The sequence below is a fragment of the Eschscholzia californica genome, unplaced genomic scaffold, assembly GCF_041429995.1.
Source record: "Eschscholzia californica isolate CP2 unplaced genomic scaffold, dmEscCali1.0.p SCAF_1, whole genome shotgun sequence".
Classification (NCBI taxonomy): Eukaryota; Viridiplantae; Streptophyta; class Magnoliopsida; order Ranunculales; family Papaveraceae; genus Eschscholzia; species Eschscholzia californica.
The window spans coordinates 52,691,870-52,763,045 of record NW_028238198.1 but is presented as its reverse complement, the minus strand read 5'-3'; the positions used below and the strand labels follow the sequence as shown (position 1 = coordinate 52,763,045).

At 39.3% G+C, this 71,176-nt stretch overlaps 4 protein-coding genes across 6 annotated transcripts in view; 2 read left to right on the top strand and 2 right to left on the bottom strand.

Annotated features, from left to right (window-relative positions):
- EMB3012 (embryo defective 3012) overlaps positions 1 to 7,035 on the top strand; it is a 13,247-nt gene extending 6,212 nt beyond the window's left edge. Inside the window, exons 16-36 of the mRNA XM_086654185.1 lie at positions 335 to 394; positions 473 to 541; positions 817 to 960; positions 1,059 to 1,178; positions 1,466 to 1,585; positions 1,693 to 1,848; positions 1,954 to 2,016; positions 2,154 to 2,272; positions 2,755 to 3,169; positions 3,318 to 3,420; positions 3,511 to 3,623; positions 3,823 to 3,894; positions 4,069 to 4,144; positions 4,622 to 4,729; positions 4,885 to 5,026; positions 5,157 to 5,243; positions 5,332 to 5,551; positions 5,810 to 5,876; positions 6,019 to 6,110; positions 6,238 to 6,298; positions 6,427 to 7,035. Coding sequence (XP_086510311.1) covers positions 335 to 394; positions 473 to 541; positions 817 to 960; positions 1,059 to 1,178; positions 1,466 to 1,585; positions 1,693 to 1,848; positions 1,954 to 2,016; positions 2,154 to 2,272; positions 2,755 to 3,169; positions 3,318 to 3,420; positions 3,511 to 3,623; positions 3,823 to 3,894; positions 4,069 to 4,144; positions 4,622 to 4,729; positions 4,885 to 5,026; positions 5,157 to 5,243; positions 5,332 to 5,551; positions 5,810 to 5,876; positions 6,019 to 6,110; positions 6,238 to 6,298; positions 6,427 to 6,782 — 2,763 coding nt within the window. The 3' untranslated portion in view covers positions 6,783 to 7,035. The remainder of the gene's footprint in view (positions 1 to 334; positions 395 to 472; positions 542 to 816; positions 961 to 1,058; positions 1,179 to 1,465; positions 1,586 to 1,692; positions 1,849 to 1,953; positions 2,017 to 2,153; positions 2,273 to 2,754; positions 3,170 to 3,317; positions 3,421 to 3,510; positions 3,624 to 3,822; positions 3,895 to 4,068; positions 4,145 to 4,621; positions 4,730 to 4,884; positions 5,027 to 5,156; positions 5,244 to 5,331; positions 5,552 to 5,809; positions 5,877 to 6,018; positions 6,111 to 6,237; positions 6,299 to 6,426) is intronic.
- Positions 7,036 to 27,110: 20,075 nt separating this feature from the next.
- On the bottom strand, positions 27,111 to 27,947 carry LOC147567571 (uncharacterized). Its single transcript, XM_086657444.1, has one exon. The coding sequence runs from the start codon at positions 27,945 to 27,947 to the stop codon at positions 27,111 to 27,113; it is 837 nt and encodes a 278-aa protein (XP_086513570.1).
- Positions 27,948 to 37,535: 9,588 nt separating this feature from the next.
- On the top strand, positions 37,536 to 39,884 carry LOC147567570 (11S globulin seed storage protein 2-like). Its single transcript, XM_086654182.1, has 4 exons — positions 37,536 to 37,926; positions 38,049 to 38,326; positions 38,421 to 38,864; positions 39,339 to 39,884. The coding sequence occupies exons 1-4, from the start codon at positions 37,611 to 37,613 to the stop codon at positions 39,723 to 39,725; spliced, it is 1,425 nt and encodes a 474-aa protein (XP_086510308.1). The 5' UTR covers positions 37,536 to 37,610; the 3' UTR covers positions 39,726 to 39,884.
- A 14,427-nt stretch (positions 39,885 to 54,311) lies between these two features.
- LOC147567569 (uncharacterized) lies at positions 54,312 to 60,656 on the bottom strand. 3 transcript variants are annotated; one of them, XR_015230788.1, is made up of 5 exons: positions 60,326 to 60,656; positions 56,522 to 57,243; positions 55,913 to 56,429; positions 55,610 to 55,812; positions 54,312 to 54,654 (listed from the first exon to the last, which is right to left on the bottom strand). XR_015230788.1 is itself a non-coding variant. In XM_086654183.1 (3 exons), the coding sequence occupies exons 2-3, from the start codon at positions 57,225 to 57,227 to the stop codon at positions 55,933 to 55,935; spliced, it is 1,203 nt and encodes a 400-aa protein (XP_086510309.1). In that variant the 5' UTR covers positions 57,228 to 57,243; positions 60,326 to 60,656; the 3' UTR covers positions 55,825 to 55,932. The 3 variants fall into 3 exon arrangements, 2 of the variants coding, with proteins under 2 accessions (XP_086510309.1, XP_086510310.1); XM_086654183.1 differs by lacking the exons at positions 54,312 to 54,654; positions 55,610 to 55,812 and having other exon boundaries at positions 55,825 to 56,429; XM_086654184.1 differs by lacking the exons at positions 54,312 to 54,654; positions 55,610 to 55,812; positions 55,913 to 56,429; positions 56,522 to 57,243 and adding exons at positions 57,278 to 58,069; positions 58,163 to 58,563.
- Between the last annotated feature and the right edge of the window lie 10,520 nt (positions 60,657 to 71,176).

The following is a 71,176-nucleotide window of genomic DNA, read 5'->3' as shown; positions in this document are numbered from 1 at the left end:
ACCTTGGAACAGAGCAAGTTCATGGTTCTAAACTCTCTAGTCTAATCGGTGCCAATACTTGTTGTATTACAAAAGTATCAAATGTGGCTATGTGATCCTGTTAATCTTAGTTGTTCCACGCTGCCACTTATTCTTTCTTCAATTTGGAGGAAGTCTGTGGGTTGACTTTACGAAATATCCCATCATACCTTTTTAGGCCACATAGTTTATCCTTTTTTACTGGAACCACTTATGTGTGGCCTTTATCCATCTGTTACATGTGATTCAGTGATGCTGCTGTTTCTCCCCATGTCCAAATATCTGGCCAGCTAACTTGATTTCTCATATTTTACAGGTGCAAGTTGCAGATATAGACTGGATAAAGATCATTTCTCAAGAAGAGATAAGCCTGATGGTATATTCGAGTTCGGTAATTTCATTTTATGAACAACTGTTATGTATAAACTGTAATGTTTACTTTGGTGTTCTGTAGGAAGGAAGTGCACTCTCTCTTGATGTATTAGCTGGTATTCGTGATGGAACTGTATTCGATTCTTCTCAGGTTTGACTAGTTTTGCTTTGTGTTCACTAATAATAATAAGTTTGAGCAGTTCCTTTTTGCACGTGGCACGTCATATACTCTATAGAAGAACATGGCCACGTACTTGTAGTGGCGAAGTATTCTGAGTTTACTGTATGTGCCTCTCCTGGTTAAGAACGGAGTTCATTAGTGAAGAAAGCATTGTTACAATCATTATTTATGTGTGTCAATCATCTTAAGTTCTTTGATATTCATATTGCTGTTTGGACTTATGCTTCATTTTTTGTTCTGTATAGTATGCGTACATGAATGTTTATGTGCATATTGAGGATCCTATTCTTGAGCTCGTCAACAAGGACTCTTCAAGTCCTCACGAGACATACATTGATGTGCCTGGTTTTGATATACGAGCTAGAAGTCTTGGAGTTACAACTCTGTATGTAAGTTCTCTGTTAACCATGCTAAACTTGCAAAGGTATTTCTGTGGAATATTTAGATATGTCATTCTCAAGTTTACTAAGTAGAACATGATTTTCAGGTCAGTGCTAGACAACGATCTGGGCATGAAATATTCAGTGATCCTATTAGAGTGGAAGTCTACGCGCTTCCAAGGATACATCCTGGAGACATTTTCCTTGTACCAGGTGCATCCTATGTGGTATGTTGATGCAGTTTTTGTTTTTGTTCCACTTATTGATGATATGAGATTGGCTTGGTATCTAAATGCTGAGATTCTAGTGAAGTTTTTTTTTTCTTTTTTATATCTGAAGTGTCATTCCTGGTAGCTTCAGTTCTGAGTTCCGACACTGCATGTCAGTGTCATGTGAAGTCTTTTATGTAACCCAGATTCTAAGCTCTATGGGCCTTTCGCAAGTTTTGGTGTTGTCTGTTTTGCCAATATTTTGTTTCGTTTACTGAAAATATGATAATTTCTCTTTGTTATAGCTCACTTTGAAAGGAGGCCCAAAAACTGGGGTGTTTGTAGAGTATGCTACATCGGATGATACGACTGCAGCCGTCCACAGATCCTCAGGTCGGCTTTCAGCAATTTCGCCAGGAAATACTGTAAGCCAGGAGTTTAGATACTTCTTTTGTTTCAAGCCTTATCCGACAGCATGAATGCTGGCATCCCGTAGGTATAATCATTGATACAATTAGTATGTTCTTGACAGACTGTCCATGCCACTGTTTACGGGAAGGGAGATACTGTGATTTGCCAAGCACAAGGAGTTGTTAAAGTTGGGATTCCGACCTCAGTGATGTTGAATCTTCAAAGTGAGCAGCTTAGTGTTGGCCGTGAAATGCCAATATTCCCTTCTTTAGTTGAGGTAATTCCGCATGTTTTGCACAAATACAAGTAGCCAAGTAGTTAATGTTTATATTATTCCCCTTATTATTGGTGCATGTTTGACTAACTAAAGGATTCACTTCAGGGCAATTTATTTTCCTTCTATGAGCGCTGTGATAATTACAAGTGGATTATAGAAGATGAGCAGGTTAAGACGAAACAATACTCATTATTTGACTGTAGTTTTGGTACTTTTCAAGCATTGGGTTTTAACATCAGAAAGATGATACTGTTGTAGTTTCTTAGCCTTTTTTAGTAGAGAGTTTTGCTTTTTTCCATGTTTAGGTTTTGAGCTTTACGAGCGACAAACTGGATGACGTGCCATTCTTCAGTACCTTGGAAACCAAGTCCCTTAGTCATTATGATGAGAAAGATCTTGGTTTTATTAGTACAGTATATGGAAGGTACATTTTCTAAACTGTGTTAAAACTCGTTAGCAGCTCTTCTTTACCTATTTTTTTAATACAAATGCAGGAGATATTAGGAACTTATTATACTATAAGTCATTGTTCGAGAATTTCTCAACTTGAAAATACACCATTGGAATCTAGGCTTATGTTTCACAACGGATGATTGGTGGGTGCATATAATTTTTTTCATAGTTTTCATATAATGAGCAATTATACTAGTCAATCATTTTACAGTTAATACATGGACTGTGGAGCATAATGTTTAATGAATAGGGGGTTAGCAGGGTACATGAAATGAAGGTTTAGAATAACTAATGCTTTGACATTCTTGTTCTTGGAAACACATAAAACATTTACTAAAATTTTCAATCTTCAATGTGGATGTAAAAAATTTAAAATTTTCTTCTGATTGATTTCTTAATTGTACAACTGAAAAGTTGCGCTCATAATTTTCATTTTACTCCTGTTAATACCAGATCGGCAGGCAAAACAAATGTTGCAGTTTCATTCTCTTGTGATTTTATTTCGGAGACCTTCTCTCTGTCAAAATCATATAATGCATCTGTAGCATTATCGGTGGTTCCTTATCCTCCTCTTTCTCTTGGAATACCACTTACGTGGATCCTTCCACCGTTCTATACTACATCAAAAATCTTGCCTGCATCATCAGAATCTCATAACCAACGGGATACTCATGGGCGTAAAGGAACGATTGTTTATTCTTTATTGAGAAGTTGCAATGGAAAGAATAAAGATGTAGAAGAGGATGATGCTATTTCGATTGATGGGGCTAGGTTAACAACAAGGGAAAGTGAATTTCTTGGTTGCATTGAAGCAAAAGATAAAATAACTGGAAGAACTGAAATTGCTACTTGTGTGAGGGTCGCTGAGGTATGTTCATGTTATCATTTCTGATATTTACTTAATTTGATTGACAACAAATTCTGTGTTAGTTTCTTCAAGCTTTTTTATTTTTTGTTATAGTTATTAGGTCTTTTTGTTAAAAGCTTAACTGTATGGGTGCTTTATTTTGCAACAGGTAGCACAAATAAGAGTAACTACTAAGGAGTTCCCTTTCCATGTGGCTGACCTAGTTGTTGGTGCTGAAACTGAACTTCTTATAAACTATCGTGATGCTCTAGGTACTCATAGTTCATCAATATAACCGTACCTGAGTTTCTTATATTTCACTTTAAGTCATTTTTCGTAATTTTACTCTTTTACTTTTTTAGGAAACCCTTTCCATGAAGCAAATGATGTGGTTCATTTTGATGTTGAAACTAATTATCCTGAAGTTGTGTCCATTAATCAAACGAATGATAGCTCTGGAAGTATCCGTCTGAAGGTTCGTTTGCTTTCTTCTTCTGATGTTTTCAGAATAGAAAATTTAAATATTTTTCAGAGCGTTACATATTGGAGCCCCCAGCATTTCATTTACATTTTTTCATAATTACAGTCATATAACTTCTTCTGCATACTTGTGGATCCACATGCACTTCCTAGGTGATCTATAACATATTTTAACTCTCTTTCTTACTCTGAAGGCAATGCGCCATGGTAGAGCTCTTGTACGAGTATTGATGAACGATAATCCTCAGAAGTCGGACTATATAATGGTATTCTTTTCTCCCTTGTTTTGTGAAATACTCTTGATTGTCTGCAGTAGGATTGATTTCTAGGTTGATCTTGAATTTCATCAAGAAGTTACACAGATAAACCTCCATATATAGAGTTTGCAGGAAAAAGCTTTAGATGCCATGTAATACTAATTGTTAAGGCTGCCCTTTCAGATTTCAGTTGGTGCATATTTGTATCCTCAGAATCCAGTCCTGCATGTGGGTCATCATATTAACTTCAGCCTTGGAGGTATAACATTCATTAGCATATTCTTTTTCTCTCTTAGATGAAATTTTTTGAGGTTCTTTTTTTCTTTTTGAGGATTGTTTACTGAGCAAGTGAACCAGTTGATAATAAAATACTTATCTCTTAGTATAGTTTATAGTTCCGAAGTAAATCCTCGAATACTATTCCAACTTGTCAGACTACAGCTTTCTCTTTCCAGTTCTCTTTTTCCTATAGGTATTTTATTACAAGCAACTTACACTGAAAATGGATTTTTATGGAAAAAATTTGACTATCCAAACATATTTTGATGGAAAATAGATTTACCTAGAAAGATGGGGACAGCTTTGAGATTCCTCTGTTTTCCATGGCAATCACTAATGTTGGTTACTGCATTTTAAATTGAAAATGCCTTTTAGGGGGATATAGAAAAAATTGTTCCCTGCAGTTTTGATTCTCAGTAAATTTCCATCTTTACGCTTCTCTATATGATTGTGGTAGGGTTGGATGATGTGATATCTGGACGATGGTTAAGTAGCAATGATAGTGTTGTATCTATCAATAAGCTGTCTGGAGAAGCTAATGCTCGCGGGGAAGGTACAACTCAAGGTACTGAACTCATAGATCTTCAGTAAAGAATGAAATATCTTGTATGTGATGTCACCAGAAGCTTAATGAATCTGTTTTTTTTTTTTTAAATCTCTTGTAAATTATTTTAGACATCCCTTATATCTTTTTCTGGATTTGGTGATATTTTCGAACAGTAATCTTTGAAGGTTCAAGTTTAAAACTGCAAACATCAGTTATTGTGCAAAGAGTGGATATGGTTTTTGTCGATGCTCCAGCAGAGACCCTTACAAACATCCCTTTCCCGACAAAGGGCTATAACTTCTCCATTACATTCAGGTCTGCGTTCTTTATTCACTGTCACAACCCTTCATCTACATCAATATTTCCTTCTTTTTAGTACATTGTTTAACCTTAATTTCGAGTATGGTTGGTTATTGATGGATTGATCTATTTGTTTGTTGAGAAGTGATCCCTCTGGTCAGAACTTCGAAGCTATGAGTAGCAATAGTAAGGGGGTTGCATATGATTGTAGGGCAGACCCGCCTTTTATTGGGTATGCTTCGATCATGTTCTTTTATTCTTCTCTGTCAATACTATATTTCTTCCCCCTACTTAATTTTTGTTCTATTGGTGGGCTTAAGGTATACAAAACCGTGGAGAGACCTTGATCGTGGTAATTCATATTGCCTCTTCTTTCCTTACTCGCCGGAACACTTGGCACACTCAATACCCAAGTCGAAGGCCATGAGACCAGATTTGTCTATTTCCATCACTGCTTCATTGAGAGAACAGCGGCATGTTACTGGTTCTTCTTCTGCACTTTTTGTTGGGGGTTTCTCAGTTCTGGAAATGGGCAAGAAGGTATTTCATTAACTCGCTATTAATATTTTTAAATAGAACTTCCGAGTCCTGACTCATGATAAGCCTGTATCAGTATATGTATATGACACTAGATAATTATCCACCTACATTGCCAAAATATTTTGTTTATGCTGATAATTCTTGTTCAAAATAACTCGATGAACATGTAAAGTTGGATAACTCCACTAGTCCAGTTATTCTAGAAATTAATCTATTCTTACAGTGGAAACTCATGTTGAAAATGATTTGTATTTACAGAATCTGATGCAGTTAAGCCTGACACCAGACTCCAACAAGAGTACTATAACCATTGTGGGAAATACAGGTGATTAACCTTTCAGTGTCTTCCATGTTCAAAAATTGACCGAGTACTTGTAGTGGTTGCAGGATAACAAAAGGCTACATAATTCTGCCTTGACCCATAACCCGTGGTTTGCAGTAATAACATATTTGTGTTATCGTTTTAGACGTGGACATCTATTGGCAAGAGAGGGATCTAATGTTAGTGCTACCTGTTCGAGTTGATGATAACGGAATTGGTGGGCGTGCAGAATACGAGGTAAACAAATTTTTTTTCTTGTGACCTGTCTATAGGTTCCAGTTATGTAATCTCCCTGAAGAACTATTAAATTCTTGGATTTTAAACAAATTATTGAAGAAAGTTCATTTTTCTGCATTGCCTCCAGGTCAAAGTTTTAAGATCGACAAGATTCAAAGATAAGATCATCATCACACTCCCAGCTACTGGTAAACCTATTATTTAACAATGTTAACTATAAGTTATTTTATTACCTACCTTTTGAAGAACTTCTTTTCTGTTTCTCATCTATTATCACCCTTAGGTAACAATAACATCTCAAATGATTTTATTACAGGGCAAACAGCAGCAATCAATGTAAACTTTGAACTAGGAGAAGTTCTTTCATCGTCAAATACAAATTATACTGTTTGGGCAAGCATTTTGGGGTGCTTAGTGGTGTTTATTTCAACTGTGATCATATTCAAAAGGTTCCTCGATCGACCCAGCAATCCTGGACCACCAGTTACCCCTTCCAGTACAGCTAATGTTGCAGGTCAAGTCACACCTGTTAGAGGCAGTCCAGGTTATGATACCCATCAAGCTCCTCGGACACCTTCACCTTTCATGGAGTATGTGAGAAGCACTATAGATGAAACTCCTTACTATAAACGCGATGGGAGACGAAGGTTTAATGCACAACATACCTTCTAGGTTAGAGATTCTCTGCCATATGTTGCTAGTTTTACAAAAGATCCACTCTCAGTAGATAGACAGACGAACCCTAGAATTTTGTGCCTTTTGTCTTCACTAGAATGGGTTTTTTATGTACCAAAGATTAAATTTTGTTGTAGGGCAAGCAAAATTCTTGCAAATTTTGTTGTACAAAATCTTGAAGGGTTTGGCCCCCAACACTTGACCAGTTTGGTCCCATAGTTGACTGTCATTTAAAAATTTCAGTTTTATCTGTTATCTAGTCTTTTTTCTGTCATATTAAACCCTCTCTGCTCCCCACACACGAATTACCCACATAGGAATGAGGGAAATGTTAAGTGAACAAAAGATGTTTTTTTTTTCAGAAAGAACTGATCCAATAAAACCAAAAGAGTATGTACAAAAGGACCGTTCCTACTCCAAGATTGGACACACAGATCGCCATTCTTGTGGAGTTCTCAAACTTCTAGTATTCTTAGCAAGTTCATCGGCTTTGCTATTAGCAACTCTATTTACATAAATACAAGAGAAAAGTTCAAAATGGACGTAAAGCTTTGATTCATTTTAATTCATTTTACTTCTAATGAAGTTGAGTCATCAAGTCACAAATTACGTTTAAAAGCTTTTGTGCACAAAGTAATCGACAGATGATAGGTGTAAATGGTCATGACTTGTGCTACTAGTAACAGAAGTAAACAATTTAAAAACAAAGACCTAACCCTTATAATTTGTACATGTAGATGTGATCTTGATGATAGAAATAAAAAAAACCCTAGAAAAGATCAAACTGTAGAATTAATGATCATATCCTCACTAATTTAATTGTAGTCTGATCAATCTCAACTTCATCAGAATGGATCCTTCTCATCAGCCACTCAAGAACCCAATTCCTCATTTTCTTTCCTTTCAATACATAATTCTTCGTGGAATTCTTTGGTTTGAGCAATAATAACAGATCATGAGCTGTATTTTTTAGTTCTCTTAGTTCCATCTACACATATCTGAAGTAGTCCTGGTATTACTCCTTCCCTCAAAATCAAGTCAGTATACTCTTCTCTGCACCTTTTACATATTAAATGAAGTATTTCTACTGCATGTTCTTCAAAAAGTCTTGAAACAGAGCATTCTTTGTTGGAAATATTGGGCAGATCAATGGATTAATCGAACAGTAGTAGCTTTCTTTGCTGTGTCGTGGTATGGAGGCCACTGCCTTGAAAGTGATTTCGGAGTAACCTTGGTGCAAATTACTGTTTCTTCATTCCCCAAGGATTGACCACAGCTTACCGCCTCTGTCTGCACTGACAGAGAAAGTAATGGACATTGCAGAATTTGAAGCTTGAGCAGACAGAGAGAGGAAGATAGCCGAATTGAGTTGTGTGTTTTCTCTCTTGATTTTGGCCAGTATATATAGCCTCTGAGAAAACCCTAACCACCTAGGAACGTGGTAGAGAAGTTAAGAGAGTTGGAGATAAACTCAAAAACTAATTGGATTAACCCTACGAAATCAGCTAGAGATATACTCCAACACTAATTAGGTTAATTCCACCGACTTAGTTAAAATCCGAGTTTAAGTGAAACTACTCTTCGTGGCAAAAGGGTCTTTTCATTATAAGCTCCCAAGCACCTGGGTCAGGGGCACCCGGGCTCACGGGCCACGGCCCAAAGGCCCATAAGCTCAAATAGCCCAAATAGCCCAAATAGCCAAAGAACCCAAATAGCCAAAGAGCCCAAATGGTTAAAAGCCCAAATGCCTCACATGTGTGCGCGCGCGTGTGGGAGCCTTCTCTACTCCACCATGTGCTTTACAATGAGTTGTCAAACAACTTATTATAGGGCACCTTTAGTTTCACTAGTTGGAAGATGTGGGACATTAATTGTGTAGAGAAAGAAAGCTTTGAATGCCATCTTCCCTCTAGAGGTGGACCCCACCCATGTGCTAACTAGAAGACAAATAGTCTTGACTAGTAGTGAGTGGGTGAGACTCACTCTCAATTAATTATAAGATGGTAATGGGCCCAACAAAGGAATCACCCAAATGGGCCCAACCATGATACAAACCCAACAATCCCCCACAAAATGGCTATCAAAGTCTTCTGACTACTAAGTTGGAAGTGGGACATGTACTTAAGTGTTCAATATCTTTTGATTTGAATTGACACATAGTGGAGTGAGGCAACAACCAAAAATAAAGCAACCAAGTGAAATTACTCTTGAACTTGGAGATTTTTGGCTGAGACCCCCACAACACATACTATACCCAGTGAGTTCTACGTTCTCCGCGATTCGTTCATGTTCATTAAGTAGGCCCTGAACATACCTTGGGACTGGTGAGTTTTTAAGAAGACTGCTGTCTGTCTTCTATAGAGGGCGACCTTCCACCATCGGGCTCACGTAGGTGATCTCTTTGAGTCTACCTCATCGTAGGCTCTGACCCCTCACTCGGGTCAGAAATAATTAAGAACTTTGATAAGTTCATCCTCATCATCATCAGCTGCTATACACCCATATAGTCCGTCTTAATAGGACCACCATTACGGTAATGGACATATTAGCCGTCGGTGCATTCATCAAGTCCGTCTCATTAAGACCACAACAAAGGGCTATGAACGCATTAAGAGCCTTAAGCTCATCCTCGGGTCAAGCTCTGACCCCTCAATGGAGCTCTGCTAGGTCTACTCTAGCTGGCTCTGCTCCACGCCATGGGAATGGAAAATCAGCACAAGGGCTTCAACCCCATTCCCCTCGACGTCTCGAGAACTAGTCTCCTCGTTAAGCCTTTAGTGAGAGGGTCTGCCAGATTCTGTTCTGACCTCACATAATCCAAGGCTATTACCCCATTTTTCAGCATATGCTTTACTGCAGCATGCCTTATCCTGATGTGTCTCTTCTTGCCATTGAATACATTGTTCTTTGCAATTCCAATAGCAGCCTGTGAGTCACAATGAAGGGAAATTGGAGTTGTTTCCCTTCCCTACTGTGGTATGTCTCCCAAGAGACTCCTCAACCACTCTGCCTCCTGATCTGCCAGCTCAAGAGCGGTAAATTCAGACTCCATGGTGGAGCGTGCTATGCATGTTTGTTTGGAAGACTTCCATGACACAACCCCTCCACCTAATACGAAACATAACCACTAGCGGAACTGACTTCATCATTATCAGTGACCTAATTAGTATCACAGTAGCCTTCCAGAACAAATGAGAACTTTCCATAATGCAAGCCTAGGTCAATTGTGCCTCTTAAATACTTAAGAAGACGACGAAGTGCACTCCAGTGTTCCTCACTAGGATTAGGCGTGTATCTACTCAGTCTATTCACCGCGAAGGCGATGTCAGGTCTAGTGTGATTCATCAGAAACATCACACTTCCTATGATCTTAGTATACTCAGATTGTGAGACACCTGGTCCTTCATTCTTCACCAGAGTTGCGCTAGGGTCATAGGGGGTTCTCATAGGATTCACATCATAGGAGTTGAACTTTCTCAGTATCTGTTTAACATAATGAGGTTGACTTAGAGAGATGCCATCTCGGGTTCTCTTGATTTTGACCCCTAGTATGACATCTGTCTCTCCTAAGTCCTTCATCTCAAACTTAGAGGACAGAAAGGTCTTTACCTCATTCACATCATCTTCATTGGCACCAAATATGAGCATGTCATCAACATACAAACATATGATGACATATCTGTTGATGTCGAAAATTGACTCCCGGTTAAATCAGCATGAAAAAGGGAGTTGATGCATGACAACCTCCGTTATGATGGTATATTCTGTTTGGAGAGGAGAGATTCCTCTGTTCAGCTCTGCTTAACTGCTCTGCTCGGCTTCTTCGCTCCATCTCCTTGCTCCTTTGCTCCAGCTCCTTGCTCCTGTTCGTCTGTTCCCGAGGAGGGAAAACCTGTAAAGGGTTCGAAAATCGCTCCGACGCTCAAGACAGTCAGGGTGCTTTTTGTAGTAAAATAATGAATGTTGATCGATCCTTTTGGGAGGCAAGTTGTGAGAACTCTGAGTATGGGGTCATCTTTCTGGAGTGAAGAGACCGTGTCCTGTGAAGGACGAAGTGGGGGGCCTTTTATAGGTGAAGTTAGTGTAGGGATTTATACCCTTATACTAGTGTTTATAGCGGATAACGACATCTAATGTCTAACACTAATATCCCCAAGATCATCATGCAAAACTAGTAATTAAACTAATGGAGATAGTAGATTACCTTAATCGCTTTTCCCTCGAACTAGTTGAATTGATTAAAGAAGACCAAGAGCTTCAAACGTAGCTCCTCTACTTGAGACACGAGCAATCAATTTGATCTCCCACCTTGTTGTATAGCTAGCACACCAATGGTGGTTGGAAAGAAGAACACCTTCTTCTTTGACTAGATAGATAGTAATGGGAATTAGCTCACTTTCTCCTCTCTACTTGATGTGGTAGAGTAAGAAAGCTTCGAGAGAAATTCCACACCTTATTCTCTGTCCTAAGAGTGTTTATATAGAACCCTAATAAGAATCCACCTCCTTTTAGGTTTCCTAAAACACCCTTTAGAATAAGATTTAGGGAAATAGTCGAAAATAGCAACTATTGGTATTTTCTCAATTCCCTAAGGAGGAGGTGTCGAAACACCACGAAAATTGGCAGATATAATGTTTATTATATCATAAACTAACCCTCCAAAATTCAGCCCAATCCGAGTCCTAGAAGTACCCGAACCGGTCTAGGCCCAAAACCCTGTTTTTGGCCTTTTTGTACTATCTTTGCCTAATTCCTTTTTAGGCCTGTGAGATATGTTTATGGGGCACTCCTATGATTATATATCACTCCCACTAGTCATATCCTAGATCAATTTTTCACTCTTATGTGTAACCCGTTGTAGGATCCGATCGAAGTTAGCCGCGAATTACTTCGTAATTCGACAATCGTAGTTGGTCTCTAGCTACAACTCTACGATCCCTAAATCAATCGGACTTGATGATCTTCCACATCAATTGTCCTATCCGACAAATTGTTCACATTGTCACCTTGGTCGAAGGACATCTCCTTCAGACTCCCACTTGGACTTAGAACAAGTGCAATGCCTCGATTCCCGTGTTAATTTAGTATCCCATCTGATACGTCACGTCATTCAGACTTTCTTGATATCCGAGTACAACTGTAAAATACAAACGATTAACTCCTAATCCGTTTGAGCGTGGCCACGCATTTTCAGTTGCTACTCATCAAGTGGCCTTGAGACACTTTGTACCTAATGTGATTTAGGATGACACAATCCATTCTTGCGCTCCCACTTAACTTCATGTCTATCCTGTCCTTCCCAGTATCCGTCTTTATAACCTCCTTTTACGGCGCGGCGTTTGACGGAACCAAAGTCGAAGATTCCTTTCATAAGATGAGTGGAACACTCATGTTTTGAGGAATCTCTCTAATTGTCTTTATGAGAAGTATTGACGTTCATCACGAGTGATGTACTTCTCATTTGAGGGTTATCCAGTGTATAAACCTTTTACACACCCACGTAGTCGAATAGAATATACTATTCCTATAGCCCATGAAACTGCGCTATCCCATCGACTCTCGTGCTAGTCTTCGTGAGTCATTGTTGTCCATGCAATGACCTGGACCAGGGATTTGATAATAAATATTCCAAGTTCACTTAATAGGGTTTCATTCATCAGATCTAGTATCTGACAAACCTATTCGGAATGTTTTATCATCAATGGACTGTCGTTTAAACACTAAACCAAATTTAGATGACTTGTGAAATAACTCTATTATTTCTGATAACGAGAGTTGTAAATCTGAGCCTCTTCCGTAAAACTCTTTTTACCTACTCATTTTTACTTGTCGAGGTTTAAAATTATACCTCATGCCTTAGACTCGTGTATGATTCTTATACTTTGTCTTAGTTGATAGTTTAGTTTGACTACGGATGTAATCCGTTTAAACTTTGCTAATTATCAATTAATTTGAAGACCGTTATCTTCAACCTTGATAATTTCTAGTAACTTTTACTAGAGTTAAGGCTTTTAATTATTTATGTAGTATTTGCAACAGTTCCCGGCTTAAAACACTTTTAGCCTACTTTCCTTTCATGTTTGGAAGTTTGCTACGATGACATGTTCAACTTTTGTACTACTTCATCCTTTAGCCTTCTAGGATGTTTCTAAGTAGTGTTTCGGTTTTCAAATCCGAATTTGGATATTCAAATGCTAATCATATCCAATATGATTGACTTTATGTATTCGAACATAAATCTCTCTCTCATGCTTGTTTGCTGCATCAGTGTCTTTTCAAACTCCGATTTAGCAACGCTCTTAGTCGTGAGTTCTGGGTCGAAATTCTTTTAGACTTTCCGAGTCTTAGATTTTCTGTTTCGGATCTCAAGCATCTCAGCGTACTGAGTCTCTCTAATCCTATCATCCTTTTGATCTATGCTTATAGATCTTCAGATGCCCAAAATGGCATTTCATCCTTGTATGCGGTCCTTTTATTGAGTCAGTGTGTTCGCTGTTACACAACATCTTATGTCGTACTCAATCTTTTGTATGTACTCAACATACGAACCCGGAAGGTTTGTTTCTCCCACTTACCTTCTTGAAACTCGTGATTCAAGATTATCTTCATTCCTCAGGAATCAAACTTCTTTGATTGCCTTTTGAATCGAAGATTCTAACTCTTGCGTGCTTTTAATCCGTCGATAGATTTCTGAAGCATACCTATGGACATAACTTGATTGGAAGAATCTTATTCTTCTTGTCTAGTTTCGGGAAACATGAATGTTTCCATCCTTCTCAGTTTTCTACTTTGGAAAACCAATTTAGGTCTTTTGTTGACTTAAATTATCAAGCTTCATGTCCTGACGAGATATGGATTCCACGATGATTTTGGCTTCTAGCCAATATCTAGAGTCAGTTTCCGTTTCTGCGCAGGTCTTTTATCTCTTCAGAAATAACCTTTATTTTCTGAGTCTTTAAGATTTTATTTTGACCTTTCAGGGATTTTGAACAACAATTTGGAATTTTCTCAACTACTTTGAGATATTCCTTTAGAGATACTTTCACTCGCTTTGAGAGTTCTCCTGCGAATGACATTCGCTTTTGTGCGGTGGGTTTACAAGATCATATCTTTAACCTTTCCTTTTCCGAGGAGCCGCAGTTTGTTGCTCTTGGTCGAATTTAATCGTCTTGTACAAGTTTCATGATTGTTCTTCATGACCCTCCATGATTTTTCTCATGATCGAATTAAATCGACTTGTACTTTTCTCCCACTTATTCTTGTAATAATTAGTACTTTTCTCCCAGACTACTAGGTGTGCTAATTACTAGAAGAATACTATCATGAGCAACAAACACTTTGTTCTCTTGATTGGTTGTGGAAGAAGCCCAAATTTCTTCTAAAAGAAATTGCGTAAGATATTAGCTAGTTTTGTAACATTTTTACAAGTTTTAGCTTTAGACGGAATAGGTTAAGTGTGAAAACAATCGTGTCTAGACTATATCCCAAAATATTCGGAAGACTGGCTTAAACCCATCTTTGATCGAATCATGCATAGCAATGTTCGATTACTCCCACTGAATCCACCATCCCACAGATGTGTTCCATGGAGCGAGTTGGGAATCGGCTTCTCAACTCCTTTGATGGTTATCAAATGTTTGACTCAAGTTTTTACCACTCCAATCTAATCGGATGACTTAAACTCTCTTGTCAAAATGATTCTTTACTTCGGTTTGTACTTTGTTTGAACCTTTCAAACATTTTGACTTATACTTTATGATTTGTACGTTTCCATACTTCATGAAGTTATCAGCGTACATATTGGAGTAGCTCTCGTTAGCTTCTGCAAGTAAACTTATAGGTTTGCATAACACTGTATGAGTCCTAATAGATTACTAGTCTCTATGCCCTTTAAAATGGGTAACTTTGTCAATTTAGTCCTTAAGACCTAATTGACAATGCTGAAGTTTAATGAGTTTGAATCTCTTGATTTTAGCCATTATCAATGTTAACCTTCAGTTAATTTTACCACTGGTTTAAAACATCAGACGTTTCTAGAAGAACAAAATAATCACTATTAAGTTCTAAGCTAGATCAGTGTCTAAAAGAAGACTTTGATCCCTTTCAGCATCCTTAGCATTACTGCTTCTGCTCCCTCTTGGATCTTTACTTCTTTTAGTCAAGTATGTGATTTCCTTGAGCTTTACCGAGCCGTACATCCGGTATAAAATACCTGATGAAGAAATTTTACGATACTTGTTTTTAACTTTGTTAACAAGGATGTTGGAATCGGAATTCGTAATTCCATTCCTTATGTCCTCCAGGTGCTAAGGGTAGTTTCCTCTTGAATGGTCTAGCCATTGTTTGGAAACATTCACAGTAATGAGAAATACTCTTGATCATGTACTCGGCAACTGCTTTTCTTTGATCAAATGTTTGTCTCACTTGACTGATCCTTTGCCTTTTTGAATCTCAAGAGCTCTTTCTTAGATTCTTTGTACCAAATCTCAAGAACCTTTCTTAGACTGGATATTCCCGTATGTTCTGCTCAGTTTGTTCGTAACAACCTGAGTGACTCATCTAAGGTTTTATCTATCTTTGTTCAATCGATATTGAATTGGGTGATAGATGTATTCTGTTGTCTTCCGTTAGGATGACTTTCAGATTGCCTTGGAGGTCTCGTACCTCTCCATTTATGACTTCTGTGGGAAATTCTTCCTCAGTTTGTCTTAATGGTTATGCTAGCATCCATTACTCTTCCAAAGAGAATGTTATAAGATTGCTTGCAAATGGCTTTTGACCTTCTTCGGTATGAGTCAACATTGGGATTGGGTATTCTAGTAAGCTTTCCTTTTGAATCTGAGAACTATTCTCGGATTCATTCTTCCATTCTAGGTAGTGGATCAACACCTCCCTTAGGTGTGATTAAAGTTGAACCGTTTTCATGTGTCATCTTAATTCTACATAAAGAAATGACAAAGTTTTAAAACTCGTTATCGTTTTGAAAAACTTAGTTTTCCCACATTATTCAATAAAAATCGTCCCCGATTGAATAAGTGATTCCAAGATCTCAGTTCTTCGGAGTAAAGCGGACGAAGGCCCTACCCTTTGACTCCGTCGTTCCGGGTGAGTGAACTACTTCACTGATCATACCTTATGACTCTTGGTTGATAGATTTCATTAATGAATGACTAATCTATCCTTTTGCCTCGAGTATCCAAGACTCTCTTGCTGATCTCGTTGAGTAGAACCATTTAGACGTGTAGGCCTCTTCTATAGACCTACCCGCATTGTCCCAAGGTAGAGGAGGTACTCTGCGAAGGCCGACCCACCTTCCTCGAACAAGGGCGCAACGAGTGTCTTAATCTGGATAGGCGATTACTCAAGATTACGTTTTGGGGACTTTTACGCTAGTCTGGCGTTTGTTATAGTGAACTATTTAGCCTAACTAACATCCACGACATAAAGCGTAAATAAGTAAGTAAATGCGCGCGAGAAAGTAAATCAAGCAGACATGGATTCTAGTATGGCCCCTAACCTAGAAGATCTAATCTCCTTTGGTTTTCTTCTTGTTTCGCCTTTTGGTTCGTCTTAGATCGCCATCTTTGAACCTCCATTGATTTCTCTCACTCGCCTTTGGATTTCATCCTCGAGTTTCTTCAATGGACTCATAGACCCTAAACTCTAATTACAAGACTCTAACGATTCGCAGATCGTATAAACTTGAAATTAAAATTAATTACAAAGCATGCACCCATCCGTGCTTAAAACAAGAATATAGAAATAAATCTATGACCATACTAGTTTCCCGCATTCACATCACATGCATTCATATAATATATCAAGGCTAAGAATTATATATGCATGATTATCTTGGGAGATACTTTTGTTGACATCACATGTCACATTACGGACCTTAAGTCTAAATTCGAAGAATTCAACTAATGGTGCGTTCCGGTTTTATCTTTTATGATTTCTAAAATCATCTTTAAGAAAACTCCGTTTCGGGTTCTGAAAGCCGGGGTCAATTTCGGAAAAAATATTGGTTCGATTCTTAATGATTTCATAAATCAATTTAAAGAGAAATCCGTTTTGGCCTTCTGGATGGCCCGGATTAATTTTGGAATTATTTGGTTGGAATCGGAAGAAATTTTGGCAAAAACTCCCACTCGAATGATGGTCCCTTTTCGTGGTCCGAAAAGCCTCGAAAAAACCCGGGACAAGTCCTAGACAAGTCCCGGCTCAAGCCCACAAAAGGGCTCGGACAAGGTCCGGACATAGCACGGCCCATAGGGCCGGCATGTCCTGGCCGAGGCCTATCAAGGCCTGGTCTCGTCCTGGCCGGAGCCAGGACGCTAGTCCATGTACCAGACGCGTCCTAGACGTGTCTGGTGCTGGACCGGACCAGCACTAGGTGTCTCGGACCTAGTCCGAGACACCCAGAACCTCCTAGACGCATCTCCAAGACGCGTCTGGTTGAAAGCTCTGGACGCGTCTCAGACGCGTCCAGGAAGCTCCCTTGCAGTTACTGATCGCGTCCTAGACGCGACCTGGACGCGTCTCCAAGACGCGTCCCCAGTAGCTGCTCTAGACGCGTCCAGAAGACGCGTCCAGGAGCTTCTGGTTGCAGCTGCTCTGGACGCGTCCAGGAGCTTCCGGTCCGGCCAGGAAGCTTCCTGGCCGGACACTAGGGTTTTTCAAAACCCTAGTTTCTAAAAATTTTTTTTTTTCTTATGCAACTCTAAGTTGCTATTTTCCAATTTTAAGGCTTTTCTAAAATTTTGAAATTCCTTTTAGAACACTTCTAAAATTCTTTTAAAACTTTTAGAAACTTTTTAAAATTTTCCAAATTTGTATTGGGAGTTTCCTAAACTCAAAACAACTCTTTTTAGAACACTTCTAAAATTCCAAATTTTTGTTTTTCAAAAGTTTCCAAAACTTAAAAACAACTCTTAATCAAACCAATTTTGGATCAAAATCTAGGTTTTCGAAACTCTTTCAAGAACAAATTTTGAAATCTATTTAAAAAATTCTTGAATCCCATTCAAAATCAATCAAATTCTTATGTTTTTTTTAAAAAAACTTTTAAACATAACTATCAACTTAATCAAGCATGGATTAGACCAAAATTCAATCAAATTGAGTTTTTAAAACACTTTCCATCATCAATTTGATCCTCAATTTGAAAATTTATTGAATCCCATCAAATTATGAGTTTAAAATACTTTTAAAACACCTTTTAAAATACTTTTATAAACTCAATTTTCAAACTATCAAGCATATCATATATGAATTAGTTCGATTCTTAGCAAGTACTAGTTAATTGCAAGAGGCTCTGACGCCACTGTAGGGATTTATACCCTTATACTAGTGTTTATAGCGGATAACGACATCTAATGTCTAACACTAATATCCCCAAGATCATCATGCAAAACTAGTAATTAAACTAATGGAGATAGTAGATTACCTTAATCGCTTTTCCCTCGAACTAGTTGAATTGATTAAAGAAGACCAAGAGCTTCAAACGTAGCTCCTCTACTTGGGACACGAGCAATCAATTTGATCTCCCACCTTGTTGTATAGCTAGCACACCAATGGTGGTTGGAAAGAAGAACACCTTCTTCTTTAACTAGATAGATAGTAATGGGAATTAGCTCACTTTCTCCTCTCTACTTGATGTGGTAGAGTAAGAAAGCTTAGAGAGAAATTCCACACCTTATTCTCTGTCCTAAGAGTGTTTATATAGAACCCTAATAAGAATCCACCTCCTTTTAGGTTTCCTAAAACACCCTTTAGAATAAGATTTAGGCAAATAGTCGAAAATAGCAACTATTGGTATTTTCTAAATTCCCTAAGGAGGAGGTGTCCAAACACCACGAAAATTGGCAGATATAATTTTTATTATATCAGCAACTAACCCTCCAAAATTCAGCCCAATACGAGTCCTAGAAGTACCCGAACCGGTCTAGGCCCAAAACCCTGTTTTTGGCCTTTTTGTACTATCTTTGCCTAATTCCTTTTTAGGCCTGTGAGATATGTTTATGGGACACTCCCATGATTAAATCTCACTCCCACTAGTCATATCCTAGATCAATTTGTCACTCTTATGTGTAACCCGTTGTAGGATCCGATCGAAGTTAGCCGCGAATTACTTCGTAATTCGACGATCGTAGTTGGTCTCTAGCTACAACTCTACGATCCCTAAATCAATCGGACTTGATGATCTTCCACATCAATTGTCCTATCCGACAAATTGTTTGCATTGTCACCTTGGTCGAAGGACATCTCCTTCAACTCCTTCAGTTAGGCCGACTGTGATTAGTGGCGGTTGCTGAGGCGGTGGCCGTCAAACCGTAAGAGAAGTTGCCTCTTTTGCGTATCTAGGGCTTCTCTTCGAGTCTATCCCGAATCTTTGATAAGTGATAGTTCCTACGTTCAAGGATACTTTGTATATATCTTTCCGGAGTGATAGACTTTAAAGGAGAAGTTTCCTCTTATAGATGCGTGGAGTCCAATCGGGCTTAAACACTTCAAGATGTGAGGCCGACTGAGATCTTTCTGGAAAGTCCGGGATTAAGTCATTAGGTCGTGCAGCGCTGATATCTCCCCAGTTCTGGGCGTAAGATATGGGTCGAACCTGTAGAGACCCCCTTGTTCTATTTGAGATCCCAGGTCTGATCTATCCATGCCAAGAGCGTTTAGTGCAGAGCTGATTTCTTCCGGCCGACCTCCCAGTTAGGGGAACGTATGGTGGACCGTCAGGTGTTTAGCTGTCCTGCTGCCTCAAGCCGAATCGTTCCAAGAAACTTCAAGTCTGATCTTGACTCTTCGGTCGTTAGTCAATGGATGAACATTTTATGCATCATCATGAGTCCCGCCACTCCTTAGTTAAAAGTAAAGAGACTAAGGAGTAGACGTAACTCGTGTTTTTTTTTACTTTATTTGAAGGCCTGAAGTCGAGGGTATTACCTGTCCCAGAGTTGTATCGAGAAACTCTTTAGGTCTTACCTGGACCTGGGGTGTTTCGTAGTGCTCGGTCTCTTTGCTGATATATCAGAGCGGATTGGTATCTGCTAAGTGGAGATCCTCTCTCATGGAGCGCTATTTTTGCCAGAGCCAGCCCAGCTGTGTTCTTGTTCTGACGTGTGGTTTATTATTCCAAGACACGTTTCGTCTTCTGCTATAGCAATCAATATTTTCTCCATGCGTGATTTTGTGACGTCATAGACTTGATTCTCTGATCGCGCATTTCCGGCGCTGATCTTTTGGGTTACTTCACACGATAAACTGTTTCATCATGCGCAGACGTGAGGAACGTTGTGCTTGGTGGACGAAACACGTTTCCTCGAAGCCCGTTGAGCTTTCATTGGTAACCGTTGTTCTTGAGTCGTTCAGTCTCTCAGTCATTATTCTGTTGACTGTTTTCCGAGATGTGTTTGGTCTTTGCTTTTAATGATCCTTCTTCATTCCTCGAGGGGGTTCTTTGGCTATAAATAGCCTGCTTTGGCCTTTCAACTTTTCATTACTAAAAGTTTGAAAAACGGTTTGAGAGATTTTCCCCTTTGACGTTGCTTCACAACTTCCTTCCGTTCTCATCAAGGATTTGAGATGAGGCCTCTGTTCGAGTTTATATCGAGTGCCTGCTTTGAGGAATGTTTCTTCATAATGACCGTGATAAAAAATGGGTTCCTTCATAATGGTCGTGATAACCTCACGCGTCGTTTTGTTTGAGCCCGAAGGAGGGTAAGGATCGCTAGTACTTCCTCCAGCTTAGATGCTCAGGACAAGATGATGATGTCCAATGAGCTTCTTCGTCCTTGGTGGTCTTCTGGCCTTGGCTGCGCCTTTGGAAAGGAGTACCTGATAGCCTTTCATCTTTTCTTCTCTCAAACTCCATGACGACTCTTTTGCAGTCGCTCATGTTTTTTTATCTGTTTTCCTTTCCCTCAACAATTGGGGCTTTTGTAATTTCTTCTGTAATAGACCCTAGCGCCAGTGGTGGTTTAAGGTGTCCTTTCCAGTAATTTCTTCTGTGATAGATCCTTATTATGAATTAATAAAGAATTACCTTTTTCTCCTTATGCCTCTGTGTCTCTTTTTATCCTCCATATTGAAGTCTGTTGACTCCCTATTTGTTAACTGTGACTGTTCGTCGCGACCCCGTCGCGACCCTTTGTTGGTCGTGCCCTATTTATTGTGGCCTCTCCATCCTATAAATAAGCATGGAGACATGTATAACACCTCTGTATCTCACTATATCTCTTCTAATGGTTAGCGGAACTCTTCCTGGTAGTGACGTTAGAGTTGCTTTCTATATGGTTCTGAACTATAACGATTCTTCAATTGACCACCTCTGCATGGAGGTGGCTGGTGAGGGTTTCATCGATGTTCTCCGTCCTTCTGATCTACTAGACGATGATCATCTTTCCACCCTTAGTTCATCCAGACCACTCTATCCTTTGGTTCATTCTCTAACTCGTACTACCAACACTTCTGAACCTGCTCTCTTTTCTGCTGTGGGATTTCTAGTTCTTCGTCGTGGGGGTGGCCGCCTTTTGGCCGTGATGATAACGGTTTCGGTTGATATTGGCGGTCCTCCTTCTTCTTCTTCTGGCGACTAAAGCTTGCCGTCGAACCGCATTTTCCTGGTTTTTTTCTTTGTATGTACTATGCATGCTCCGAATGATTGCACCTGCAAGAGAAATAATTTCAGACCTAGTCTAGCATGCCCTGGGCTTACTATTTCCCTCTGCGAAATAGAACCCAAGTTAGCGTGGCTCTGCAAATCATAGTGATTTTCGGACCTAACTTATGCCCCTGATCATGGCTATCGCTCCCAGGGCTGTTTGTATTAGCTTGGTCTTAACATTTTTCCTTAATCCTCTGGTCGTAGCTTGGACTTCCAGAGATGGTTTCGTCGGCTTGAGCACGACTAGTTTCACTAGGACTTCTCCTTAGACCTCTGGTCGTGGCTTTCGCTACCAGAGCTGGATTCGTCGGCTTGAGCACGACTAGTTTAGCTAGGACATCTCCTTAGACCTCTGGTCGTGGCTTTCGCTGCAAGAGCTGGTTTCGCCGGCTTGAGCACGACTAGTTTCACTAGGACTTCTCCTTAGACCTCTGGTCGTGGCTTTCACTACCAGAGCTGGTTTCGTCGGCTTGAGCACGACTAGTTTCACTAGGACTTCTCCTTAGACCTCTGGTCGTGGCTTTCGCTACTAGAGCTGGTTTTGTCGGCTTGAGCTCGACTAGTTTTCGCCGGGACTCCCCCCTTGCCCCTGGTCGTTGCCTTAGCTACCACGGCTGACTTCCTCATTTTAAGCATGAATAGTTTCGCGAGGACTTCTCCTTATACCCCCGGTCACCTTTGCCAGGGTTGTAGTTTAACTAGGACTTCTCCTTGGGGATCCTCAAGGACCCCGTTTTACTCGAGTAAAGAGTTTAAGTATAACTAGGACTTCTACTTGCAAGGCCTTGGGTCGCAGCCGTAGCTACCGGAGCTACCTCATTTGCCGGCTTGAGCCGATCAGTGTTGATGATGCATAAAATGTCCAGACGTTAACTAACGTCTGAAGAGTCAAAGATTAGACCAGAAGTCTCTTGGAACGACTCAACTTAAGGCAGCAGGACAGCTAAAACACTTGATGGTCCACCACACATTCCCCTAACTGGGAGGTCGGCCAGAAGAAACCAGCTTTGCACAAAATGCCCTCGGCATGGATAGATCAGCCCTGGGATCTCTAAAGGAACAAGGGGGGTCTTCACAGGTTTGGCCCATGTCTTACGCCCAGAACTGGGAAGACATCAGCGCTGCGCGACCTAATGACTTAATCCCGGACTTTCCAGAAAGATCTCAGTCGGTTACACATCTTGAAGTGTTTAAGCCCGATTGGACTCCGCGTATCTAAAGGAGGAAACTTCTCCTTTAGAGTTTATCACTCCGGCAAGATATCAACAAAGTATCCTTGAACTTTGGAACTTTCCCTTATCAAAGATCCAGGATAGACTCGAAAAGAAACCCTAGATACACGAAAGAGGTAACTTCTATTACGATTTAACAGCAACCGCCTCACAACCGCCATTGAGGGCAGTCGGCCTACCTTTGCCTATAAAAGGCCCCCAACATCGTCCTTCAAAGGACACGATATCTGGAGAACAAACACACCCTCTCTCCTAAAAATAAGATCTCTTCATACCAGAAGGACCACCCCCAAAAACAGAGTTCTCATAACTCGCCCTCCAAAAGGATCAATCAATATTCATTCTTTTATTGCAAAGAGCACCCGACTGTCTTGAGCGTTGGAGCGGTTTTCGAACCCTTTGCAGGTTTTCCCCTTTGGGAACAGACGAATAGGAGCAAGGAATCAAGAGCTGGAGCAAGGAGTCAGGAGCTGAGGTAAGAAGCAAGGAGCAGAGAAGCAGAGCAGAGGAGCGGAGCTGAGTAGCGGAGCAGAGTAGCGGAGCAGAGTAGCGGAGCAGAGTAGCGGAGCAGAGCAGCGGAGCATAGCTGAACAGAGGAATCTCTCCTCTCATAACAGAAAATACCATCATAACGGAGGCTGTCATGCATCAACTCCCTTTTTCATGCTGATTTAGCCGGGAGCCAATTTTCGACATCAGCAAGTGTGACTAGGACTTTTCCTTGAGACCTTAGTGAAGGGTCAAATTTACTCGAGCTTCCCTTATTATTCCTGACGCTAGGAGTTTTTCGACCTGTTCGACTATCTCAGCCTGCTTGTCTGCCGAGAAATTCCTTTTCTTTTGTTTTACTGGCTTGCTTCCTTCTCTAATGTTTAGTTTGTGGGTGATGATCCCGGGGTCTATCCCGGGCACCTCATCGGTTCCAAAGGCAAAGATGTGGCGATGTGCCCTCAGGAAGGTGATCAGTTCTACCTTCTCGCTTTCGTTCAGGGTATTTCCGACGTTGGTTACTTCGTTGGCCTTTTCCCCGATCTGCACGGTCACTGTCAGGTCTGCTGTTTTCTCTTCCTCCTCTTTGATTTGTTCTTCCGCCGTTGCTTCGCCCCCGGTTGCCTGTTTTTGCGGAAGAAGCTCCTCTGGTGTTGGGTCGGTGACCGCTTCAAGTTCTGGCATCGTGCTTTCCTGTGTGATATGGTTAGTTTAAAAAGATGTTGAATGAGGTTCGGGTTACCGAGTCTTACTGGAGAGATCCCCTCCTTCTAACGCCAAATGTTGATGCCGAAAATTGGCTCCCAGTTAAATCAGCATGAAAAAGGAAGTTGATGCATGACAACCTCCGTTATGATGGTATATTCTGTTTGGAGAGGAGAGATTCCTCTGTTCAGCTCTGCTTCTCTGCTCTGCTCTGCTCCATCCCTCCAGCTCCTTGCTCCTTTGCTCCAGCTCCTTGCTCCATTGCTCCAGCTCCTTGCTCCTTGTTCCTGTTCGTCTGTTCCCGAGGGGGGAAAACCTGCAAAGGGTTTGAAAACCGCTCCGACGCTCAAGACAGTCAGGGTGCTCTTTGCAGTAAAAGAATGAATGTTGATCGATCCTTTTGGGGGTCGAGTTGTGAGAACTCTGAGTATGGGGTGATCTTTCTGGAGTGAAGAGACCGTGTCCTGTGAAGGACGAAGTGGGGGGCCTTTTATAGGAGAAGTTAGGCCGACTGTGATTAGTGGCGGTTGCTGAGGCGGTGGCCGTCAAATCGTAAGGGAAGTTGCCTCTTTTGCGTATCTAGGGTTTCTCTTCGAGTCTATCCCCGATCTTTGATAAGTGATAGTTCCTAAGTTTAAGGATACTTTGTATATATCTTGCCGGAGTGATAGACTTTAAAGGAGAAGTTTCCTCTTATAGATGCGTGGAGTCCAATCGGGCTTAAACACTTCAAGATGTGAGGCCGACTGAGATCTTTCTAGAAATTCCGGGATTAAATTATTAGGTCGCGCAACGCTGATATCTCCCCAATTCTGGGCGTAAGATATGGGTCGAACGTGTAGAGACCCCATTTGAGATCCCAAGGCTGATCTATCCATGCCAAGGGCGTTTTGTGCAGAGCTGATTTCTTTCGGCCGACCTCCCAGTTTGGGGAACGTATGGTGGACCGTCAGGTGTTTAGCTGTCCTGCTGCCTCAAGCCGAATCGTTCCAAGAGACTTCAGGTCTGATCTTGACTCTTGAGTCTTTAGTTAATGGATGAACATTTTATGCATCATCAATATCCAGACTTACACTGTTTAGAATATACACATGAGTCTGAGTTATTCACAGTGAAGTCGTTGCTCAGCATTGTATCATCGAATTTCTTATATCATTTCTTAGGTTCCTGTTTTAGACCATAGAGGGACTTCTTCAGTCTACGTACCTTGTTCTCTTGACCAGGGATCACAAATCCCTCTGGTTGAGACATATAAATCTCCTCATCTAATCTCCATTCAGGAAGGTTGTTTTAACATCCATTTGATGTATTACCAGGTCATGCATGGCATCTAACACAATAAGACCTAATTGTGGTGATTTTAGTCACTGGAGAATAGGTGTCAAAGTAGTTAAGTCCCTCTCTCCTCTGATCACCAGTCTGGCTTTATACTTATCTATGGTCCCATCTGACCTCATCTTTTTCTTAAAGATCAACTTACTGCTAATGGGTTTACACCCTTTAGGTAAGTCTGCCAGCTCCCACATGTGATTGACAAGGATAGAGTCTAGCTCACTTTTTATGGCCTCTTTCTATAAGCTTGCATATGCTGCAGTTATGGCTTCATGATAAGTCTTAGGATCAGTCTCAATTAAGAAACTAGATACAAACTGATCGTTAAGCCAGTCTACACCTTTAGATAGAAAAACAGTAATGAAATCGGGGCCAAAAGTTTTCTCTATCCTACGTCTCTTACTTTTCCTAAGTTCTGTTTCATCTTCTACACTATCAGTGGTGGAACTAGATGGAAGCATACTATTATGCACTTCTTCATGTATGGGTAAGTTAGTAAGTGACGAATCATTCATGTGAATATTTCCAACAGGTAGTTTCAAAGGAAACTCATGCTCAAAGAATTCAGCATCTCTAGATTCTATTATTGTTTCATCTTCCAATAACATGAATCTATATGCTGCACTGTTTTGAGCATAACCAATAAATACAGAATCAACTGTCTTTGATCCGACACTAACTTTCCTAAAGTCAGGTATAGCCACTTTGTCCAGACACCCCCATACTCTTAGAAATTTCAGATTAGGTGCATAACCTTTCCAGAGTTCGTAAGGTGTTCTGTCTAGCCATTTGTGAGGTACTCTTTTGAGTATGTGGTAGGCAAATAAGATCGCCTCCCCCAACAGTTCATCGGGTAAGCCTGAGCTTAGAAGCATGGCGTTCATCATGTTTTTAAGTATCCTATTTTTCCCCTCAGCCACACCATTCTGTTGTGGCGTTTACGGAGCACTAAATTCATGGATAATTCCATGTTTTTCACAGAAGGATTTAAGGGTGTTAGAGTTATACTCTCCTCCCCTGTTAGACCTAAACCTCTTTATTTTTCTGTCTAGTTGGTTTTCTACTTCAGCCTTATAATTCAGAAAAGCTTCTTCAGCTTCATCCTTCGACCTCAGGAGCTAAACATTCGTGTACCTAGAGTAGTCATCTATGAAGGTAATGTAGTATCTCATACCTCTTATGCTAGCTAGGTGTCTGAAGTCAGCTAAGTCTGAGTGTATTAGTTCTAAAAGTTCTGTCGTTCTGTTTGTGACATTCTTAAAGGACAGTTTCGCGTGTTTAGCTCCTACACATATGGGACATCTAGTGTAATCATCAAGATCGGCTGCACTAATGATTCCATTCTCTTTAAGTTTCTTAATAGAAGCGTAATTAATGTGTCATAATCTACCATGCCATAAATTAGAAAAGTCAACGATATAAGCAGAACTTATTAATTTTCGGATCGACGTTCACTACAAAAAGCCCCCCACTCAAATATCCCTTCCCAACAAAGACTCCATTCTTAGAGATCACAATTTTATCAGACCCAAAGACTAATTTTAAACCAGCTCTGTTGAGAAGAGATCCCGAGATCAGATTCTTCCTTAGGGTAGGTACGTAGAGAACATCATTCAGAGACAGATTCTTTTCAGAGGTGAGTTTCAGAAGAACCTTTCCTTTGCCCATAATTCCAACTTTTGCAGAGTTGTCCATATAGACGTTGGATCCATCGTTCATCTCCTGGAAGGTCTGAAACATCTCTCTGTTTGCACACATATGCCTGGAAGCTCCTGTGTCTAGCACCTACTTCTATTTTCTTTCCACCAGACAAGTCTCAGCTACTGCAGCAATGATCTCTTCAGACTCAGCAACATTCAGTACAACAGCGTTTGAGCGTTGGTCCTTCCTCTGGTTGCACTAGTATGCCTTATGTCCTGATTTTCCACAGACATAGCAGAGACCCTTCGATTTCTCAATCTTTGAGTTGGACTTGACTCCTCCTGTCTTACTCTTTCCAGACTTCTTCTTCTTCTTATTAGTTTTTAACCTGTATTTGTTTTCAGAGGGAACAAATTCAACCAAGTTAGCAGTAGAAGAATTCAAATAGAGGTTAGCAAACTTATCCTTAAGGCGATTAGCCTCTTCAGTCCTCATGTGACTGATCAGCTTATGAAGGGACATGTCCTTCTTCTTGTGCTTCAGATGGTTTCGGTAGTCACTCCACGATTTGGAAAACTTCTCTAGCAGAACATTAGGTTGAAGGATTTCACACATCTTTATATCTTCAGCAAGTATTTCTGCAACCAGGTTCTCATAGACATGAACCCGATCCATGATTGGGGAATCATCCTTGATCTGGAACTGCAACCACTTTCCCACGATGTACTTCTTCCTCCCAGCGTCATCAGCTCCATATTTCTTTTCAAGTGTATCCCGAATATCCTTAGCAGATTTGTAGTTTACAAGCAAGTCGAATAACTTGTTGTCCATATGATTCAACAGATGTTCTCGAACGATTTTGTTGTTTTTCTGTTGTTTGACAACATCACCGTTCGAAGTAGAAGACCTATCCTTAACAGGGGTAATATGGATGTCGATTGAAGAACCAACAGATAAATATTTGAACAGAATGTAATCAACTTTGAGTTGTTCAAAGAAGATAAGCAGCTTTTGTGACCACCTCTTGTAGTTAGTTCCATTAAGAGGGATCATCTTTGACATGTCAGGTAGGGTTTTGAGATTAACAGCAGTCATTGATCAGAAAATCACTTTCAAATTGTTGGAAATATTGGGTAGATTAATGGATTAATCGAAAAATAATAACTTTCTTCGTTGTGTCGTGGTATGAAGGCCACTGCCTTGAAAGTGATTTCGGAGTAACCTTGGTGCAAATGACTGTTTCCGTTCACTCCCCAAGGATTGACCACAGCTTACCGCCTCTGTCTGCACTGACAGACAAAGTAATGGAGATTGCAGAACTCGAAGCTTGAGCAAACAGAGAGAGGAAAATAGCCGAATTGAGTTGTGTGTTTTCTCTCTTGATTTTGGCCAGTATATATAGCCTCTGAGAAAACCCTAACCGCCTAGGAAACGTGGTAGAGAAGTTAAGAGAGTTGGAGATAAACTCGGAAACTAATTGGATTAACCCTACGAAATCAGTTAGAGATATACTCAAACACTGATTGGGTTAATTCCACCGACTTAGTCAAAATCCGAGTTTAAGTGAAACTACTCTTCGTGGCAAAAGAGTTTTTCACAAGCATCCGAGTTGACGGGTTCCAGGGCACTCGGGCTCACGGGCCACGGCCTAAAGGCCCATAAACCCAAATAGCCCAAATAGCCAAAGAACCCAAATAGCCAAAGAGCCCAAATGGTTAAAAGCCCAAATGCCTCACATGTGTGCGCGCGCTTATGGGAGCCTTCTCTACTCTACCATGTGCTTTACAATGAGTTATCAAGAACCTAATTATAAGGCACCTTTAGTTTCACTAGTTGGAAGATGTGGGACTTTAATTGTGTAAAGAAAGAAAGCGTTGAATGCCATCTTCCCTTTAAAGGTGGACCCCACCCATGTGCTAACTAGAAGACGTATAGTCTTGACTAGTAGTGAGTGGGAGAGGCTCACTCTCAATTAATTATAAGATGGTAATGGGCCCCACCAAGGAATCACCCAAATGGGCCCAACCATGATACAAATCCAACATTCTTCAATTATCTCCACTAATGTCAAAATCCCACCTCCATTATCACCAATTTGAGTAACTCCTATTTCTTATGAAGAAGCAATTGTTTCGAGTAATCCCACCGACTTCTCAACGATTGGCGAACATTTATTTGATTTGTAAATAAGTTGGAGTGCATAAGAAATTGTACCGGACGAGATTATGGGTATAATTAGCTCTTGACAAGTTGAGAGATTGTGAAGTATGTTAATGGGATCAAGACTGGTTTGAAAGGTATGACGATACCCATTGTTGTTGTCTTCTCTGATCAAGATTTCGAGTAGAATCAGAATGATCCCACATTCTGCAATTACCATTTTTTGTTTGAAACTTGAAAGTGTTACTAGAATCACTATTACAAGTTCAACCAATATTTCATTCCTAAGTAGTTGTATTAGTACTGGTGTGGATCCTGCTAAGAAACACAAAATATTTCATTCCAGAATCGCTCATATTCAGCTTGGCGATAGAAACATAAAATTTTTCCACGCCAAGGCTATCAATCGTAACCGGAAAAACCAAATCTCATCCATTAAGAGAGACGACAACTCTTGGACGACTGATGCCGCGGAGATTGCTCACATCTTCTCTTCTCACCTTATAACCATCTCATCCTCCACGGGCACCACTATCTCCGATAATCTTCTTGATCTCTTCACCCCTCAGACCTCTGAGCTTCAAAACAGTAGTATTACCAAAATCCCTAACAATGCGGAAATTCGAAAGCTTACTTTCTCTCTTAAACCCGATGCTGCACCCCTCAGATCTCCGAGCTTCAAAACAATAGTATTACCAAAATCCCTAACAATGTGGAAATTCGAAAGCCTACTTTCTCTCTTAAACCTGATGCTGCACCGGGCCCAGATGGATACCCTCTGTTCTTCTACCAGTCTAACTGGGACACTGTTAAAGCTGATGTCATAAAAATGGTCACCAATGTCTTCCGACACTCTCAACTTCCCCCTTCCTTTAATCACACCCACATCTGCCTCATTCCAAAAACTAAATCCCCTCAAACCACTACTGATTATAGACCGATCAGCCTTCTGAACACGATTTATAAGATTATTACCAAAATTATGGCCACCCGACTAAAAGGCACTCTGCCGGACATCATTTCCCTCTTTTAAGCTGCCTATATCCCCGGGAGACAAATCACTGACAACATTATCATCAGTCAAGAACTTTCTCACTATTTCAAAACCAAACGTGGCGCTAAAAGCTACTTTGGGTTGAAACTTAACATGTCCAAAGCTTTTGACCGGGTGGAATGGTCCTTCTTGGAGAAGATTATGTTCTAACTGGGTATGCGGATCACTGGATCAAAATGATCCATACCTGCATCTCCACCTCCTCGATGGTTGTCCTAATCAACGATCGCCCCGATCCATCCTTCAATGTTTCCAGAGGCATCAGGTAAGGGGATCCTTTTTCCCCTTTTCTTTTCACCTACGATGGAGGGGCTGAGCAGGCTTCTCGACTCACATCGCAGTCCCCACGACTTCAAAATCCCTAACTCCTGTATCTCCATAAACCGCCTCATGTTTGCGAATGACTGTATCATTTCTGGTCAGAACTCTCTGGATAATATTAGCAACCTCAAGCAAATCTTGGACACTTTCAGTGCTACGTCTGTGCAGATAATCAACTACACCAAATCCACCATTTTCTTCTCCAAGAATACCCATCCAAAATTCAAGCGGATGATCGTCCGAAACCTAAAGGTACACGGATTCTCCTCTCTTGATAAATATCTGGGCACTCATTTTTTCATCAGTGCCAACAAGAAACAAGCGTTTTCCACCCTTCTCGATCAAATCCAAAACAAACTCTCCAAGTGGCACCCAAATCTTCTCTCACAAGCTGGCCGTTCCATTGTTATTACAACAATTGCAGCGGCTATTCCCTGATACGAAATGCAGTGATTTGCCATTGCTAAAGGCATAAGTAATCGCATTGAGACCATTCAGCGGTCTTTCTGGTGGGGAAAATCGAAGTCCATCCACACCATAAACTGGTCTGCCATCTGTTGCCCTCACAAACTGGGAGGTCTTGGCCTCAGACTCAACGAAGCTTTTCTCAGTAAACTAATCTGGCGCATTCTGAAGAACCCAGAGACTCCTTGGGCCAAGATCCTTAAAGCCAAATACTATCCCAAGGTTAACAAACCCACTCCGGCTATATCAAATCATTCCTGGCTTTGGAAATCATTAGCTAAGCGCTATGATCAGGTTCACAGTCTGATCTTTTGGGATGTGAACAAGGGTACGAACATAAACATCTGGCATGACTTTTGGATTCCCAACCATAAACCGCCGATTGCTAACGAAAACAATTGCCACCTTGAGAGGGTGGCTCAGCTTAGTACTAATAATGAATGGGATATGAACATGTTAACCACTTATTTTAATAGTGATTTATGCAGGGCAATCAGCGGTATTAATCTGCAAGCTCACAAGGATGATTCAATGAAATGGACATTGTCTAAATCAGGTAACTTTACTATCAAATCCATGTATTATCACTTGAGAACCAATAACTTTGACTACGAGATTAAGGAATGGAACTTTATATGGCATATACCAACGATCCTGAAGATTAAACTATTCCTATGGAAATGTTGTACTAATTGCCTACCGGTGCGTGGTAAGATTGGTAAATATATTGGTAATTTCTACAATTGTGCTTTTTGCGATGATGTTGAAACGGTAACTCATGTACTTCTTAACTGTTGCTTCACCCGACCTATATGGTTTTATTTTGGTATCATCACAGACTATATAACCAACATTCAGGACTGGAACCTTGAATGGAGAGAATTTGAACCAGATCAGACAGCGCTTTACGCCAAAATTGTATGGTACATTTGGATAGCTAGATGTGACAATTGTTTCTCCTCGAAAGAACAATCCCCTATGCAGGTCATCACGCGTATCCAAGGAATAGCAACCAATCCAACCCGCAAACAGAAAGAGTAAAACAACGACACATCGTGGAAATCTCCCGAGACGCCATTCCTCAAGTGTAATGTAGATGCCTCCTTTTCGTCTCTCTCAGACCCTCCTGCGGGCATAGGTTGCATCATGCACGATGAGCAGGCGGCATTCATTATTGCCCATCAGAGGCCAAACAGCAGAAGAATGTGAATGTCAAGCCATTTATCACGCTAAATGGGCAGCACACCTAAAGATTACTCACCTTCATATTGAAAGCGACAATCAGAACCTCATTCGATACCTGAACAAAGACGGTTCGACGACAGACTGGCAATTAGAGAAATTCATGGAGAACATGGGGAATCTTCAGACCTGCTTTGAAGAGATCAAATTCTCCTGCCTCTCACGGAATCAAAACAGGATGACGGACAAACTCGCAAAGTGGGGAAAGAAAAATCTTCATCAGCGCTTGTGGCACTCCCTTCATGAGTTTCGTGCTGATCTCGGTGTTTAGTTTCTTTTTCTCTTGTATATTCTCAACAATAAAAAAAGTTGCCACATATTCACTCATAAAAGTAATACGGAATCTAAGCCTAAAACTTAAGCAGAAATTATATGCGACAGTATACTTTTTGATGGGAACAAGTCTGAAACCAATATCTTCTTTCTAAATTTCCCTTTCTAAAAATATATAGCCTTAGAAACCTTTAGGTTTATTCGAGTTCGAGTTCAGTTAAGAAAACAGAAATCATTTTGCTAGATCCAAATCCTTATTTGTTCTCCATTATGAAACTGAAACCAGTATGATTTAAGCTCTACCCGAACCGAAACTACTTAATAAACTGATAACCAAAGGAACCTTTCTCTTTATTAAATTCGTCAATGCACGTCTTGTTTATCTTCTCAAATTTTACATAAATTTGTTCTTTAACAATGACTTCTTTCATTTAGTTTTTAGTATTTTGCTTTTTATTAAGCTTTGGTTTTTTGTTCTTTGGATAATTATTTTATTTTAAAAAATCATGTTTGTTATTCTTCTGTTGGATTTTTCTTATCATCTCCAACAATGACTACATCTTTTACTTTTGATTAAGCTAAACCTTCTTCTTAAAGATTCAATCTAATTTTTTTTTCCCTAAAAGTCATTCACTAATCTTCTTCAACTATTTTTCACCCCAAAAAGGAAAAGTTGTATTGAGAAAATAATATATTCCAAAAAACCAATTTGCGTAATTTCTTAGCATTTTCTTGATTTCAAAAAAATATTTATGTTTATATTTTTTCGGATTTACCCGGATTGCTTTCATAGAGAAAGTTATATTTTTTCTTTTAGAATTACCTTTTTGGTGTAGTTTACCCGAAAAAGGAAAAGTTCTAATTTTTATTCTTTCTACAAATTTATATGTCTGATTGCCGAATCTAACTATATGTATTTCACACGAGATGTGAGCAGAAGATTGGATAATATATGCGTAGAAGAAGAAGGTTGAATTAACTTGGTGGTTAGTGGATGAATTGTATGATGAATGGCAAAAACAACTTTCAGTTAGTGGTTGTTGTATGGGTTATGTTGTAATCGATTTTTCACAAATTTAATTACTTTAAGTTTTAGAATAGATGTCGTGAAACACATGGGGAAAATGAGCGTTAATGGAAAATGATAGAGGACACATGAAAATGCTAGAAACTCCACAAAAATGTCGATAAAGTGTTTCTAACTTCAACAATACCTTTTAAGGTTCTACAGAAAATAATCGAGGTAAACTATATTACTTAAAAGCATATACATAAATCTAGACCTTAAGTAATGAATCTTTTGAAGAACAACTTTAAATACCTCCAAATATACAACAAACGAAAGAAAATTAAGTTATTACTACATGGTTGGACAGAAACAAAAAAGAGTCAACAAACTCTTTCGGACTCTAGCAGCATTCTTGAGTATATACAGTAAATCACCAAGGTACATTATAACCTAAAATCCTATACATAAACCTTAAACCCTAATCCACAAGTCTTCGGGGGAATATTTATAATTACCTCTATATATACAAAAGGGAGAAAAAAAAATCAAGTTATTGCTAGAGGATTGGACAATATGCTAAAAAGACAAAATAGACACTTTAACAACATTATTGAATATCAACAAAAAATAAACAAGGTGGTCGAAAACCTATAATAGTATACATACCCACTAGACCCTAAGGCACAAAGTAAACAAAATATGTAAAGAATACATAAAATATGAGGTAGACAACATTAATTTCATGCAATTGCTCCAATTTTAAGAACAATTAACGAAAGGGACATTTGCTGTTTGGACCCCCTTTCGTATAATTGACTTGCTGTGTGGACTCCCTTTTTTCAGAGTTGCATTTTGGACTCCCTTTTTCAAGAAAAAAGTTAAAGATAACATTTGAAGGGGGAAAAATACTATCTTACCCTTTACTTAACCTCACCCAATCTACTATTTCATTTGAGTGACCAAGATGAAGATAATTCCCTGTACAGGCAACTTTAGTTTAGAGTAATTGCTTCTTCTCTACTAATTTCAACTTCTTTCTCATCAAGTAATTAAAGCAACTGACAATATTCTTGTTTCTGCCCAAACAACCATTGATTGAACTTTCATTGGACCTCTTCAAAAATAGAACAAGCACCAGAACACTTTCAGGATCTTTATCTAATAACCCCATTGCCCTAGCTGCATTTTCTTAACCTTACAATTTAGCTTCTCTAATAAATTTGAAAAGAGGAAACATTCCACCTTCTTCAATTATCAATTTCCCATATTGATTATTATCTCTAGCAAGTGAAACAAGAGAAGCAACAACATCAGATCAATGTCCAAGTGATGCTTTGGCAAGGGTAGCAATTTATTCCCAAATTAAACAAAGAATTGGTTCATTAGCAGCAATTGGGTAACCCTAGATATTGATCATCATGAATTTTAGTAGCAGCTGAAACCCTAAGAAGCCATGAAACAACACTTATTGAGTTATCAAGATGAGATATATTTTCTTGAAATGGGTAGCTAGGATGATAGTTAAGACACGACTGATGGTTCCTCCATTACCACACTTGTGATGAGAGAGAAAGTTTATTAATGACTTGTTGTGTGTGGTTGATGATCCGGCAAGCGGGATGTTTGTAAAGATGGGAACTTGATCGAGCAGCTTGACGGAAAAAACTTGCTAGTTTATTAGTTTTTAAATTGAGTTCTAAACATTCATGTTTGCTCGAGTGAACGTACTTTGTTGCTTTGATGATTCGATCGGTCAGTGTTAGAGATGAAAGAAAAATAAGTAGCGTTAATCTCTCTAAGATGAACAAGTAGTGTAAATCCTAAAAGCGATTTCAGGTAATGAAGTGATTAGGGTTTGTTAGGAAGAAGATGAGAGCATATTCGGGTGATCAAGTGATTAGGGTTAATGAAGAAGAAGATGTGTTAGAGATTGAAGAAAATGAGTTAAATAAACTTGGGGTCAAAAGTGCAATATTGATTATATAAAGGTAAAATGGGAATTATTCAAAGTATAACTCTAGAGACGGAATATTCTCGAGTGATTCCGTTAAAAGGGAGTCCAAAATGCAACTCTGGAAAAAGGGAGTCCAAACAGCAAGTCAATTATACGAAAGGGGGTCCAAACAGTAAATATCCCTTAACGAAATGCTTTTGGTCAAGTACAAAATGCTAGGAACATTAAGCGGATGCTCTAAACACATCTTTTAACTCTAAATCGTGACCAACCTGGGTGAAGATAGGAGGACCCCATCACTTTGGCTTAATTTTTTTTATCTTTCAAATAGGAGGTAGTAGAACTTTGTTCCCTAACATTTATTTGATGACCGAATAATATCGACTTCTATATAAAAATAATAGTGGAACTATAAGAAAACAAAAATCTAAAACAATATAAATGTAAAACTTCACGAACAATTTGTAAACTTCTACTGCGATTAAAACTACTATTGAAGTAACATATTTAAGTCTGTAAAATATTTTCAATTTTTTCAAAGCTAATCAGAGCCGTCAAAATTTATACAAAATAAAAGAAATGCTACAAGAAACTCGAGGATGCTGCATTTATTGTCGGTTGCTGAACAAAGTCGCTCATTTGGTGCACTGACTTTCCAAAAGTTTATAGATCTTCGAAAGTTTTTGGAAAGCAAAGACAACTTACACCAAAAAAGTAATTAATCTAGGTAAGTTAGGAAATTACAAAATGTAGATATGAAGTTAAAATCAAGAAATCCTAGGAGAGTATTTTTGGAGAAATATATTACATTCCATGTTACAACTTTTTGGGAGAAAAACAATATTCTGGAAGGAGGAATGCTCGAAGAAGATTTGTTAAGGATTTTCTGTTTTTTTTTTTTTAAAAAAAGAAAAAAGGTTGAAATTGACCTTTAAGATGAAGGTTTCCTTGAATCAAAAGTAACAAAATAAAACAATGAACCTAATTCAGTATAAATTAAAGATCGATCAAAGCTATTGTTGGAGATGATAAGAACATCCAAAAGAAGAAAAAAAACAATAACAAGGTAAGTTAAGTATATACGGAGAGAAGAAAATAGTTAGGGAAGTAAATTACGGTTAGAGGACCTAAATCCCATTTCAAATTACCTTTGGACTTTTGAGCCACTGACCCAATGATTTTGGACCCAATACCCATCCACCTCTTTTTAATAATCTAGTAACGTGATTTTAACTTTTTTTTTGTTGTTGAAATAACCATAGATTAATACATAAAAGAGTTATTACGATATTTATGACTAATTACAGTGTAAATAATAATCCAGATAGAATTACTAATATGAATCCTTGTCTATTTAGCCAGAATATCTACTAACTCATTTCCTTTGCGAGGGATGTGAGAAAAAATAATGCCTTGAAATTGCGGGAGACGTTTCTTGATCGATTTAACATGGACCTTAGATTGCCAGTTTATCGTTTTGCTCGGGTGGTTGAGATGACTGATGATTGCAACATTATCACTTTCCACATAGAGGAATTTGATATTTAAGTTAGCAAACCACCTGATTCCCTAGAGAATAGAAACAATTTCGTTTTCTTCAGCATTCTTTGCAGTGATGGTAGAAGTCTTTGCATTTATAAATTGAGCTCTATGATTATGGATGATACAACTAATTCCTTTAGGTTCATTGATATCTATAAACGAAGCATCGGTATTAATTTTCACTTACGAATTACTAGGGGGTGACCACCTGATATCTTTTAGAGAAGATCGTTTGGATATTACTAATGTCATTAAAGTGTGGGAAGGCTATGATTTGATTAATAGGTGTTAATATTTTTTTGTTGAAAACAACGGTCACATCTCGTTTTCGATAATATGAACACCTACAGAATTTCTGCCAAACAAGATTGTTGCACAAACCCTAAGCCGATTGGGGTCGGGAAATTCCATACCATTTTGTTTCACATTTTGTTATGGGCCAGCATGTATTTTAGGAGGAGAAGTGGCAACAGTCTGCCAACAGATAAAGCTAACAAGTTCACGTTTATGGACACTGCAGAGATTCCATTTTCGACGACACTTGGAATTAATTAGGTGTTACCATTTGCATAGTGTCCTTAGTTAACGTCCCGACAAACTTCTTCATGCAAAAAGTACCAAAATCCCTTTCCACTTTCTCACCCACAATATTCCAATTTCTACACACTATAAAATGGGTAATGGGTACTCATCTCTACTCACTACCAAACTAATCTAGTTTTCTATTGTTCACTAGCCATGGCCAATACTCTTCCTTTTGTGATATTAGCTATCTTTCTAACCGCGTCGCTTGTTTCAGCAAGAACTACTGATTATAGTAGTCAGTCTGAACAATTACGGTTACAGGAGGCACGTCAATGTCGTACTCAACGATTTTCTGCGAGTCAACCACATCAGACTATTCGATCAGAAGGAGGCCAGACTGATTTGTGGAACGAGTTCCAAGACCAATTCCAATGTGCTGGAGTTGCTGCCATTAGAAACACCATCGAAGCCAACTCTCTTTCGCTCCCCAACTTCTCTCCAGCTCCTCGCCTTATTTACATCGAACAAGGCATGTGTATTTCATATTGGTTACGTTAATGAACTACTAAGAAACTGTCACAAGAGACGGTTTTTGAAGTGACGGTTTTCAATGACCTACGAAATAATGTTATCTTTTTTTTGTTTGTACAGGTCAAGGGTTGCTAGGATTGTCATACCCCGGTTGTGCCGAAACTTATCACTCTGGACAACAATCACGTGGAGAAAGAAGCCCACGATCAGGACAACAAGGACAACAAGCTGGTCAGAGAGATCAACACCAGAAGGTACACAGGATCCGTCAAGGAGACATTGTTGCAATTCCAGCTGGTGTTGCCCATTGGTGTCATAACGATGGAAATGAAGACCTTGTTGCAGTCTCTGTCACTGATCTTAACAACAACGCCAACCAACTCGACCAAAAACTAAGGGTAATTCACCACACTTACTTCACAACGTCACAAATAAATTTTCAAATATGTAATGGTCTTCGTGTATTGATGTTGTTTTATACGACCAATGCAGTCATTCTACTTGGCTGGAGGAGAACCCCAATCTACAAGAACTCAATCTCAAACTCGCCAGGAAAGCCAACAAACGAGAGAGACATTCCAAAACGTATTCCAAGCATTCGACGAGAACTTGATCTCCGAGGCATTCAACATTCCAATGGGTACAGTAAGGAGAATGCAACAACAGGATGAGAGAGGATTGATTGTTAGGGTTAAGGGAGGACTTCAGACAGTTAGGCCTGAAGAAGAGGAAGCATATGAACAGAAATATGTATCATTGAAACAAAATGGTTTGGAGGAAACTTACTGCAATCAAAAAATCAGACAGTACTTGGATGATCCAAAAGAAGCTGATGTTTACTCACCTCAAGCTGGAAGAATCAACACTGTTAACAATCAAAAGCTTCCCATCCTCAATTCCATTGGCATGAGCGCCGAGAAGGGAAGCCTTAACCCGGTAAATAAAACTTTAAAATTTATTATTGTCTCATCTTTCGACGTCTAGGCTCAAGCACAACGGATACAAGGTTTTGTTCCAGGTGGAGCATCTGCCAGTCCATCCAAAAGGCCTCAACACCCTAGATTTTCTTATGCTTCGCAAAGGAAATTGGGGCACTCACACATCCTTAACACCTAGAGACGAGTTGTTATTGTATGATACCATTTGCAACGACCCAAACCTCAAACTATTAATTTTGCCCTCTTATTTGCCGCCCACGAGCAAGTTGAATGACACAAGGTTGTGTTCACTATGGAGGTTTTGCCAAACCACCCCAAGGGTTTTTACTCTAATTAGGTAATTCTTAGATGGGGGGCGCACCTATTGTGTAGTCTCTGTACAGTCTCCAAGCGATATAGAAATATTATATATATTATCTATAATACCTAACTCTCTTCGTGTAGTGTGTAACTTTTGGTTTAAATGTTGCAGAACGCAATGCACGCACCTCACTGGTCGATGAATGCACACAGCATAGTTTACGTGACTCGTGGTGAAGCTAGAGTACAAGTTGTTGGTAGCAATGGCCAGAGAGTGCTTGACGACAGAGTGAGTCGAGGGGACATGTTCATCGTTCCTCAATACTTTGTATCAACAATTAAGGCTGGAAACAGAGGGTTTGAGTATGTAGCATTCAAAACATCAAGCAACCCAATGAAGAGCCCTCTTGTTGGACAAACTTCGGTTTTAAGAGCAATGCCTGTCCAAGTCCTAGCAAACTCTTACCAGATCTCCACCCAGGAAGCTCAAAGCATCAAATTCAATAGGGAACAACACTCCATGCTTTTACCTCCTACAACCACTGGTCCTTCTTCCTAGATCACCACATATAGAGAGAAGGAGAGAGAAAGAGAGAAGGCTCTCCTTGTACTATTAAGGAGATGTTGGTTTTGCGTGTTTTCCTATAATAATGTTTGTTCCTAATAAAAGATGTAAGAGTTGTCTTCATATAATATATATAGTTCTTCTTGAAAGTAATTGTAATGTCTTCGTATCCCTTGAGATCATTAGAACTGTTTCCAAATTTTTAACTTCAAAACGAAAAGAATTTAAATGCTCTCACAGAAAAAAAAAAAAAACATCGCACATCACTCGACACCCGAACATGCTACAGAAGAGTATTTAGAATTCATTTCTGTTAGAGAGTCAATTCCACTCGGTCACAACCGAGTGGGTCGGTCTCCATTAAGTCCTAATTCTATTAGGATTACTAGTCCTAGTTCTATTAGGATTACACTAGATAAAGATAGAGTTTAGTTTTTCGATTTTACAAGACTCCTAAGTTGTAAACCTATAAATATGTATCTCTATAGACAATGTAATCATCAAGTTGTAAGTGTTAATAAACAAGGTATTTACCTATCTCTCTCTCACTATCAACTCTCTATCATCTTCATCTCTCGGTTCACTCAAGCCTCACCATCATCATCTCTCTCGGTCATAACCGAGAGACGCCATCATCAACTCTCGGTCATACCCGAGAGCCTCAAGCAGTCAAGCTCGGTCATAGCCGAGAGCTTGTCATCATCTTCCTCCTCGGGTTTCAACCGAGAGCTTACTCAATCACTTCATCTCTCTCGGTTTCCACCCGAGCGCTTCCTCCATACCTCGGCTTCATCCGAGCTATCACACATAGGTATTTATCGTTTCACAATTTCTCTTTCTACATATTCAATTTTGTCTATCTTAATAGACACCGAACCGAAAAAATGATAGAATAGTACAAAAAAAATTCAGAATATTTCTATCCGGAAATGCTAGAATCACAAAGGATTTTGAGTTTGACAAAAGAAGTTACCCAACTGATGTGGCGGTTGTGATATTCATCTCTCAATGGTCTAGATTTAGTCAAACTTTCATACCACAACCGCCATCAGCTGGGTAACTTCTTTTGTCAAAATCTTTTGTGATTTTAACATTTCCTATTTCTATCTACTATCATCTTGAATGTCATTAATCCCATTATCCACCTCAAAATAATACACAATTCCATTATTGAATACAAAAATGACCGTCTCGCTTACATGGCGATCAAGACGAGGGGCATTTTGGGTCACGTCCTACAAAAAGTGTCAAAAGACTAAAATACTCTCTATCTTATAAGGGACGACCACTCAAGGAGTCACCCTAGTGGATCACCTATGGCTATTGTATTGTATAACAATCCGGATACTATGTTCTATTGCTATCTTGGCTGAATCTCAGTCCAAAGTATTACAGAGAGAGAGAGATTTTCGGGGGGATAGAGAGAAAAAAAGATTTTACAGAGAGAGAGAGATTTTACAGAGAGTTGATTACACATTTAAGAAGGAGGGTATTTTTGGAAAATCAGAAGAAAAGTTAATGGACGGTAACGGTCAAAGGAGGTCATTTGTAGGGATGGATCCAGGTTTTTCACTTAAGGGTGCGGATTTATATGCCTAAATAATTTATATACTAAAATACTTATATTCGTTAATTATATTAATACATCATACAAACCAATCGACCTCTACGAGAGTTCATATTTTGAAATGTTTGCATAATCGACTCATTGTCAATTTCACAAAAAAAATATTTTTCAATGAAGACTACTAAACTATCATTCAACCACGAATCACTCATCTTGTTTCTTAAGCGTGTTTTAACTAGCTTCATAGCTGAAAAAACTCTTCATAGGGAGGTGGTTGCGACCGACAAAGTTAGTGCTAAAGTGATAAGCAAATAAACTAAATGATATATTTTATTTCTCTTAGTTTCCACCAATATTTTAGTAAGAGCTCCAATCCCATCTAAATTTGAGAAATCATCATTCTGCCTCATATCGTAAATGTAATTATCAAGCTGGGAACTAAGTAGCATAATATCAACACTATTGAAATATGACGGATAAATTCAGCAAGATGCATGAACTTACTTTTGTCGAAAAGGGAAAAACCTCTAGATGCACTCAAACAGCCATACAACGGCGCAACTCGGTATTCTTCTTAGTCAAACGAGCATTTAATGTGTAGCAATAACTTCAAGGACATCTATCACAGAACCAAACACGAAAGGTTCTAGAAAAGATGTCAAACTGTTATAGTGTGAATCCCAACGAGTCCGGAACTTAAGGTGTTGAACTTAATGAACCCGAAAAATAATTTTCTTTTAATATATTTTTTATAGTTGCTAGTTGAACTTGAATACTTGATTAGAGGAATAAGCAGAAGAAGTAGAAGTAGAAGATAAGTGATTTTGGTGTGGTTTGAGATGAAGTAATGAGAGATATATATAGAGGTAGAAAACTGTGTAGTTAGATATTGGTTAGATGAATTGAAGTTGAGTTAATTCCTATTTGGTCCCCTACTTTGTGACCAACTTCCTTTATGGCCCCATTATTTTTCATAAATTCAAATATGACCACCTTTTTTTGTGTAAATGTCATAAGTACCCTTCCTATATATGTTTTTTCAAAATAAAATTATTTCCAAAAAAGAAATTCCACCTCACTTACACCTCACACCTCTCTCTACCTCACATATCTTTCCAACTCACCTCTCTCTCCAACTCACTCCTCTCTCTCCAACTCACATTTATCTTCTCCGACGAAGGTCGCCGGCCAAAATTTTTTCCGATCGGCGACCTAAACATTAAAAAAACCTCTCATCTCTCTCTCTCTCTTTCTCTAAACACTCCGGCGAAGGGAAACCCCTTCGCCGGAGTGTTTAGAGAGAGAGAGACGAAAGGTTTTTTTTTGTAAGTGTTTAGGTCTCCGGCTGAAATTTTTTCCAGCCGGCGACCTTCGTCGGAGAAAATAAAAGTGAATTGGAGAGAGAGGAGTGAGTTCGAGAGAGAGAGAGGAGTGAGTTAGAGAGAGAGAGAGGTGAGTTGGAGAGAGAGAGAGAGGTGAGGTGAAGAGATATGTGAGGTGGAGAGAGATGTGAGGTGGAATTTCCTTTCTGGGAAATAATTTTATGTTGAAAAAAATATATAGGAAGGGTACTTATGACATTTATACAAAAAAAGGGGGTCATATTTGAATTTATGAAAAATAAGGGGCCATAAAGGGAGCTGGTCACAAAGAAGGGGCCAAATAAGGATTAACTCATTAAAGTTTATAGGGATTTATGGTAGATGAATTGAAGTTTGTAGGAGTTTAGGATAGATGAATTGAATTTTATAGGGTTTATAGTAGATGAAGTGAAGTTTATAGGGTTTAGGATAGATGAATTGGATTTTATAGAATTTATGGTATACGAGTTGAAGTTTGTACGGGTTTATGGTAGATGAGTTGAAATTTACAGGCGTTTAGGGTAGATGAATCGAATTTTATAGGGTTTATGGTAGAATTGAAATCTGTAGGATTTTATGGTATATGAATTGAAATTTGTAGGGGTGTAGAGTAGATGAATTGAATTTTATAAGTTTTAGGGTAGTTGAACTTGAATTTTATAGGGTTTATGATAGATGAATTGAAGTTTATAGGGTATAGGGTAGTGTGTGTACATGATGAACAAAAGAGAAGGCCAAGGAAGAAGAAGAAGATGAGACTCGGAGAAACCCTTGTACCCATTTCTCTGGAAACTTTACTTTCTTTTTGTTAGTTGTAAGAAAGATAGAAGTATGTGAAGGGAATATCCTTTGCAAGGAGATGTCCTTCGACCAAGAATGCAATGCGAGCAATTTATCGGATATGAGAATTGGTGAAGAAGATCATCAAGTGCGGTGGATTTAGGGATCGTAATGTTTAGCTAGAAACCAACTACGATCGTCGAATTACGAAGTAATTCGCGGCTAACTTCAACCGGATCTTATATCGGGTTACACATAAGAATGGGTACTTGATCGGATGATATGACTAGTGGGAGTAAGATATATTAACATGGGATAGTCCCATAAATATGTCTCATAGGTCTAAAAGAAGTTTAGGCAATGAGAACACAAAAAGGCCTGAAAAAGGGGTTTTGGGCCGAAAGCGATTGGAGCACTTTTAGGGCTCGGATTGGGATGAAATTTGGTTGGGCGGTTCCTCTAATAGGGGAGGACAAATATTCAAATTTTGGCGTGATTTAGACGTTCACAAGTCATAGAATCAAAAGATAGAAACTAGTTTCTATTTTTTACGATTTCCTTGAACTTTATTCAAAAGGGGATTTTATGGAACTTCCAAAGAGTAGGACTCTTATTAGGGTTCTATATAATGACCCTTAGGTCAGTGAATAAGGTTTTGGAATTTATCTTAGAGCTTTCTTACTCTACAACACCAAGTAAAGAGGAGAAAGTGAGTTAATCCCCCAAAGCTATCAACTAGTCAAAGAAAGAAGGAATTCTTCTTGTAAGCAAACTACCATTGTTATTCTAGCTAATATACAAGGTGGGAGATCAGGTAAACCATTCGGTGTCTTGAGCAGAGGAGCTACATTTGAAGCTCTTGGTCTTTGCATGCGATTGGAATGGTTCAAGGGAAAACTAGCGATAAAGGTAATCTCTAACTCTTAGTTAATCATTATCTCATGCATGATGATCTTGGGAATTGCTAGTGCTTGACATTGGATGTCAAAGTAATCCGCATACAACACTAGCAAGAGGGTATAATAACCCAACAGTGGCGTCAGAGCTCTTGCAATTAGCTAATTTTTGCCAAGTTTCGAACTAATACATGCTTGATTAGGTTGATAGTTTGGTCTAAAAGGGTTTTAGACATTCAATTTGATGATTTCGAATGGGATTCAAAAGTTATCAAGTTGATTTTCAAGATTGATGATTGAAAAGAGTTTCAAAAGATTCAATTTTGATTGATTTCGGTATTGAAAGGTGTTGTTCTTTATGGATTTTGGAAATCTTCAAGAACAAACAATTGGGTTTTTGGAAGTTACCAAATCAAGGGATTTTCAGCTACGGGAGCAAAAGAAAAAAAAGAAAAACAAATTTTGGAAGTTCCTAAAACTTGGATGTTTGCTGGTCAGGCGTCTGGGACGCGTCCAAGATGCGACCAGGTCGCGAGTGCCCAAAATTTGGGCGCATCTAGGACGCACCCCTAGGAATCCAGGGGCATCTTGGACTGGGTCCGAGATGCATGATTGCCAACAGACGCGTCTAGGACGCGTCTTGGATGCCCTAGGCATCTCGGTCTAGGATTGAGATGGCCTGGGACGTCTCGACCATGGGCCAGACACATCTAGGATGCGTCTGGGACGACCTAGGGTGTCTCGGACTTGACTTGACACCCCACTAGGTTCGGCCTGTGGCCATACGCGTCTAGGACGCGTCTGGGCCTAGGTTAACGTCCTGGCCTAGTGCCCGGACGCGTCCAAGCCTTGGGACGAGACCGAGATACGTCTAGGACGCGTCTGATCTTGGCCATACTATGCTAGACACGGCCCATGCTCTCGGCCTAGAGCCGAACTGACCTGGGGCCCAAGGAGAAGTCCTAGTTAAACTGGTCGAGCTCAAGCCGACGAAACAACCCTGGTAACAAGAGCCATGACCAGGGGTAAAAAGGGAGTCCTCGTGAAATTCCGAAGATGTTCGGACGTAACTATACAAAGCTAAATTGGGTTTTATTTTGCGGGAGGAATTAGTGAGTTAGGTCATGCTAGAATAGGTCTAACTTAACTTCGTTTCATTTGGAGCATGCGTAGTTAGTTAGGAAAATTGCATTAGTAAGCCTAGGATTAAAACTAACCATAATGAATATCCTGTTTCGGAGATAAAGAGGATTAGCAGCGATCAAGGTTAGGAGATTATCTTCGTCCAACAAGTCGCCAGGACGGAAGACGTCGATAAAACCTTCACCGGCAACTTCAGCATATAGATGTTCAATGGCTGCTTCACTATCAGCAAGAGCCATGTAAAAACCAATCCTCACGTCGCCACCGGGTAAAGTCCCACAAACCACTAGAAGAGTCACGACGAGAAAGATGACTCCTTTGCATCAGACAAAAGTATTTATAGGGCGCGACAGTCATAATGAATGGTCACGCCCATCGGAGGGTCGCCATAAGGGGAAATAAGTAGAAAAGTAACCGGGCTCATACACGAAAAATTAAGAAGAGACATGAAACGAAAAGTAATATTTTTCATTAATCCCTCAAAGAGGCCTATTAAAGAAGAAATTACAAACGAAGGACATCAAGAAGAGTGTGACCATACACATCTATTCTAGAAGAAATTACAGCAAAAGACACCGAGACAAGTGTGGACGTTTGGGTCTATTACAGAAGAAATTGCAAAAGATAAAAGTAGACCGATACTCCAAAAAACCCGAACTCAGAAGAAGAAAGATATAAAACCCACAAAAAGAAGAGACAGAACAAGGACAAATTAAAACCGAAGTACACGGAAGGATAGAAGATAACCCGTGTAATCCGGTTTTGAAAACGTCCAGGGATCGTCATAAGTCACCTCCCAGAGAGTCATAAAAGCAAGAAGACAACCAAAGGGGAAAATTCTCCTCCGCTGCCATCACCTTCTCCTCTGCACCCCAGTTGGAGACAGCACTTGAGTTTACATCTTTCTGGTTGCACACCCCAAAACGACACGTGGGGTTACAACGACCATTATGAAGAAGTCCACCTTTACCACGACCATTATGAAGAAACACGAACAAAGAAGAAGCAAAGTATGTAACTCGAACAGAGGCCTCTTCTTCAAACTCACAATCACACAGGGGCTAAAAGAGAATATAGGAGAATGTTGAAGAAGGAATGTGAAAGAAGAAGATATATGATGAAAGAAACCCAAAGGCCAAAGGAGGCTATTTATAGTGGAAGAAGATCAAAGAATTCCGCTAACCGATAAGGAAAGCATTAAACCAGGAGAGGTCGATAACGCACAAAGAAATGATAACTAGATGTTAACGCATGGCTCAATGCTGACTCAGTCAGAAGAAATCGACACGACCTGACGAAGATTTGCCTACCTCCCTAGTTGTAAAATGCCACGTGGCCACACACAGCAACAGAGGGTATCGTGAGCAGTTACCCAAAAGACCAACGTTGAAAACGCATGATCAGAGAATCAAGTCTATGACGTCACAAAATCACACATGGAACGGAAATCCCTCTCTTCCGGCAGAAGATGAAACGTGTCGCGCAGAGCAGAACACGTATATAGATTCAACAAAACCTTACTCAACTAGTTCCGGCTAAGTCAGCTGAGGCAAGAAATCCCACTTCGAAGCGGTTGTGAAAGAAGGGCATTCCCAGTAGGTCAGACAGAATCAGCTCCAAACACAGAGCTCAGGAAAATTCAAGAGAACGACCGAGCTTCACGAAACAGCTCTGGTCCAAGTATACTCTCTACTTTCAAGATGATTTAAATTTATTAGAGACAAGACCCTAGAGTCACTTCTACTCCTCAGTCTTTCTACTTTTGACTAAGGAGTGGCGGCTCTCGTGATGATGTATAAAAATGTCCAGACGTTGACTGACGTCAGAATGTCAAGATCGGACCTGAAGACCAACGGGTCAACCCGGCTTAAGGTAGCAGGACAACTGAACTCCTTAACGGTCAACTACGCACTCCCCTAACTGGGAGGTCGGCTAGAGGAACAACCCCTGTTTCAGCCCTGGCACGAACAGATCATCCCTGGAATCTCCAAAGGAATGAGGGGGTCCACGTGGGTTAGACCGATGCCATACGCCTAACCTGGGAGGGCAGGAGTGCGTCTAGCTTACGCCGACTCAATCCCAAAATCTCCCTAAAAGATCTCAGTTGGTTACAGATCTTTACTGTTTAAGCAAGTTTGGGCTTCAAGAGTCCCACTGGAAGAAACATCTCCCAGAAGATCTATTGCCTCGGCAAGATATCTACGAAGGATCCTTAAACTTAGGAACTTGTATTTATCTTGGATACGAGATAACTACAAGGGAAACCCTAACCACGAACAGTGGAAACTTCCCCAAATGATGGATCATCACCGCCTAATCTAGACAATCTAAAACACAGTCGGTCTAACTAAACGTATAAAAGGGCCCCCCATCATCTTCTACAAGACACGAGCTCTCCCCCACTGGACAAGTCTCTTCATAAAATACAAGTTTCATTGAATCTCTCAAACATAGAGATCCCCCATTAAAAGAGTTCCCACAACTCTGTAGGGATCTCTCTATATGTATCTAATACATCTAACTGCTAATGTTGTTAACGGAATCTCAAACATCTATATATTTAACACTAGATTACCAGGATTTATATATGAACATATCAATGAACTAGAATAGAAAGAAGATTACCTTAATCGCTTTCCCACGAACTAAATCCCGACCAGTATTCGGAAGATAAGAGCCCCAATTTTTGCTCCTCTACTTGAGACACCGAGTGTATAACTTGAACTCTCTCCTTTCAGTCAACTAGGACCTTCTTGAAGGTTGAGACGAAGAACTCCTTCTTCTTGACTAGATTACTGAGAAAACTCCTTTTCTCTCTCTCTGAGATGTGTATACTGAACTCTTTTCAGTTGGTTTTTTCCTTCTCAAAAACCCACACTCACACACACTTCCTCCTCTTCTTTAGGTTGTCTAATTAGGTCCTTATATAGAAATCCCTAGAATAGGTAATAGACCCAAACTAGGACTACTAAAGCCTAATTATAGGTATTTTCCCAAAACAACTTTTTTGGATTCCCTTAGTGTGGCCGGCCAACATAGCCCTCTATGGGCTTCCTTGGCCGGCCAACTTAGGGCCTAACCGGCCATGAGATGGCCGGCCCCTTGCTTAGGTCGGCCCACCTAAAGCCTCCCCGGGTCTTCTTTTAAGACCCGGATGTGTTCATCTTTGTTCGGACTCCTCCGAACTAATTGGTCTTACCTATAATGGATCCAATCCACTTATATTCGATCCAGTCACTAGTCAATTCTCTTTGTTCAATCCATCACTCTTATGTGTAACCCTTGTAGGATCCGGCTTATGTTAGCCGCGGATTACCGAAGTTATCCGACGATCGTAGTTGGCTTCTAGCTAAGCATTACGATCCCTAATTGGACCGGACTAATGATCTTCAGAGTAAGGTCATTAAGATCCTATTCGCCAAATCGTACGCATTGACATCTTGGTCGAAGGACACTCCTTCGGAAGGATACCATTCCTTCTGATCGAGGGAATATATCCTTCAGTCTCCCACTTGTACTTAGAACAAGTTCAATGCTCGATTCTTGTGTCTTTTCGTATCTCATCTGATGTGTCATATTCATCAGACTTCCTTGATTCCGAGAACAAACTGTCAAATCAAATGATTAACTCTTAATCCATTTGAGCACGGTCATGCATTTTTCAGTTGTTTCTCATCAAGTGGCTCGGAGATACTTTATCCTGATTTTACTCAGGAAGACATATTCCCTTCTTCTACTCCCACTCAATGTTATATTTATCATGTCTCCCCCAATAATCTTCCTTTATAACCACTTTTTACGGCTGGCGTTTGACGGTACCAAAGTTCGACATTCCTTACATAAACTGAGTGAGTACTCATGTTTTGAGGAATCTCTTCAATTTGCTTAAATGAGAGTTATGACAATTCATTACTTCAACTCTTTGAAGTACTCTCCTTAGGCGGGTTTCCAGTGTATCATCTATACAACCATGAAGTTGACTTTGAATACTCCTATTCTCATAGCCCAAGAAACAGTGCTATCTCGTCAATCACTCATGCTAGTCTTCTTGAGTCATTGTTGTCCAACCAATGACCTGGACTAGGAATAATATAATGGTGTGCTTCCATGTTCACTCAGTAAGGTTTCTTTCATTAGATCACGTATCTAATAAACCTACCTGGAACACTCCATTATTTTGGACTGTCGTCTAAATTTTAAACCACAATTTAGATGACGAAATAAACTTAGTTTATTTCGGATAACAAGAGTTTGTAAAATATGAGCACCCGCGTAAACTCCTTTACGTTCTCACTTTTACAAGTCTCTTAGGATCTTCTACCTTTGATCCTAATTTCTTAGATCTGTACATCCTCCATGTTCGTTCTAAGGTCACAGTTTAGTTATGTTTTCACTTCGCTTATTATTATCGGGCTTAAGAACGCTTTTATAAGCTTTTATGATAATATCAGTTTCTTAAACTGAAATCAGTACTTCCTAAGTTCTAATTTTACTTTCTTACCTAGTAGAGTTAGCAACGACTCCCAGCATGAAAACTCCTTTTCACCTGTTTGTCCTTCCTAAAAGATTCTTATCTTTATTTTCAGAAGATTGCTTTTATGACTTTCTTCAATCTATGGTTTCAAAGACTTGAGTCTTGGATGCTCTAAGCATTCTATGCTGTTCTCTGACATGTATGGGAGACGACATCTTTTGTACTCCTAGTACTTCTCGGATGTGTGGGTAAACATCAATCATCTTCATGATCGATCTTAAGTTTTAAACATAAGTATTTATCTCATGTTTGCTTTTGCTCATCAGAATTTCCAAATTCCAAATTTTGCTTGGCAGTTTATCATGCGAGATGTGTAGAATCTCTCTCTAAGAGTTTTTCTATTCAGATCTCTTCAAAACTCTTTCGAACGAATCTTATCATCTCTTTGTTCTATTATAATAGAATTAGATGCCCAAGTTAATTTACCCTCGTCTATTGTCCTATTGAGTCAGTTTTTTAACTGTTTTGACAAATCTTATTGTCTACTCAACCCCAGTATGTTTCCTACATACAGAACTTGAAACTAACTTGTTTCACTCCCACTTACCTTCTTGCGAACAAGACTTGACCATTCTTACTCTTATCTCTTTGAACTCACAGTCCAATTTCGGAGTGGTGTTGCTATAGTGTTTTTGAATCTTCCTAAGACTCATCCGGGGTTTTTGAGCAAATTTCGTTAAACTTCCTTAACTCCTTAAGAAGTTTCACGACGAATAACTCCTTACTCCCATTTTAACGAGTAACCTCTTTACTCCTATCTGTTACTCTATTCGAAACCATTCGAATATTTATTTTCCTCCCACTTGTCTTCTTGGAAAGACTCTTTCTTTCAAGTAAGACACCATCGAGAGCAACAATCTAATTGTGTGTCAATGATTTTTGTGAGAAACCCCCGTTATTCTTCTTTCGAAGAATCTATGTCTAAACATGTTTCAGACTTTGAATAAAAGACTGGTTTTAGAACTCTTTCTAAAATCCATACTTGTATGGAATCTTTTATTCACTATAGCGATTTTAGGTTTTAGTGGGTCGACAGATTTTGTATTAGACTTTTATGTTTTGGAAGATTTATGACTTTTAGACATGTGATCTCATCACATTCTTTAGTCAAATTGATCGTACACTTGATTTAGGTTTAGTTTGCAATACTTTTCCTATAATCTAGTTCTTAGTCTATTTTAGTCACATTAATCATAGTTTTCATGTCTAACATGAGTTTCTATGATTAATTGACCTTTGTTTTGTCATAAGAGATTTTGTCAAATTTGTTTTCCTAGACCATGATTAACTATCGTTGAGAGATTCGTGATCAAATAACTTTAGTTTCATTATAAAATACTAAGTACTTTATTTATTTCCATAATCACATTACAGAAAATGTTCAAAAAAGGAAAAAGAAAACTTTAAACTAATTAAAGTAATGCCTATGGAGTCTATGATCCTTTTCTAGCTTTTCTAGCAACTCTTGCTTCCTTAGCTTTTGACAAGTTCATCTCCTCTTCAATAAATACTCAGCTCCCACTTGCTCCTGTCAGTCATAATGATTAGAGCTTTTTAGGTATCCTATACCTTAAAAAAGAAATAGTATTTGATTAAATCAACTTTTAATAATTTTACCTCGAGCGAAAACCACTGTTCTGTTCTTTTTATCTTCCAAGAATTTAGGACAGTTTCTCTTCCAATGGCCTGTGCCATCGCAATAGAAACACTTGGAATTAGATTGGGCACTTTTGTTCTTGGCAATTTGTTTGCCTTTCCCTTTGCCCATTTTCTTCTTCTTCAATTTCTGCTTTCCATCCTTCTTAAATCCCTTGTCCTTATGAACTATCAGAACTTCTTTCTTAGGTTCAGCTACCACGATATTCTCTTCGGCTGTCTGGAGCATAGCATGTAGTTCCTCTAGAGATTTATCCCATCCATTCATATTGTAGTGCATTCTGAATTGATTGAAGCCATTATGAAGTGAATGCAGGATAATTTCAGTGGCGAAATCCCGACCATTGTCGACTCCAAGTCTATTCAGTTTCTCAAAAAGACTAATCATTTTGAAAACATGTGGCCCTACAGGCTTTCCCTTCTCCAGGCGCATATCCAATATTACCCTTGAAGTCTCATACCTCTCCATTATTGACTTCTTTTGGAACAAATTCCTAAGTTGTTGTATCATGGCATAAGCATCCATTTCAATGACCCTATCATGAAGGTTAGGTTCCATAGTTGCTAACATGAGGCATGTTACGGGTTCGGACCTTTCCCGAATATTTTTCTCTTGCTCCTTCTCTTGATCAGTCGAATCTTCAGTGATAACCGGAATAGGTGTGTCTAAGACATTTTCCTTCTGTTTGGGTCTTAGGACGAGTCCCAGATTCCGTTCCCAACCATAAAATTGTCTCCATTCAACTTTTCTTTCTCAAGAAGCCAACGTATGTTGGTGGAGTCTTTTGACGTCATATTAAACTACATGTAAGAAATGCGAAAGTGACTTAAACTTGTTATCCTGGCATTATCCTTAATTTGCCTATATTATTATATTATTTATTGTCCCCTAAGAATAATATAATTCCAAGATCCCATTCCTTCGAAATTATGCGTACTTTGGCACTGCCCTTAACTCGTCGTCCTGGGTGAGTAACACTTTACTGATCATACTCTTATGACTCTTTATTGACAAATTTCACACTTTAGTGTCAAATTGTCCTTTAGCCTCGAAATCCAAAACCCTTTTGCTGACTCGTTGAGAATAACCATTTAGACTTGTAGACCTCTTCATAGATCTACCCGTATTGTCCTGAGGTAAAAGATGACACCCTGCTTTGGCATGACTCACCATTGATGAACAAGGGCTCAACAGGTGTCTTAATCTGGGTAGGCTTTACTCAAAATTCTTTTTGGGACTATTACGTAATTTATTAAGTTGCGTTACTGTGAACTTTAGCATAACCATTCATGATTTATTACGTAAAAGTTTATATGTGTGTTTGCAATGATTTCTTAAATCTTATTATTACTCCTAAAAGATCTCATCTTTTAGGTTATTTCTTGTTCGCCTAAGGTCCGTTTGGACTCATATCCTTGAACAACCAGTGAGTACTCCCACTCGAATCATGATCCCATCATTCGATTCGTCAATGGTTTCTTTAGACCCTATACTCTAAGTATTATTCGGGCACATCACACTTGTGCTCAGAAACAAGAAGCGTTTACCTATCTAAAGGTATACTATTCTACGCAATCACACATTCATACATACAATAATATGACATTCATAAAACAAAGTATATATCCTAGATTCGTTTTTAGGTTTGCTACGTTTCATATAGCTAATAGTGGGAAATAGTGACATCTCTATGCCTAATGAGCTTTAAAGTTTATTTTCGTAAAATTCGGACCAAAAGCTCATTATGTTTCTTCCTTAATGATTTCCAAAATGGATTCAAAGAAAAACTCCTTTTGGGCTCTCCGATGGCCCGGGTCAATATCGGAAAAAAATATGCTTGGAACCGGGAGAAAAAAGTTTGAAAAACTCCCACTTAGGTCAAGACCCAAAAGCCCTCGAGTCAAACTCAAAAAGACCTAAGTCAACCATGTTCAAAGTCCCTTGACTGATCTCGGGTTAACCATAAACTTAGTCTCGGATCAGCCTAATCATAGGCCGGACCAAGGGACAGCACGTTCCTGTCGTGCTCTGTGATGGGCCTAAAAGGTTACCCTAAAAGGTCGCCACCCGCAAGTATACGGGCGTCAAGTAATAACCCGGTAAGACCGGGATCGATCCACGAAGATAGGAAGGTAATAAGAATATCGAGAAAGTCTAGCCCACCGGTCTAGGTGTCAACCACTAACTCAGACTAAAATGAAAAGATGAGAATTGGGGTTTTGATTGGTTTATAATAAATAAACAAATAAAACGATCTAATCTAAAAGTGAGAGGTGAGAGTGATTCGGGAAAAATGGTCGAGCAAGAATCGAATGAGGAGGATACTTCGATCCACAAAGTCGATAGTGACTAGTACTAATGATCTATAAGCATAAAAAGTTAGTTAACTTCACCCATTTACTTGGATGGGTCAACGAACTCTTGGTTTAACTCAGATTCCAGTCCATGAACGGTCTAAAAATCCGGAAGATTTTATCATTAAAAGCAATAAAACTCTTGTCACATCAAAACATGTATCACGAGTATCCGACTACAAAAGCTAGCTAGACATGGTGGAGCACATAATAAACGGGAAGAAAATAAAGAAAGACACGAGTTAAGATGAGAATCTCCCTATTCGATGAGGCGCGAGACTAAGGTTGTGTTTGTTTTTTTTTTTTTGTCTGAATCTGAATTGGCTGAATCTGAATTGGCTGAACTGAATTGGCTGAATCTGAATTGGCTGAATAATTTTACGAGTTAGCATGTTTGTTTTTTCATCTGAAATATTATGTCTGAATTGATTTTTTTACATTTATACCCTTATAGTAAAAGAACAATTACTTCCAAATCTTTCAACAAAAAAAATCCAAATCTTTCAACAAAAAAAAAATCTGAATGTGTGTTAATTTAACACTAATAACCCCTTGAATTAAAAAACTTCCACCACCAACACCACTAGCACCACCACCACAACCGAACCAGCACCACTAACCACCACAAAACCTGAAACATGACATGCAAGGAACTGTCCACGTCAGCAAAAATAAACACGTGTAATAAATACACCAATTACAAAAGAAAATTACGAACCACCAAATTAAACCAGACCTAAAAAAGTAGAGTAGGAAAATGAAGAGCGCAATGTCAGAAGAAAAAGGAGGCGGAGCAGCAGGCACAACCACCACACATGACGGCCATGAAACCAGTAACAGAAGGTGCATACGGTGGTGGGATGTACGGAACATAAACTAAAGCAGATCAACTGCGAGAAAGAAAGTTGAATAAAGCACCAGCAAGTAATACCCAAAGTGCTGATGGTCCAGTTGAGAAAACAGTGGAGCCTAAGCATAAGCCTCCTCCTTCATCAGGTGATAGAGATATTGACATTACTGGTCAATCTTATATCCAGTAGAACAACTTTTTGTGTATGTCAATCAATGTTGGTAAAAAAATGGTGCATCTTTGACTATTATGTTTTTTTGATGAAAGGGGGTAAATACCTCAATTTCTTGACTACTTCAACTTGAATTCGCCTTCGAATTCTTGTTGGAAAAATCAGTCTCTAACTACTTACAATATCGAACACGTAAAATTGTCTGGCTAACTAAAAAAACGTTAGAGGTATAGGATGGTAGGATGCACGACGATGGGGCAGCTCCTAAGGTACGATGTGAACTGGTTCAAGCAAAGTTTGAAAGAGGGAGACGGTCAAATAAAACTGGCCACAACAAACTGCAACGCCGAGCTAGCTAGCCTCCCACCTAACTGCAACCGACACTCGCCTTGTGGCAGCCGGCTAGCTGAGCTGACTTGGGTATGAAACTCGGGATCAAGAGATTCAATACATAAATACCCTAGCTAGCTAGTCCCCACTCCCTTAGACCTCTATTTTGTGAGACAAAAATTCAGTGATTCAAGAACTTTTATATGGAAAAAAATAGTGAAGCACAATACTAACCTCAAGTAAGAATCTAGGCTCCAAAGATTTGCATTTTGTATTAACATCATAATCCCAAACCTCCCAATAAATTGGTGAGTTGATTGAAGAAGAAGAAGATAAAGACTTTATAATAATCTCATCAAGAGTTGCCCCTGCTTTTTCATAACATTCATCAAAACCTCTCTCCCATAATTTCTTTGTTACTTTTATATCTTCATCATCTATAGTAAAGTGAACAAAATTAGAAAACTTTTAACGACATTGAAACAAATCACTAGGCCACGAATAAAAAAAACGAGTAGTTAAAGTGAATATATCTACCTTGTTGTCGGCTCCGACTTTTATCTTCTATCAGAGTTTGATTGAGCAGCAGATCGCACAAGTCCAGTTGCAATTTCATCACGTAAATTAACCATATAAGTGTGTTCATTCCGACCGAACATGTGAGGTATATTTGGTGGAGGATCTTCTAAATTTGCACCGACTTCTGAACTATTAAGTACTTCCGCCGAATCATCTTGAAATCGTTGAAACAACACATCATCCCGTGAAACTCCAAGTAGAAAATTGTGTATTGACATACATGCTAGAACTATGTCTCTCTGAGTTTCTAAACTATAACAAGGCATTGTCTTTAAAATTGGAAATCTGGCTTTAAGTACTCCAAAAGATCTCTCAATAACATTCCTTAGTTGAGCATGAGCGTGATTAAATAATTCTTCTTTTCCTCTAGCACGACCTCCACGACGAAAATCATTCAACCAATACCTTGTATTGCGATAAGGGCACATAAATCCTCTAGTATGTGGGTATGCAGCATCACAAAGATAATACATATCTACATCAAAGGAAGAGAAAAAGAAATTACAAATAAAAAACGTACACTTGATCAGATAATAAGAATAAATTATAATTAATCTGCAAACTTACTAGGAGGAGGCATTGGAAAATTGAACTCTGGATCATGTATTGCTTCAGTCAACACTTTTGAGTCATGTGCCGTCCCCTCCCATCCAGCTACCACGTAAATAAATCTCATATCAAAATCACAAATGGCCATTACATTCTGAAAACATTGTCCTTTCCCTCTCCCTCTATATGGTGTTTGTTGGTCAATGGGAACATGTGCACTTATGAGTGTACCATCTAGTGCACCAATAGCACCTTTAAATGCCCCTTCTCTAAGTCGTTGATGAGATCGTATTATTGGTGTCTTACTAAACAGATTAGTCGGTGGAACCAACACTTCCTCTGACCATCTTACCATGGCATTCAATACTTCATGAAAATACTTGCTTATTGTTTCCCCCGAATGTTGAAAACGGTCTTGGAGGAACCGATTTCGGCAATTATGACTGATCGTCATTAAAAATATTCCCATTTTCTCTTCGACTTCAATATGCTTACTATTTCCAAGTAAACCTTTAACTCTAAACTGATTACACAATGCCTTAAAAGAATCGCTATCCATTCTCATTAGGCGGAACAAACATGTAGAAGAACCCTCTAATAATTCTTTCATATAAGTCTTTCCTGTTAGACTTGACTTACACAATCGCTGACGTACACGCTTAGAATGTTTACGCTTCCGAAGTAAAGAAAGTATGGGTATCAGCTTAGCTATAAAAGTCTTCATTATATGTTCCTTCTACCTAAAAAACAATTTATAAAAGATGCAAGATATTAAACATATCATAATCCAACATATTAGATCCATTATATTTCAAAATGTCACACATTAAAATCCAAGATATCGAACACATTCACATTAAAGTTTTACATCACAATCCAAAAAGTATATGTGAAAATTCAAAAGTAGTTAGCCTGAATAGTTCAAATGTAGTTAGCTAAGATAGTTAAAAAACAGCTAGGTAGGAAAATAAAAGTTTATTTTCCTAAGAGACCCTTGATAAAAGAAATCTGATATCCGACGTTTGGTGCATTGACAAACAACTTTTGCCAACCTCCAAGCTCCGATGCTTTCAACACAACTTGTACCACCTCATCATAAGAAATATGGCCAGCATCTCTTAAAGCATCAAGTGCATTCATAAACTCAGATGCTGCAAGACTTTCTTTGTTTTCTAAGATATTTTGGTGTCGTTCAATTGCATTTTGTTTTCGTTCGAGATGTTTATCAATGACTTCAACAAGGTGATCAACCTTATCATCCATTAAATCAACTGAAGATGAAGAGTTTGGCTTTTTACGCTTTCGTTGCTTTGATGTTTCTGCATTCTCTACATCTACAGTTGGCACATCTTGAGGATCAACATCATGTGTTGATTTTTCAGTTTCTCTAGAGGCGACCGGTTCTTCTATTTCAGTTTCTTGTTCCAAGTTTACATCCTCAACAACTCGAGCTTTACTCGGTGTAGAGCGAATATCTCCTGTAGAGAACTTCCCCTCAAATAAGCTCTTCAGAAGCTCCGCATCTTCCAATCCTTTTTCCTTGAATTGACTTGCAAACTTCACTCTCTAGTTCAAATAAAGTAAACGAAGAAACAATCAATATTGAACTCAAATGGATATTAGAACTTTTTAGTATAAAGTAAATTACAACTATCTTGCCTTGCTTATCTCGTCCCACTGCTCCTTTGGCCAGTCAAAAGTTTTTGTTTCTGCATTGTACCCGTGTCCAGTCATAGATATTAATGTATTCCAGGTCATATACTGTTTCTTAAGGTAGTCCCAATGATTCCTTAACTTTTTTTGTGGCATAGGACACTTGTACTTTTCTTTCAGCTTCTTTCCGATCTTTTCCCATGAAGAAATTTTTAATGAAGCTCCCGCGTTGCCTCCATTGTTCGTTTCTTCTATACAACACATGATAAAATCATTTCTGAACTCGGGAGTATTCTTAAATGTTATTTTTTCCATGCTTAATCCATCATTGTTAGAAATTTCTTCTACATCGTTCTTCTCAGCAGTAGCACTTCCTCCCGTTGCCGAGAATTGATCGAATTCCATACCTAAATTAGTAAACAAAATCTATGGTTCATAATGCTCTATGGTTCATCAAAGTTTCAATTACAATAAACAAGAGTATATCACATTGTTTCTAATAATCCTCGGCTAAGTGCACACAATCTCATCAAGTTTTGTTGTTAAGGTTAAATTGCCAATAAAAGAGGTTAGTTGCGAAAACATATAACCAAAATCATCAAGACTTATTATGAGCAATTAAAATAGGTAGAGAAGACAACCAGTACCAATACTCCAATCCAATATAGCAATAAATAATGTACTAATAAATTCTTGGCCATCCAATATAGCAATAAATAATGTACTAATAAATTCTTGGCCATTTTGGACTTACTTCTAGAACTAATGAACCTTTTGTTTCTCATCAGAATCATACTTTTCTGAGTTTCCTTAGTCCTATGAATTCTTGGCCATTTTGGACTTACTTCTAGAACTAATGAATCCATGCTTTATAGTATTATATGGAGCATCTTTGAATAAGTATGGAGAGTGGAGACCATTTAGTTACGATGAACCACTAGCTAGTAGGGCTTAATTTTAGTTTCGTACATTGTTTATCTAGTTAATGTCGAAGTACAAACCTCACCTTCGGGCTATATAGAAGTCAGAAACATCTGACATTACCTGGAGGGGGTTAGTTTGAATACTTAGACCTTCCTCTTTGAGTTGGGTATTCTAGAGAGGCTTTTTATCATATAGTTCAAGGCATTTTATTAATTGCAGTAAGTTATGACAAAATGCATTGTCTTATGCAAACAGGTTGATGAAGAACAAGGAATGAGATACCCGGACACTACTAGTGTTAAGTTCAGTTAAAGAACCTTTATTCTGTACAAGGTTTTAGATCTGCATTTTGATCTCATGATCTGCAGATAGGATTTCTGTTCTTAGTTTTTGTTTGCTTTGACTAGGTTTTCGAATCTTTGCGATACTTCACAATTTACAGCTTGAAGAACAATGTCGTCCCTAACCCCATATAACATACTACAAAATGACTGGCTGAACATAAACCAAAAACAGAAGAAAAAAAACTCAGCTGCATAGTACACCAAACTCAACCCACAATCATGAATCCATAATAGTATCGATATACAATTTGATCATAAACCAACAATCTACAAGCTCAACAAGTTGAATTCCCAATAATTTATCAGCGACTATCATTCATTTCCCGCTTACCTATATACTAGAAGGCCTGATATGTTCTCTGTTTTCACTATGAACTTCCAAATTTTAGATAAAGATTCAATTGAGAAAGACATCCATAAACAGTTAGCAATTAACAAAAGCATCATTCTTAATAGTTTAAAATTCACCTAGACATAATTATAAACATTAGGGCATGATTTCGAATATTCAAAGTCATGGGTAATTAAATTTGAACTCTTTACTTATAAATACAAACATGGGTTATTCAATATCCACCATTACTTCAAACTCTAAAAACCCAAACCCAGAAACAAAAACAACCAATACCCAAAATCAAGATCACCATAATCTCAACAAAAGAGTCTATTTTATCACCTAAATTGTTTAATAAAGGAAGGAAATAATCAAACATGAAATTATAAGAATTTGTCAGAAAAGGTAAGGAAGATGAAAAAACTTTACCTTGTTAAGCTAATAAATGAAGTGGTCAATGAGTTAAAAGTCCTATTTGGTTATAAAACTAGGGTTTTATAAATGGACCAGTTGCAGGAAGTTAATGAAGTATGAATAGAGAGAGATGAGTAATTTTTGAACCCTTACCTCGTTTTGAACCGTTAATGGAAGAGAGAGCTTGTGAAACCCTAGCAGAGAGAGAAGAAGAACGAATTGTTGAAGCCCACTTTGATCTTTCGCCTTAGGATTTTCGAAACCCTAGATTTCTTAGTGAAGAACAGGAGAACCAGCTGAAGAAGAAAACCCGAGTGATTTTTTTTGAAGAAACTCAACTCATTTTGAGTTTTAGAGAAGGGTAATTTCGAGATTTGACCTTTTCAGATTTGTTCCCACTTTTTTCAGACTTGTTTTGAAGTCTGAAAAAAATGGTCCCTATTCAGCCTATTCAGATTTCCAATCCATTCAGCCAACTTTTCAGATTTTGTTAATAAAGAAAAACAAACATCTGAAATCTGAATTGTAGTCCAATTCAGATTTCAGATCTGAAAAAAAAAAAAAACAAACACAACCTAAGATCGACGGGAAATATAAGTGTTCAAGTGCTGTCGATCTCCCTGTAACAGAATGCAGGGGTCCCCTTAACAGTGTATAATAGGTGTCCTCTCAGCAGAACTTGACCTCCCCTTTACAGAGTGTCATCTTCTTCCTCTCAAACCAAATCCACCATGAAAGCTTTAAACCAAGCTTTCTCTCTCTATCAAATCAACATCAAAGCACAAAGAAATTCAAAGGAAGCCAAGACAAAGTAGCTCCAAGTCAAACCCCTATAGTTTCCGGCCAAAATTATGGCCGGAATCACCACAACCTAATCCGCCCGGATCTGTTTTTCCGGCAAGAAGGAAGATGCGGCTGCTGCTTTCCCGGGAAGGGTTCTAATCGTCGCAAGCTGCTACTGAGTTCGAGCCGAGCTGCTGTTCTGAGTTAATCCCGAGCTTCTCTTGTTGTTCCTCAATAAAATCGAGCTGCTTCAATGGTGGAACCAAACTTCTTCTTCACCCCGAGCTATGGTGCTGTTCTTGTTGAAAATCCCGACCTACTCCGTCACCTCTTCCCGTGGCTGCTGCTGTGTCGCGCCGACCAAAGCTATGGCCGGCTAGTGTGGTGGTCGGCCAAGCTTTGGCCGGAACTCCCCTTTCTCTCTCTTCCCTCCTTCCAAAACCCTAAAAACCTAGTGTACAAGATGATGTCCTCCCATCAGACCCTTCTCTTTCTTTTCAAAGAAAGTCATTTGACTTGGTCCTGTTTGACCTGGGCTAACCTCTCTTAAAGAGTGGTGCTTATAAAACTTCAACTTGTTCTTTCTCTTCTTTGAGTTGCTTCTTGAACTTGGGCTTGGACTTTGGTTTTATCTAAAACTCAGGGGTTGCCTTTAACTTTGTCCCTACTTCCTCTAATTTTCAGAAAAACGAAATTGACACTCGACTTACTTCTTCCATAACTTTCCCGTCCGAACTCCGATTCAACTTCCGTTTTCGCTGCTGGATTCACCATCGACTCCACTTGCCACTAAACCTCTGATCTCTGCCAAAATGACCAAAATACCCCTGGTCTCTCTTTCCTTCCGATCTCTTCCACATGAGATGAAAATGTGATAAATGTTCCGTTTTATTCCGAATGAAGCGTCAAACTCCAAATAAGGTACCTACCAAGAAAAACTTATAAATAATTAGAAATAAAACACGAAAAGAACTAACTCATCAAAGTTAAGTGATCCAAATGTGGCATTTTAACGCCACATCAAACATCCCCAAACTTAGAATTTGCTAGTCCTCGAGCAAATAAACAAAACAAAACAATAAAGTAAAATCCTAACTCATTTTCGGAGGAATCCCGGTTGCATTTAGCGTATGCAACAAGCCGTTAAACCCCTAGGTTACCCCTAGAGGACGAGTGTCGTCTCGTGAGGGTTTCCAGAGAATATACCCACAAAATTCAAGATTTCAAAGACATAAAAGAGTTCAACATCGATGTAAATAAGATAATGACAATTAATGACACACTCAAGCATGCTAAACAAGCGAATCAGAATCGATAAACGCATATAAATGTTAAAAGTCTCCTCACTAGTAGTTTCATCCTAAAATGTAAGTGTCCAACCATAATGAGCATCATCTAAGTCCAAAGTTACAAAACCTCGATTCCTATCTTAGTACATTTCGCCTCGACTTTAGCCTCACGGTCATACACTCAAAAACATGAAATCACTCAAAAATAGATAATACGGTTCACTCTAATGTGTGAGCATGGAATAAAGAGAAACTCAACACATACAAAACAAACGAGGATAACAAGTTTTAGAATGAAATGATCTCTAAAGAATGGAAATAACCACTAAAATGGAATGGGGAAGTTCACTCACCCTTCTCACCCACTATACCCTCTAACAATGCTTCCTAAAGGTCAACGGATACAAGTAATGAGATGGAAGTGATGAGATCCCGAGAATGTCGACTCCTTCAATAAAAAGAACGTTCAAACAACTTCTAAACTTAGCTTTTTGCTTTGAACACTTTATTTCCCACAACACTTACACATCAAAAGCATAAAATAACACATAAACTTTTTTTTTTTTTTTTTTCTTTTTTCACTTTTTTTTTTCATAACAAACAAATACTAACACTAGTATTCTCAACAAACAACTTTTTCTTCTTTCGCACTTTGCTTTCACATTCTTCTTTCTATAACTATCATGCCTTCATTCTCGGGAGTAAGATGATGAATAGATGGTGGAGTATCCGTTTCCCTAAAGTTGACACTATTATCGGGTTTCATGGACTACAAGAGTAAGGTCGCTATCCTGATGTCACTCCTAGTGGCTAAGAAAGTTGAGCTCATGAGATCGTCTAAGCTCTTTTAAAAGTTACGAGGTTGAGTAGCTCTTCATTCTACTCGGAGTTAGCGCAGAAGAGTACACTCGAAAACAATATAAAGGCTCAGATATCTCACATGGGTTTAAGTCTCCACTAATGACTCTTCTAGGTCCCTTAGAAATGTTTCTTTTTCCTTAGGATGCTACTCATATGATCAGACAACAAACGCTAAAGGACTTGACATTCATAAGAAAGACAAAGAACATGCATAACATTCACCAAAACTGAAACACATGCAACATACTTAAGCATACCACTAAGGTCATATCAAATCTACCCAAAAATTTTCAAATTTGGTCGAATTATTGAACCCTCTTGTCTTTTGAAACCCCATGGTCATGGCTGAAAGTCATACCCCATCCCCAAACTTAAAACTAACATTGTCCTCAATGTTTCAACCATATACTCACCAAAAGATAAGACATATTAATTTAAAGAGAAGAATGAAAAGATATTACCATAGCCGGAGGAGATAAGAGATACTACTACCGAGACTCGTGTATGAACAGGTTCCAAGTTGATGTCGAGCTCGTCGCCATCCCCAAACTTGGAACAAACTATGCCTCAGAAGCTAAACAAGTAAGAAATGCTCCTATGATCAACAAGCAATATTAGAATGAAACACATAAGATCATGACCATAAAAATGACCACTAACGCGGGTACACACGATTGCATTGAGCTATGCAATTAGCCGTTGATTCTCTTGCTTTCGCAAGAGCACGAGTTCTGTCTCGTGGAGGGTTTCCAGAGATGATACCCACAAACATCAAGACCGATCTTAATCAGTCAAAGATCATACAATAAGAGACGGAAATTTTGGGGGTCAACCCAAAGAAAGCTATATGCAGGTGCTAATCGTCTCACAAAAAGATCAGAAATGTAAAGTGCACATGAGACGATAAAAGAAAACAAGCCATCCCCAAACTTAGTGGGTGCACAGTCCACTAAGTAGGCATAAATAGAAGGAACGACAACAAAGAAATCATCAAAAGGATCGACGTACACGTGAAGGGTCAAAATATCAGTCGAAGGCAAAAAATCATCTGGAAGCTTAGTGGACAGAATATCCACTATGTCCATAGACGTCTTTGGAAAGACGTCTGAAATGTCCCAAAAGGGATCAACAACCGAGTTTGAGATCATGTGGAAAGTCGAACTAGACTCTAAGGGTAAGGCAGTATGCTCGGGGACCAAGTCAAGGTCCATGGTTTCCTTAGGTAAATAGTCTGACAAACTATCCAACATGTCTCTAACTACTATGTCATCAACATCCTCAAAGGCATCTGGAGCCTCGCAGTCAGTTATAATATCAGGCCTTCCTAGCATTGCATCTAAGACTGACTCCTTACATGTGTCAAAAATCGGATAGTTCATAACCGTGTCATCCTCAAACTTGCTCATAGAGCCATCATCCTGAACATCAAAGTCTGGTATAGTCCTATCATAATGAGACGATAAAAGTTGAGGTAAAGACGAAACAAGGTCATCAATATTTTCGGGCTCTTGGGTCCTCTCAGTAGATTTATCGACATTTAACTTAGTACTAGGGTTAGACGTATTACCCTCGTCATCGTACCTAGTACCCTCTTGAGTTTGGGGTGGTGAAACCCCTTCCTCGTCGACAAATGACTGTGACTCGAGCGTCTCTATCTTTTGAGTTAAGGACTCAATCCTCTGCTTCGTTTGAGTAGCAAATTGTGACATCATCTCAATAAGACGACTCTCGGACTCTGATCGAGATCTATCTTCAAGAGTCTCCTCATAACAAGGCTCACCAGTGTAATAAAATGAAGACTCTTGATAATAACTCCCTCCGTATATACTAGGATCATACCTGCCTCTAAAGTCATTGGTCTCAGAATAGTGTGGAATATAAGGTCTCTCATACATATTTGGTGTCGGACGATATCCATCACTAATCTGACCATCTCTATACATCTGTCGGTATTCTGCTAGTGTCATACGAGATCGATCAGGTTCAGATGGTCTATTCCTCTCACTAATCGGATCATCTCTACACATTCGTTGATAATCTCCGAAGGTCATACCAGGTCGATTAGGCTCAATTGACCTATTCCCCTCATTAACCCGTCGGTATTCTCCTAGGGTCATACCACGTTGGTTAAGCTCAGCTCTACGCAACTGTTGGTATTCCCTTAAGGTCATATCAGGTCGGGTAATGATGGAACTCTTCTGCTCAAGGTCATCATCATCATCATGGAATGACCAACCGTTAGAATACCGTGCCATGATCTCACAATGTTCAAGGAACAACACACAAGCTATAAATGTAAACTACCAACCAATTACACACAAGTAGAAAGAAATAGATAGAATACGATACTAGCGAATGCTCCTCTCGTTTCGTTCTTCCTTCTGATTCCTTTCTTTTCCTTCGCTCCTATGTTCTTTTTTTCGGCTTTTTCCTTAGAGTAGTTCCTGAAAATAAGAAAGAGTCAGAAACTACGAAAATAAACAAAAACGTCTAAGTTAACAATTAACACTAAACTAATGAACAAAACGAACAAACAATATCCAAACTACTAAACCTATCCCCGGCAGCGGCGCCAAAAACTTGATGGGCCTAAAAGGTTACCCTAAAAGGTCGCCACCCGCAAGTATACGGGCGTCAAGTAATAACCCGGTAAGACCGGGATCGATCCACGAAGATAGGAAGGTAATAAGAATATCGAGAAAGTCTAGCCCACCGGTCTAGGTGTCAACCACTAACTCAGACTAAAATGAAAAGATGAGAATTGGGGTTTTGATTGGTTTATAATAAATAAACAAATAAAACGATCTAATCTAAAAGTGAGAGGTGAGAGTGATTCGGGAAAAATGGTCGAGCAAGAATCGAATGAGGAGGATACTTCGATCCACAAAGTCGATAGTGACTAGTACTAATGATCTATAAGCATAAAAAGTTAGTTAACTTCACCCATTTACTTGGATGGGTCAACGAACTCTTGGTTTAACTCAGATTCCAGTCCATGAACGGTCTAAAAATCCGGAAGATTTTATCATTAAAAGCAATAAAACTCTTGTCACATCAAAACATGTATCACGAGTATCCGACTACAAAAGCTAGCTAGACATGGTGGAGCACATAATAAACGGGAAGAAAATAAAGAAAGACACGAGTTAAGATGAGAATCTCCCTATTCGATGAGGCGCGAGACTAAGATCGACGGGAAATATAAGTGTTCAAGTGCTGTCGATCTCCCTGTAACAGAATGCAGGGGTCCCCTTAACAGTGTATAATAGGTGTCCTCTCAGCAGAACTTGACCTCCCCTTTACAGAGTGTCATCTTCTTCCTCTCAAACCAAATCCACCATGAAAGCTTTAAACCAAGCTTTCTCTCTCTATCAAATCAACATCAAAGCACAAAGAAATTCAAAGGAAGCCAAGACAAAGTAGCTCCAAGTCAAACCCCTATAGTTTCCGGCCAAAATTATGGCCGGAATCACCACAACCTAATCCGCCCGGATCTGTTTTTCCGGCAAGAAGGAAGATGCGGCTGCTGCTTTCCCGGGAAGGGTTCTAATCGTCGCAAGCTGCTACTGAGTTCGAGCCGAGCTGCTGTTCTGAGTTAATCCCGAGCTTCTCTTGTTGTTCCTCAATAAAATCGAGCTGCTTCAATGGTGGAACCAAACTTCTTCTTCACCCCGAGCTATGGTGCTGTTCTTGTTGAAAATCCCGACCTACTCCGTCACCTCTTCCCGTGGCTGCTGCTGTGTCGCGCCGACCAAAGCTATGGCCGGCTAGTGTGGTGGTCGGCCAAGCTTTGGCCGGAACTCCCCTTTCTCTCTCTTCCCTCCTTCCAAAACCCTAAAAACCTAGTGTACAAGATGATGTCCTCCCATCAGACCCTTCTCTTTCTTTTCAAAGAAAGTCATTTGACTTGGTCCTGTTTGACCTGGGCTAACCTCTCTTAAAGAGTGGTGCTTATAAAACTTCAACTTGTTCTTTCTCTTCTTTGAGTTGCTTCTTGAACTTGGGCTTGGACTTTGGTTTTATCTAAAACTCAGGGGTTGCCTTTAACTTTGTCCCTACTTCCTCTAATTTTCAGAAAAACGAAATTGACACTCGACTTACTTCTTCCATAACTTTCCCGTCCGAACTCCGATTCAACTTCCGTTTTCGCTGCTGGATTCACCATCGACTCCACTTGCCACTAAACCTCTGATCTCTGCCAAAATGACCAAAATACCCCTGGTCTCTCTTTCCTTCCGATCTCTTCCACATGAGATGAAAATGTGATAAATGTTCCGTTTTATTCCGAATGAAGCGTCAAACTCCAAATAAGGTACCTACCAAGAAAAACTTATAAATAATTAGAAATAAAACACGAAAAGAACTAACTCATCAAAGTTAAGTGATCCAAATGTGGCATTTTAACGCCACATCAAACATCCCCAAACTTAGAATTTGCTAGTCCTCGAGCAAATAAACAAAACAAAACAATAAAGTAAAATCCTAACTCATTTTCGGAGGAATCCCGGTTGCATTTAGCGTATGCAACAAGCCGTTAAACCCCTAGGTTACCCCTAGAGGACGAGTGTCGTCTCGTGAGGGTTTCCAGAGAATATACCCACAAAATTCAAGATTTCAAAGACATAAAAGAGTTCAACATCGATGTAAATAAGATAATGACAATTAATGACACACTCAAGCATGCTAAACAAGCGAATCAGAATCGATAAACGCATATAAATGTTAAAAGTCTCCTCACTAGTAGTTTCATCCTAAAATGTAAGTGTCCAACCATAATGAGCATCATCTAAGTCCAAAGTTACAAAACCTCGATTCCTATCTTAGTACATTTCGCCTCGACTTTAGCCTCACGGTCATACACTCAAAAACATGAAATCACTCAAAAATAGATAATACGGTTCACTCTAATGTGTGAGCATGGAATAAAGAGAAACTCAACACATACAAAACAAACGAGGATAACAAGTTTTAGAATGAAATGATCTCTAAAGAATGGAAATAACCACTAAAATGGAATGGGGAAGTTCACTCACCCTTCTCACCCACTATACCCTCTAACAATGCTTCCTAAAGGTCAACGGATACAAGTAATGAGATGGAAGTGATGAGATCCCGAGAATGTCGACTCCTTCAATAAAAAGAACGTTCAAACAACTTCTAAACTTAGCTTTTTGCTTTGAACACTTTATTTCCCACAACACTTACACATCAAAAGCATAAAATAACACATAAACTTTTTTTTTTTTTTTTTTCTTTTTTCACTTTTTTTTTTCATAACAAACAAATACTAACACTAGTATTCTCAACAAACAACTTTTTCTTCTTTCGCACTTTGCTTTCACATTCTTCTTTCTATAACTATCATGCCTTCATTCTCGGGAGTAAGATGATGAATAGATGGTGGAGTATCCGTTTCCCTAAAGTTGACACTATTATCGGGTTTCATGGACTACAAGAGTAAGGTCGCTATCCTGATGTCACTCCTAGTGGCTAAGAAAGTTGAGCTCATGAGATCGTCTAAGCTCTTTTAAAAGTTACGAGGTTGAGTAGCTCTTCATTCTACTCGGAGTTAGCGCAGAAGAGTACACTCGAAAACAATATAAAGGCTCAGATATCTCACATGGGTTTAAGTCTCCACTAATGACTCTTCTAGGTCCCTTAGAAATGTTTCTTTTTCCTTAGGATGCTACTCATATGATCAGACAACAAACGCTAAAGGACTTGACATTCATAAGAAAGACAAAGAACATGCATAACATTCACCAAAACTGAAACACATGCAACATACTTAAGCATACCACTAAGGTCATATCAAATCTACCCAAAAATTTTCAAATTTGGTCGAATTATTGAACCCTCTTGTCTTTTGAAACCCCATGGTCATGGCTGAAAGTCATACCCCATCCCCAAACTTAAAACTAACATTGTCCTCAATGTTTCAACCATATACTCACCAAAAGATAAGAATATCGAGAAAGTCTAGCCCACCGGTCTAGGTGTCAACCACTAACTCAGACTAAAATGAAAAGATGAGAATTGGGGTTTTGATTGGTTTATAATAAATAAACAAATAAAACGATCTAATCTAAAAGTGAGAGGTGAGAGTGATTCGGGAAAAATGGTCGAGCAAGAATCGAATGAGGAGGATACTTCGATCCACAAAGTCGATAGTGACTAGTACTAATGATCTATAAGCATAAAAAGTTAGTTAACTTCACCCATTTACTTGGATGGGTCAACGAACTCTTGGTTTAACTCAGATTCCAGTCCATGAACGGTCTAAAAATCCGGAAGATTTTATCATTAAAAGCAATAAAACTCTTGTCACATCAAAACATGTATCACGAGTATCCGACTACAAAAGCTAGCTAGACATGGTGGAGCACATAATAAACGGGAAGAAAATAAAGAAAGACACGAGTTAAGATGAGAATCTCCCTATTCGATGAGGCGCGAGACTAAGATCGACGGGAAATATAAGTGTTCAAGTGCTGTCGATCTCCCTGTAACAGAATGCAGGGGTCCCCTTAACAGTGTATAATAGGTGTCCTCTCAGCAGAACTTGACCTCCCCTTTACAGAGTGTCATCTTCTTCCTCTCAAACCAAATCCACCATGAAAGCTTTAAACCAAGCTTTCTCTCTCTATCAAATCAACATCAAAGCACAAAGAAATTCAAAGGAAGCCAAGACAAAGTAGCTCCAAGTCAAACCCCTATAGTTTCCGGCCAAAATTATGGCCGGAATCACCACAACCTAATCCGCCCGGATCTGTTTTTCCGGCAAGAAGGAAGATGCGGCTGCTGCTTTCCCGGGAAGGGTTCTAATCGTCGCAAGCTGCTACTGAGTTCGAGCCGAGCTGCTGTTCTGAGTTAATCCCGAGCTTCTCTTGTTGTTCCTCAATAAAATCGAGCTGCTTCAATGGTGGAACCAAACTTCTTCTTCACCCCGAGCTATGGTGCTGTTCTTGTTGAAAATCCCGACCTACTCCGTCACCTCTTCCCGTGGCTGCTGCTGTGTCGCGCCGACCAAAGCTATGGCCGGCTAGTGTGGTGGTCGGCCAAGCTTTGGCCGGAACTCCCCTTTCTCTCTCTTCCCTCCTTCCAAAACCCTAAAAACCTAGTGTACAAGATGATGTCCTCCCATCAGACCCTTCTCTTTCTTTTCAAAGAAAGTCATTTGACTTGGTCCTGTTTGACCTGGGCTAACCTCTCTTAAAGAGTGGTGCTTATAAAACTTCAACTTGTTCTTTCTCTTCTTTGAGTTGCTTCTTGAACTTGGGCTTGGACTTTGGTTTTATCTAAAACTCAGGGGTTGCCTTTAACTTTGTCCCTACTTCCTCTAATTTTCAGAAAAACGAAATTGACACTCGACTTACTTCTTCCATAACTTTCCCGTCCGAACTCCGATTCGACTTCCGTTTTCGCTGCTGGATTCACCATCGACTCCACTTGCCACTAAACCTCTGATCTCTGCCAAAATGACCAAAATACCCCTGGTCTCACTTTCCTTCTGATCTCTTCCACATGAGATGAAAATGTGATAAATGTTCCGTTTTATTCCGAATGAAGCGTCAAACTCCAAATAAGGTACCTACCAAGAAAAACTTATAAATAATTAGAAATAAAACACGAAAAGAACTAACTCATCAAAGTTAAGTGATCCAAATGTGGCATTTTAACGCCACATCACTCTGTCTCTCAGTCAGATGCGTCCTAGCCTAGCTAGATGAGTCCTTACCGGGTCAGATGCGTCCTAGACGCTTCTGGCCTAGGACAGACCATAGGCATCTCGGATGGGATGCCTTGGATGCATCTTGGACGTGTCCTAGATGCGTCCAGACCATCAGGTCTATTGCTTATCCTCTCGGATGCCAAGTCCGAGAGGTGTTGGAACAAGGAGACGCGTCCTAGACGTGTCTCGGGTCGGGACAGCACATAGGCCATCTCGGATGCTAGGTCTGAGATGCCTTGGTGCATCACAGTCGCGTCCTAGACCCTTCCGTGAACGGACGGCATGGGCATCCTGCACAGGATGCCTTCTGGACGCGTCCAGATGCGTCCTAGACGCTTC

What these genes read in the sequence shown, in the direction of transcription:
- LOC147567571 (XM_086657444.1), bottom strand. Translation starts at nt 27,947, where the DNA reads ATGACTGCTGTTAATCTCAAAACCCTACCTGACATGTCAAAGATGATC.
- LOC147567570 (XM_086654182.1), top strand. Translation starts at nt 37,611, where the DNA reads ATGGCCAATACTCTTCCTTTTGTGATATTAGCTATCTTTCTAACCGCG. An exon ending in AACTCGACCAAAAACTAAGG is followed by an intron (nt 38,327 to 38,420) that starts GTAATTCACCAC and finishes CGACCAATGCAG; the next exon opens with TCATTCTACTTGGCTGGAGG. An exon ending in AGAAGGGAAGCCTTAACCCG is followed by an intron (nt 38,865 to 39,338) that starts GTAAATAAAACT and finishes TAAATGTTGCAG; the next exon opens with AACGCAATGCACGCACCTCA.
- LOC147567569 (XM_086654183.1), bottom strand. Translation starts at nt 57,227, where the DNA reads ATGAAGACTTTTATAGCTAAGCTGATACCCATACTTTCTTTACTTCGG. An exon ending in TTTTCCAATGCCTCCTCCTA is followed by an intron (nt 56,430 to 56,521) that starts GTAAGTTTGCAG and finishes CCTTTGATGTAG; the next exon opens with ATATGTATTATCTTTGTGAT.